Source organism: Papaver somniferum, chromosome 3 (genome assembly GCF_003573695.1).
Source record: "Papaver somniferum cultivar HN1 chromosome 3, ASM357369v1, whole genome shotgun sequence".
NCBI classification, from domain to species: Eukaryota; Viridiplantae; Streptophyta; class Magnoliopsida; order Ranunculales; family Papaveraceae; genus Papaver; species Papaver somniferum.
In genome coordinates, this window is record NC_039360.1 from 63,235,156 (window position 1) to 63,307,244 (window position 72,089).

The 72,089-nt window shown below is 37.9% G+C and overlaps 2 protein-coding genes and 2 long non-coding RNA genes across 4 annotated transcripts; 2 read left to right on the forward strand and 2 right to left on the reverse strand.

Moving 5' to 3' along the window:
* The first annotated feature begins 33,255 nt into the window (after nt 1-33,255).
* Nucleotides 33,256-33,932, forward strand: LOC113356324. Its single transcript, XR_003362942.1, has 2 exons — nt 33,256-33,394; nt 33,531-33,932. It is a non-coding gene; the product is annotated as an uncharacterized LOC113356324 (long non-coding RNA).
* Nucleotides 33,933-34,596: 664 nt separating this feature from the next.
* Nucleotides 34,597-35,723, reverse strand: LOC113356326. The gene is made up of 2 exons (XM_026599439.1): nt 35,540-35,723; nt 34,597-35,403 (listed from the first exon to the last, which is right to left on the reverse strand). The coding sequence occupies exons 1-2, from the start codon at nt 35,703-35,705 to the stop codon at nt 35,189-35,191; spliced, it is 381 nt and encodes a 126-aa protein (XP_026455224.1). The 5' UTR covers nt 35,706-35,723; the 3' UTR covers nt 34,597-35,188.
* Nucleotides 35,592-36,356, forward strand: LOC113356327. Its single transcript, XR_003362943.1, has 2 exons — nt 35,592-35,734; nt 35,880-36,356. It is a non-coding gene; the product is annotated as an uncharacterized LOC113356327 (long non-coding RNA).
* Nucleotides 36,357-36,523: 167 nt separating this feature from the next.
* On the reverse strand, nt 36,524-39,041 carry LOC113356325 (CBL-interacting protein kinase 5-like). Its single transcript, XM_026599438.1, has one exon. It carries the CDS (start codon nt 38,861-38,863, stop codon nt 37,217-37,219), a length of 1,647 nt encoding a protein of 548 aa, XP_026455223.1. The 5' UTR covers nt 38,864-39,041; the 3' UTR covers nt 36,524-37,216.
* Between the last annotated feature and the right edge of the window lie 33,048 nt (nt 39,042-72,089).

Consider the following 72,089-nt stretch of genomic DNA (forward strand, 5'->3'; position numbering starts at 1 on the left):
ACGAAGAACAAAAGACATGGAAAACAACCTTATGAAGCTTACACAAATTTTCCAAAGGGGATGAAAACGTGTAGCACTCGTGAACCTTTTATTTATAGTGAACAATAACTTGGAAGCTACGCAAAGCTATTTTCCTTTTTCAAGACTCTCCTAATTTTGGGAGTCTTTCTTAAGTTACAACTCTTGCCAAAATAATTAAATAAATAATTAATTAGCAAATATTTTATTTATCTGAATAAATCACATTTTAACTTAGGCAGGAATTAAAAGTTATCACAAACACTTTAATATGGTAATCAAATATGTTTGGATTAATAGCCATCTTGCCTAGATAAGGAAACATCACCAACTTGACTAAAAAAGACTTCTAGTCATGTAATTGGGCCCAAGTCCGTGAACCGTTACAAAAAGTCCATGGATTGTTTCCTACTAACGAACTGTAACAATTACATCAACACTTATAATTGTTACTTTAATAAATCACTCATAACTTCATCGTTATAACTCGGAATTCAGTGATTCTTGGCTCGCTGAATTCGTAAGCTCATTCACTATAACATGAGATCCTTTATAAGGACAAAGGTTATTGTCACCAAGGTCACAAATCAAATAACCTCAAGTATATGTACATTTACCGTCATAGGAATTGTTCCATAGAGTGAGCATTTATCTTGATAGATTAGAAAGGTAGAATTGAACAAGAATCCAAATGAAATCAATCGCATACCTTTGTTGACGAAGTACTTGTTGATATCTTCTTGTAGTCTTCAATCTTCATCCTTTAAGGATAGCTTTGATTCAACTTCTTAGACCTAATCTAGTCCGAAACTATCTTTAGTAAGCTAAATCAAGAATGCATTTTGAAAACTAAAATTGACAACTAACTTGACATACCAACGGTAGTGGGTTCAACTGAGCAATGCTCTAACATTAAGTACCCGACCTATTGAGTTGCATAAGTCATGTACGCATAATCTAGGTTATTTTTGGGTTATCAAGAATGTCATCTTGTTCATCTTGTTATGGTGATTTTGCAAAAGGATTTCTTGAGAAATATTTTGGTTTCAAATCAAAAGGGAGGAAGAAAAGAACTCTTGTAGAAGATGGTGAACCTAATGCCTCATGCTACTATGCCTACTCACACCAAGATGTTGAGAATGAGGATATGATTTCTGCTGAAGTGACTCATGACTTTCTTAGATACAATGAGGAAGCAAAAATGCAACTTGTTGATACTATGAAGGATCTTGATGTGGTCAGAACTGAGTTGAAAAAGGTTACCAATGACCTTGGTCTCATGAAGTCACATGTTAAATAACTTCTCAATGAGGATATCTTCTCCGGAGATGCAGTTGACACTATGAGTCACAAGCTCAAAGATCTCGAAACCCATGAAGCTTCCGAACGTGAACTTTGACTTAGCTCGTGATCGGTTTCTAATATATTTTTTTTCTAGGAAACTTCTTAAGAGAATTTTTATTTTTGTTTTGTTTAAGAAGGATAACTAGGGTTTGGAATAGCCATTATTATGAGTACACATAGCTATGTCCAACGTTTTCATCTTTCAATGTTTTTAGATTTATTTATTTAAATTCTAAAGCTGATTTGGAAGATGATTTTTGCAGTTTTAATCTTTATGGTTTTATGTATTGCAATATGTTATGAGATATGTGTGTTTGCGTCCGTGAACTATTATTGTCCCATACAATGTCAAAAGTTATCTCTTTCATATGTCGATATGCATGTATTGATACAAGATCGATGAACTTTTGACAAACAAAACTTAAGCCTATTATGTCATTTATTGATAGAAGATAGGTTAAAATCTTTTGTTTATGAGGATTATGTCTATTATATGCCATTGTGCAAATAGTGATGGAAAATAGAATGAATCCTTGTCTATTCCGCAGTATTGATCTTCCTTGATCCATATTTATGTATATACTGTGCGGCTCCATAAGTCTTCTTATGTGAGCATTTCCAACTAGACTAATCATGGATTCGTTAATGGTTAATTTGGTTGTGTATTCCGATTGAATTAATCATGGGTCCTCTTGTGATTAGTTTAATTGAGATTTTTGGATACAAAATCATTCTTATGATTTTTCGTGTCCAAAGAAATCCTTCTTTTCTCGTAAAAGTAAGGTCGCTCTTGTTGTTCTTTCGGGAATGACATCAAATGGGGAAGAGTTCTTTTGAACTTGCGCTTAATTTCCATATCTTTATGGGGAGTGCGGCTGTGGAATAGTTGAGGAGTTATCTTGTATCTTTATAAACTCTATGATGAATGCATTTAGCTTCGGCTTTATGGTTGCATCTAAACAAAGTTGATATGTACTTTTATTTGGTCTTGAAGCGTCTCCATGAAAATTTCATTAGGATCCCGTTTTCGTACCTTTGCCAATTTTATTGACAAAAAGGGGGAGAATTAATATGTAGTTCACACTGCAAATACATATGGTTTTCGGATCATTATGTAAGGGGGAGTGGTTTTCATGTTGAGATGAAAGTATTGACTAAGGGGGAGTGATACATATCACCATAGTATTGTTGTCAAAGTTGTGATACAATTGAACTTAGATACCGTGTAATAATACTATGACACTGTATAACAATGATCGAGAGCTTTTGTTTTCTCATTGTTATGGCTACGGATCTTCAACAACTATGATGCTGAACTGAACATCTATGGAATCATGGGAGTACTTGGAAAAGACGAATTTTTCGAGTAATGTTGAAGCACCAAGGAGATCAAGCATGTGGACGAGAAGCTACAAAGTTTTATCTATTTTGTATTCCATATGTATTGATAGTTTTGTCAGTAAAATTGATAAAAGGGGGAGATTGTTAGAGCATTGCTCGGTCGAACTCGCAGGCGTTGCTATCTCAAGCTTGTTTGTCAAAACTATGTGTCTTGATTTCTAGACTACTTATAGCTAAGTCTCGGACTAGGATAGTTAAGTGTAGTTGAGCTCCAGTCTCCATGGCGATCATCTTACGAAGATGAAGAACTACTCAAGGAACCAGTGGAACTTCATCCGACTAAAAGGTATGTGGAGACTTGAACTTATCTATCAGTCAAAAGTCTATCTACTCTATCTCCTACTCTTGAGACAAAAGTCGTATACGTATGATAGTTTTCATACACACACATTTGCTATTTCAAGCCGAATTTACTCGCCTATCTTTTTCTCGAAATATGTGTTGGTAAGCTTTCGCTTTAACCATTTTTCATCTTTACCCGTGACGAAAGTCATGATGACGTTTCAATCTTGAAAATGGCTTTGATGACGATAGTTGTGAATTACGACTATTATAACATTATAGAAGAATGTTTCAATGATTGAAATGTAGAGTTGAGATTACCATCTATGGATATAAGCATATATAGTGTGTACACACATTAGTGTATAAATCCATGTACCGGAAACCAAGTGTGTGCATACGGTATTGGTGAAGGAGACATGTTGGGTACGCGTACTGGCGGAACTTTTCCTCCCGGAAAATTCTGTTGAGTTTGGAGTTTACGAACTCATAAACCAGTCACCTTAGGTACGCGTACCCGTACGCGTACTGGCGGAACTTTTCTACCCGAAAAATTCTGCTGAGTTTGGAAACCAAAACTAACTCAAATCCGGTAGCTAAGGTACGCATACCCGTACGCGTAATCAAGCTGGTTATTTCTCAAATCGGTAGTTCATGAACTTAAAACAATAAATTATAAGGAATGCAATCTTTGCAAACCGTGGCTATATTGTTCATGAATTGATTCGAATGAATCAAACCGATTTTGTTTCAATTGTGTCTATGAATAAAGACCTAAGCAATTGAACAACTCTTCAACTAGTTCTTATGAGTCATTTGAACTAGTTATGAGAAAGATAAATACGGTTAATATGGAAGAGCTCATATGGCTAACCATTGGTTAACTATTTGTGAACCAACTAAGTGTACACGTTTAGGTACGGTTACTCAAACCTAAATGAAATACATTTAATTTGTGTGTGACAAGCTAAGTTTCAATCCAACGGTTGAAAGATATTACCTTGGTTGAATCAGCTTTTTCATCTAACGATGAATATTGAATGCTTTGTTATAAAGCTAACATAGATTGCAAACCCTGATTTGAAAACTATATATGGGAGAACAACTAATCCCCACACCTCCTGTGTGATATAGTTGGTTTTGCTAGAGTCGATTCTCCTTTAACCTTAGGTTTCTTCTTGAGACCCTTAGGTTAACGACTTAAAGACTTCATTGGGATTGTGAAGCCAGACGAAACTACTTCTCTTGTAGTTGAGCGATCTGATCTTGCCATTTTATATCGTACGAGTTCAATTGAATAATTGACTTGAGATTATATCTCCGATAGGGCAAGATAAAAAGAAATCACAAACATCTTCGTCTCATCGTATGTGATTCCACAATATCTTGTTTCTTTACCATACAATTAAGATTATTGTGAGGTGATTGATAATACTAGGCTGTTCTTCGGGAATATAAGTCTGGGTTATCAATTAGTTCCTGTTCACCTTGATTTCTATCAAAAGACGGAACAAACTCTTAGGTTTATCTGTGGGAGACAGATTTATCTATTATCGCAGACTTTTCTGTGTGATACAGATTTGTTTATTCAAGTCTTCGACTTTAGATCGTAGCAACTCTTAGTTATGGGTGAGATCAACTGAGGGAATCAAGTGCGTAGTATCCTGCTAGGATCAGAGACGTAAGGAGCGCAACTGTACCTTGAATCAGTGTGAGATTGATTAGGGTCCAATTACAGTCCAGACCGAAGTTAGTTTGTAGTAGGCTAGTGTCTGTAGCGGCTTAATACAGTGTGGTGTTCAATCTGGACTAGGTCCCAGGGTTTTTCTGCATTTGCGGTTTCCTCGTTAACAAAACTTCTGGTGTCTGTATTATTTCTATTCCGCATTATATTTTGTTATATAATTGAAATATCACAGGTTGTGCGTTGTATCGATCAATTGTGAAATCCAACCTTTGGTTGTTGATTGGAAATTGATTGATCCTTGGATATTGGTATTTGGTACCATCCAAGTTTATATCTCTTGTATTTGATAAAGACTCACAGATTTCTATTTGTTTGAGTATAGATCAAATCGAGAGATAGAGATATTAACTCCTTGATATACTTTTTATTAAGATTGAGTCTGACTGTCTAGTTGATTATCTTAAAAGTATATTAGAGTTAGTCCATACATATTCCTAACCGAAATATTAGGTGAGGTTGTTAGACTCTCACTTTTTCAGTTGTGAAAAGCGGGGGGTCAAACAACCACACCAAATATTTATATTTGTATGGACATACTCCAGTATACTTTCGTGAGAATCAACTAGACAGTCAGACTCAATCTCAAGAAAAGTATATCCAAGAGTTGTATCTCAATTTCTCAATTCAATCCACAATCAAACAAATAGGAATTTGCGAACCCGATTGAATATAAGAGAAATAACTTGAACGGTACCAAAGACCATTGTTCAAGGATCAATCAATTTCAATCAACAACCAAAGGTTGGATTTACCAATTGATCGATTCAACGCACAACCTGTGATATTTCAATTATATAACAAAATATAATGCGAAAAAGAAATAACACAAACACCAGAAGTTTTGTTAACGAGGAAACTGCAAATGCAGAAAAACCCCGGGACCTAGTCCAGATTTGAACACCATATTGTATTAAGCCGCTACAGAAACTAGCCTACTCCAAGTTAACTTCAGACTGGAATGTAGTTGAGCCCTAATCAAGGTACAGTTGCGCTCCTTACGTCTCTGAATCCCAGCAAGACTCTACACACTTGATTACCTTAGCTGATCTCACCCACAACTAAGAGTTGCTACGACCCAAAGTCGAAGCCTTGATAAACAAATCTGTATCACACAGAAAAGTCTATTGAATAGATAAATCTGTCTCCCACAGATATACCTATGAGTTTTGTTCCGTCTTTTGATAAATCAAGGTGAACAAGAACCAATTGATAAACAAGACTTATATTCCTGAAGAACAACCTAGTATTATCAACCTCACAATAATCTTAATCGATTAACGAAACAAGATATTGTGGAATCACAAACGATGAGACGAGATGTTTGTGACTACTTTTCAATCTTTCCCATCGGAGAATAAATCTCGAGCAAATATTAAAGAAGATAATACTCAATCACGATATAAAACAGCAAGATCAGAACACGCAACTACATAGAAAATAGTTGGGTCTGGCTTCACAATCCAAATGAAGTCTTTAAGTCGTTAACCTACAAGGTTTCGTGAAAAACCTAAGGTTAAAGGAGAATCGACTCTAGTCGCAAATAATATCACACAGGAGGTGTGGGGATTAGGTTTCCCAGTTGCTAGAGTTCTCTTTTATATAGTCTTCAAATCAGGGTTTGCAATCAATGTTACCTTGGTAACAAAGCATTCAATATTCACCGTTAGATGAAAACCTGATAAGATTCAAGCTAATATCTTTCGACCGTTATATCGAACTTAGCTTGTTATACACAAATGAAATGTACCATCATTTAGATAAAGGTAACCGTACCTAAACGTGTACACTTAGTTAGTTCAACAATAGTTAACCAATGGTTACCCATATGAGCACTTTCATATCAACCTGATTCATCTTTATCATAACTAGTTCAAATGACTCAAATGAAATTAGTTAGAGAGTTGTACAATTGTTTATATTCTCGTAGAAGTATACAAGACACAATTGAAGCAAAATCGATTTTGATTCACTCGAATCATTCCATCAACATTACAGTCACGGTTTGCAAAAGATTGCACTCCTTATTATATAAATGTATTAGTTCATGAACAAACCGATTTTAGAACATAACCTACTTAAATATACAAATGGGTACGCATACCTAAGTAGCTGGACTGAGTTTGGTTACGCCGGTATGCGAACGGGTATGCATACTTGGTACACTTTCAAACTCCATCAGATATCACGGAACATGAAATTCCGCTAGTATGCGTACGGGGACGCATATATACTTCGTTCACGGATTTTGGACTTTACAAAAATGTGAATACACACACTATGTTATATACAATCATGGTTATGTGTTTTAAACCCTCATTTCAATCATTGAAACATTCTTGGAAGACGACAATAGCTGTCTCACATAAACTATTAGCTTCAAAGCAATATTCAAGTGATCGAATGATCAATACGAAACATTCCGAGTTACATCAAATGACTGTCTCACACAAATCATGTAAGATGTTACAAGGCGATTTTCACATGATAATCTTTTGACTTTCGTCAAGAATAAAAGATGAACTTGGTTGAAGCGAAAGCTTACCAACACACATTTCGAGAAATAGATAAGCGAGATAAACTCGGCTCGAAATACTAAAAGTGTATAATTGAAGTCTATATAGAAGTACGACTTTTTGTCTCAAATAGGAGATAGAGTAGATAGACTTTTGAATGATGGATGAGTTCAAGTCTCCATATGCCTTTTGTTGATGAAGTTCCACAAGTTTCCTTGAGTAGTTCTTCGTCTTCATTCGATGAACGCCGTGAAGTCTAAAGCTCAACTACACTTTCTATCCTAATCCGAGACTTAGATATAAGTAGACCAGAAATCAAGACTTATATTTTTGGCAACTAAACTTGAAAAACAAGCTTGAGATAGCAACTCTTGCGAGTTCGACCGAGCAGTGCTCTAACAATCTCCTCCTTTGTCAATTTTAGTGACAAAACTATCAATACATATGGATTACAAAATAGATAAACTTTGTAGCTTCTCATCCAAATGCTTGATCTCCTTGGTTCTTCAACATTACTCGAAATCTTCGTCACTTACAAGTACTCCATGATTCTAAAGGTGTTCAACTCATCATCATAGTTTTTGAAGATCCGTATCTATAACAATGAGAAAACAATAGCTCCCAATCATTGTTATACTGTGTCATAATATTATTATACAGCATCAAAGTTCAATTATATCACAACTTTGACAACAATACCATGGTGATATGTATCACTCCCCCTTAGTCAATACTTCATCTCACATGAAAACCGCTCCCCCTTACATAATGATCCGTAAACCATATGTATTTGTAGTGTGAACTACACATTAATTATCCCCCTTTTTGTCAATATAAATTGGCAATGGTAGGAAAACTAGTGGGATCCTAATGAAATTTCCATAGAGATACTTCATGACCAAAAGAGAACCACATATCAACTTTGTTTAGATGCAATCATATAGCCAAAGCTAAATGCATTCATCAAGGAGTTCATAAAGATACAAGATAACCCCTATAATATTCCACAACCGCACTCCCCGCAAAGATATGGCAATTAAGCACAAATTCAAATAAGAACACTCCCCCATAAAATGTCATTCCCGAAAGAACAACAAGAGCGATCTTACTTTCACAAGAAAAGAAGGATTTCTCTGGACATTAACAAATCTCATGAAACATGAATTTTGTATCCAAAATACTCAATTAAATTAACCACAAGAGAACCCATGATCAATTTAGTCGGAAGTGCTCGACATAAGAAAAACTTACTGAGCTGCACAATATTTACACAAGGATGTGGATCAGGGAAAGACCAATACTGCGGAATGTTCAAAGGTTCATTCTATTTTTCATCACTATTTGCATAGAGACATATAATAGACTTAATCTTTGTAAAAAAAAGTTCATCCTATCTTCCATCAATATTTGCATAATGATATAATAGGCTTAACTTTTGTTTGTCAAAAGTTCATTCAATCTTTTATCAATATTTTCATAATGACATATGAAAGACTTAACTTTTGACCACATATAGGACAATCATAGTTCACGGACATAGACACATATATCTCATAACAAGTTGCAATATATGAAACCATAAAGATTAATACTGCAAAATCATCTTACAAATAAACTTTAGAATTTAAATAAATAAATCTAAAAACATTGCAAGATGAAAATCGTTGGAAATAGCTATGTGTACTCACAATAATGGCTATTCCAAACCCTAGTCATCCTTCTTAAAACACAAGAATAAATTCTCATAAGAAGTTTCCTAGACATTAAGACCTTTGAAAATTTTTTTATCGTCCCCGAACTCCTTTTCGTCAACAGTCATTGGAACATAAGGTTCATGGAGATAGGAGTCAATTTCAACGAACCTTCTTGACTGATGCCGAACCAGGGCCTTCTGAATTTCAAGAGTCCTAAACACAAAAGCATTTATTTGCTGCATTCCTTTCTTATTTCCTTCAACTCTTCAAGAACACCAGAAAACTTCTGTTGATTAGAAGGAACAACTCTTGGTTTTCCCACATTCCTCCTTTTTATTTTCAAAGTTGAAGGTAGATTTATCTTTTTCCTTCATGATTGATGGCTTAACAATCATATTAACATTTTTTCCATCAGAAGACATAATGCTTGGATTCTCCATACCAGTATGAGATTGTGAGAGGAATTCAGGAATCAGACTCAACAACCAATCTTGTGATAAAAAGAGTTTCTAGAGAAGGAAAAAGGAATGTAGGGATACAGAACCTTTATTCACTAAAGGATTCACCTATGCACAACTCACAACCCTAAAGAAGGCAGAATTGTCGATTTTTGCTTAAACAAAGTAATGTCCTTTCAATATCAATTAGATATGAAAAGATGGAAGAATTCCAAAAGGTGAAAACAAGACCAAAAATATGAAATATGACAAAACCTTTTTTCTTTTCCTAAATCCCGAAGTGTGCAAACCTTTGTTTCTTTTTGAACCAGGCACATGAGACAAGATACACAACCAACACATTTAACTTGTGCTGGGGTGAACAATAATCTTTCCACCATAACCTTCTTGAATGTAATTCTTAGAACCTTGTTTCACAGACTGTCTAAACCGAATTCTTTTCTCTAGTGGTCTAGTTTTTTCTTTGGAAATTAACTTCTTCGGGGAAGAGATGAGATCATACCTTAGACGATTTCTGAACAAGTTTGAGCTTGTTTGCTAATCGATTTTGTCTTCGTTGAAGTTTGTTGACATATCTTATCTTATGTTTCTACTTGAAACATTTGGAGAGTTCACGACCCTTGAGAGTACAATAAAAACACATCAATGTGGAAGATGGTTCAAACGTCATGGCTGTGCAGGCTGCTAGACAAATGGTAGAACCTGAAAGATTAGAAACAGAATTTCCAGTAGACAAAGAGAAGTCCATTTTATCCTCCAAATTGGTTGAAGTTTCTTCTAGAAGAATATCGAGATTGATGTACGTATTGCTACAATTATCAAAATCAAATGGGATTTTGTGATTTATAATGAGTCTGTGGAAGTTTAAGTATGTTGTTGTGTGTTTTACAACTCTTGGAATTTTTTATTTCTTAATAAAATATCCTTATTTTTCTTTCAAAGTAAAGAAGAATTTATGATTAAAAATAAATAAGTTCATCAAGGGCATCAGAATCTGTTGCTTTAGTTAGTAACTCTGCATAAGTCTGATATAGACCGATACATATGGACACCCTTCAGACCATGGTTTTCTGTATCTTTTGCATTTGTATTTTTTTACATTGATTCAAGATCCTTAGTTTTATGTATCTATGTGTATCGGTTTCATATTGTCTGGTACAAAACGTACCAATACTGTATCGACCAGTATAAATTCCCGACAATAATTGGCGTAAAATAGAAAATATATATAACGTGAAAGGGTGATATTATACAACAAGATAATTACGGTCTCAGTATCCGCTTGATGAATATAATTCAAGACTTGATGATTTCGGTAGCTAGTTAGAGGCGAGTTGAGTTAAATTGTCATATAACCGATCCAACTGAGTTGATTCAGTTATTAAAACCAAATTCTAAAAACAATTTTCACAAACCTACTTCTTCTAAACAGCCCGACCACAAGCTCTAACATAAACCCTAAAATTTTATTTTCAAAATTTGTTGAAAAATCAGTCAGCCAAAACCATTGTGAAAACCTTGGGTAGGATATGAGTTACATGTCAGGATTTGTTTTTTCTTCACGAAGGATTTGGTGGACGTGAATTCATTGAATTCACAACCACCAGAACCATTGTGAATCAACATGTCAGGGTAATTATTTTTTCACGGAGGCTCTAGTGGACTAAAATTCATTGAATTCACAACCACCAGAGCCATTGCGAATCAACATGTCAGTTTTTTTTTTCTTTCACAGAGGCTCTTTTATCCGTGAACTAAAACCAACAGAGTCTTCGCGCTTATCATGTTAGGGTAATTATTTTTTCACGGAGGCTCTGGTGGACATGAATTTATTGAATTCACAACCACCAGATCCATTGTGAATCAACATTTCAGGGTGTTTGAGGGTGAAAACGATTTCTGCCGATATTGGTAATTTCGGGTGTGTGGGTGAGAAACGAGTTTAAACCCTAAATAATGTACTGCAAGGGAGTACTTTAGATTCGAGAGATCAATCTGTACAAATCCGGCCTAAACCAAGAAATGGCCGTTCCAGACTTGCTTCGGTCACACAGTGAAGGACAAGGGTTGGTTTTGGGGAGGGAAGCGAAGAGAGTGTTGAGACCAGAATAGTTGATTCTGGAAGAGTAGTTGTTTTACGACTTGTATCAGAAAATGGGAAGCTAACAGATGGAAAGCTAGCAAATATTTTCTGAGTGTTGTATGATCCTGACCTGAACTTGTTGTTCGGTGGAAATAGGTAATGCCTATTTATACAAGTCGAAGTGAAACATACTCTGGTCTCATTAAGAAATGGAAAACGGGTGAGTAAATGGGAGGAGGTGGTAACCGGTAACGCATGGAATTAATATTCCATAAAAGAAGGCGTTTCACCATTACTCCCTGTATTTACTAACCGCCTCATCCTTATGAAACTTTCTTATAACGGGCGTAGTGTACGCCGCACGCTATAAACCGCCAAACCAAAACCCAATGAGCATCCCCCTGTTTGTGACATGCGTTGATGTCTCGCGTGTTTTCATGGAAAACATGTAGCATGTTGTTGTCGTCTGGCAAGTCGAGCTTGGGAGACTTGCCGACTCGGTGACCTTCGACGGTCGAGATTTTGCATCTTAAAAGGAAAGGTAGCCGTTGATTATTCCAACCCTTTGTTTGGTAGCTAGTGGCATGAAAGCACGCTCGGTATGGCTTTAATATGGCCTGGTTTAGGCGCGACCAAAAGTTAGAGTTTTAAATCTGTTTAGGCGCGACCAAACTAGGGACAAAAGTTGCCATGCGTTAGCTGGTAACCTTGCACGGCTAAGATCTGCATCTTAGATGAAAAGGTGTCCGTTGATCGTTGCAGGCCTTCGTTTTGGCATCCGCATAGGGAAGGCCGGTATGGCGTGGCGCGACAAGGTGGTTGGCATGCCATTGGCACATGTGGCATAGCATGCCTCGGCGCGGTTTGGCGTGGCCAAAACTAGGGTTTTGGCCAAAGGTTACCATGCGCTGTCTGGCGACCTTGGACGGCTAGGATTTGCATCTAGGATTGAAGGATGGCCGTTGATTGTCGCACGCCTTTGTTTTGGTAGCCGCATAGAGAACGTCGACATGGTATGGCGCGACAAGGTGGTTGGCATACCATTGGCACATGTGGCATGGCATGCCTTGGTGCGGTTTGGCGTGGCCAAAACTAGGGTTTTGGGCCATGCGTTTTCTGGCGACCTTGGACGGCTAGGATTTTCATCTAGGATTAAAGGGTGGCCGTAGATCGTCGCACGCCTTCGTTTTGGTAGCCGCATAGGGAAGGCCGACATGGTATGGCGCGACAAGGTGTTTGGCATGCCATTGGCACATGTGGCATGGCATGCCTTGGCGCGGTTTGGCGTGGCCAAAACTAGGGTTTTGGGCCAAAGGTTACCATGCGTTGTCTGGCGACCTTAGACGGCTAGGATTTGCATCTAGGATTGAAGGGTGGTCGTTGGTCGTTGCACGCCTTCGTTTTGGTAGCCGCATAGAGAAGGACGTCATGGTATGGCGCGACAAGGTGGTTGGCATGCCATGCCTTGGCGCGGTTTGGCGTGGCCAAAACTAGGGTTTTGGGCCAAAGGTTACCATGCGCTGTCTGGCGACCTTGGAAGACTAGGATTTGCATCTAGGATTGAAGGGTGGTCGTTGATCGTCGCACGCCTTCGTTTTGGTAGCCGCATAGGGAAGGCCGGCATGGTAGGGACAAGAAAAATGGCCTGGACGGCTTGGCATAGTGGGTCCAAGGGTTTGGACGACTTGGAATGGTGGGGCAAAGGCAGAATGGTGCGAACGGCTTGGCATAGTGGGGCCAAGGCAGAATGGTGCGGACGACTTGGCATAGTGGGGCCAAGGAAGAATGGTATGGATGGCTTGGCATAGTGGGGCCAAGGGTTTGGATGGCCTGGCATGGTAGGGCCAAGGGTTTGGCATGCCATTGGCGCATGGTGCGGCCAGCATGGCTGGCATGGTTTGCCATTGGCACAGTGGTGCGGCTGGCATGGTTGGCATGCCTTGGCGCAAAGATGTGGCTGGCATGGTTTGCCATTGGCACAGTGGTGCGGCTGGCATGGTTTTCCATTGGCACAGTGGTGCGGCTGGCATGGTTGGCATGACTTGGCGTGAAGATGTGGTTGGCATGGTTTGCCATTGGCACAATGGTGCGCCTGGCATGGTTGGCATGCCTTGGCACGGAGATGTGGATTGCACGGTTTACCATTGGCACAATGGTGCGGCTGACATGGTTGTCATGCCTTGGCGCGAAGATGTGGATGGCATGGTTTTCCATTGGCACAGCGGTGCGGCTAGCATGGTTGGCATGCCTTGGCGCGGTAGCATGAGAATTAGGGTTTGGCATGGATGATGTTAATCAATATTAAGGGTTTTGCCGTGGAACATGACCCATGTAAAAAAAGGTACCCCGGTAATTCTTACGTAGGCATGATGATTGAATCAACAATTGTGCTAATGGTCATAGTGACGTCATGTCGGATGTACAGTTTTACGATTTTAACCCTAAGCTAAAAACCACCATCAACATCAAGTCCCATGCTCAGCTCGGAACAGGAGCATAGTTGCGAGGTAAGCATAAGATGGTGACAGGCGAGGATAAAATCGAAATGACAAGTCGTGAAAAGATGGTTAAGAAGACTCGGTTAACCTTTTTCGAGTGGTAAGGAGAGTTCGTGATTCTCGTGTTGGCGGCCTTGCATAGATTCTGCTTGTGGTGTTGCTGGATAGACCGTGAAGTGGTGAGATGTAGATTGTCGGCTTGGCTTGGAATGGGAGCCTCCGGCGTTGGTCGGCTTGGAATGGGAGCCGCAGGCATTGGTCGGCTTGGAATGGGAGCCGCAGGCGTTGGTCGGCTTGGAATAGGATCTTCAGGCGTTGGTCGGCTTGGAATGGGAGAAACTGTCTTCAGTCCGCAGAATGGTGTAAACTGGTTTCGGAACTTCGGCTACCAAATGATGGTGATGACGCTGGAACTTTGGTTATCAAATGGTAGTGATGGCTCCTGGCAACTTTGTCTAAATTAGGGTTTGGCATGCCGAAACCCTAATTAGCGCCCCTTACAAAAATTGTTGTAGAATTCTCGTACGAACTCGGATTTTGACGGTCCGCCCCTCCATCTGACCGGAAAAGAATTTCTTATCCGCTTACGAGGGAATATTTAGGTTTTGACCTCGTTTAGGAGGTGGAAACGGCCCGACAGTGAAACCCAGGAAGAATTCAGGAGGGATGTTGCGGGCCCGGGATAGCATAATCGCGCCGAGTCCTCTATTCCCGTTCATGGAGCAAGAAGGAAATTTTTATTCTGTGCAAACTCTAGAAACTCCGTCCGTATGAAAAGAGGTATTGACCCTCTTCTGTTTTTTTGTTGCTCGTCCGGATCCGTGCTTTCGTCTGCAGTGTCTCTCCAGTGGATTCCAAAATTTTCCAAACTACATCACATTCTTGGGACGGATGGATGAAATATATGCTTGGAAACGACCATGTCAGGGATAATCTTGGAGATTGTGGTTGCGTTTTCGGTCCATCCTCGACTTTAGGTTGTTCAGTGCCTGAACCTTCTGATCGTGATGATGATGTGCTATGAATGCTTGCATGGTCGAAAACTTCTGGAGCCACTGGATGAAATAGATGAGTTGGGAGACGTTTCGTTACCGACGTGCTGCTATCAAGTCTTCAAGGAATTTGTTCCAAAAGACATCCTTCGAACCATCTTCTGAATCTTGGACTATCGTATGGAACGGGACGCGGTGAGCAGTCCCCAGTTATATTTTTGTTAGATCCGATGGCACGGACGAATATGTGAATATATCTTTGTGGCGTTCTTTTGGAGTCTTCGATGCACATGTACGACTTCATGTTGAGAAATTCCTGCGGCTCGTAAAACTTCGGCAGTGACGATGTTGAAATCAGAAATAACCAGGTTGAGGGGAGTGAAGGTGTCCCATGATGGTAGTCCCCATTTGTAGCCTACTTTCATTGCATCTCCTTGAATCCATGTCCACGGGATTTGATACAAGCTTATTGTACTCTTCTGGATGTGACGTTGGGATGCACATGGAAGAAATATTCTGGATAGCAGGGAAGTAGGAATGACCGAGTTATGTTGTTTATCGTGGATCCCTCTGTTTCTTCAAGAAAATGTTTCAGCCGCGTCTCTGGAGTTATCTGATGAGTCTTTGATGGTCGTCGGGATGGATTGCGATGAGCAGTCCCCAGTCGCATTTTTCTTTAGTTTCTGAAATTGTTTTCCTCTGAGCAGGCTTGGGATTCTCCGCGGCCTCATAAAGTGTTGAAGGCGTCTTCTAGACAGAGAGGTGATGATAATCTTGCGCTACACCCTTGAAGAGTAGATGACCTTGTTGTGGCTATGGCCTTTTGGTTGACTGCGTCTTCTGAGCTTTGACAGTGAAGGGATTCCGTGTATATCCTCAGTCCCCAAGTATGGTTTACATGTTTTCATCTTTGTAGAGATTGCTGTTGTGGTGAAGCTCTGGTTGGTATCAACAAATGAGTGGCAACAGTTCTTGGTAGCAGATGTAATCAGAAGAGACTACATTGTCGTGGTAACAAAGTAGGTTGGCTGGAATTATATGGGCATTCATGGAAATAAAAGGATTGGCTGGATGCGTAAGCGAGCAAACTGTCCATGATCATGAGTTTTGGTAGGATGGATAAAAAGGCATCCATGACTACGAAGATTGGATGGCTGCGTTCATGATCCTTGACATGGGGAGCGTGGTGGTACGACCCTTTGCAGGAAGGAGTGGCGGCCATGGTACGATCCTTAGTAGGAGGAAGCGGCGTTGAAGCGGCTTCGGCTCTTGGAGAGGATGTTGCAACTTAAGAAGCCAAACGCTGCTTCGGATCTTGGAGCAGCTTATGGAGATAACGCTGAAGCGGAGCGGCTGCTGGAGCGAACGTTGAAGCGGAGCGGCTGCTGAAGCGAACGTTGAAGTGGAGCTACTGCTGGAGGACGTTGAAGCGGAGCTACTGCTGGAGAACGTTGAAGCAGAGAGGATGCGTTAATCAGTGTGTCGTCAAACTGGACACCCTTCAAGCGAACAGTGGTTAGGAGTCCCCAGTTCCATAAATCGTGCTTTCCAAGAGAGGTAGGGGGTTTGGGAACAACTTCCTGGATGGAAACAATTGGTTTCCTGACGCATCGCGGTTGAGGGCTGCAAATATGTCTTGACATTGCGCCTTGGGAAAATATAGAATCTCACATAAATGTTTCATCATAGACTGCACGATTTTGTGGGTGAAGTCCCTAGAAATCATGCATCTCCTGACAGGAAGAGAGTCTTTGTGAACTCAGGGGGGGTTGCTGATTTTCCTTGCCTCGATTTTGAAGAAGTCGTTCTTGATCTCTACGTGTGATGAGATTGGATTGCTGGTTCCCTTCCACTGAGCGTTCAAGAGCAACGCTGGAAGGATGCAAGTTGTTGGTGCTGGGAAGATGCAAGCTGTTAGCGCTAGAAGGAATGCAAGCTGCTGGCGCTGGAAAGATGCAAGCTGTTAGCGCTGGATCGGCTCGGAATGGGCGCTGGATTGGCGTGGATGCTGGATTGGCAAGGCGCTGGCTTGGCACGACGCTGGTTTGGCGTGGGTGCTGGCCTGGCGTGGGCGCTGGCTTGGCACGACGTCGGTTTGGCATGGCGCGGTAGCAATAAGGTGGGCAAGCATATTCCAAGTATGTACTCCAGCGTTTCTCTTTCAATTTGTTTTCTTGTTTTTTCTTGTGTTGGTGCAAACCCTAGCCATAGGTATGCCTTCCATAAATCTGTAGAAATATTTTTCTTCTCTTCGAATATCACCATAGTAGCGTCGGCTACCTCATGATAGTGACCGGTAATCGTTATTATGCAAAGTAGGTACATACGGGTAGGTGACTGATTCCAGGAAGAACTGGGCGTTAGGGCTTCTCTGAGACCCAAAAGTTACAGGCCAAGGTGACCGAAGGTCCTTCTGCAGACGTGGTCAAACAACAAGAAGCGGAGGTCGAAAGGTTGTCCAAAGAGTTGGAGCTAAAACAGGAGGTCCTCCAAATGACGAAGGATGCCTTCTTCGAGAAGAGCAAAACACCGTTGAATGGCTTCCTTTGAATGCACTTCTGTCTTCTAAAATTCTTCGGTTTTGTTTTTTTTTTGAAAGGAGAATGAAACACATGGCTTATGGTTTTGATTTTCTGGATTTTTGGGTTGAAAGACAAGTGTTACCTATGAGGGTTTTGGATTATTATTCGGGATGAACTGTTTTAGGATGATGCCGTTTTTGGTTATGATTGTAAGTGACACAAACATCCCAGGGAAGATATGGAATCGTGAACGCTGCATGTCGGTAGATGACATGGGATAAAACATAACATGGCTATCGGTTTTATCATTCCCGTGAAAACTTGAAATAGTAAACCATGTATTTTGTCTAGGCAAAACTTACTCGGTTTTTTGGATCTGTTACTGAAAAATGGTGCAGGTGCAAGACCGAGTTTTATGAGAAGCACCGCGATTGTGGAAAGTCCCCAGTCGTCCCTGAGTCAATTGATAATCGAGTCGTCGATCCATGGGCGGATCGTTTGTTTTTAACCTCCGGGAAGTCCGCAGTCGCCCCTTGTCGTATCATGACTGGTAATCGGGTCATCTATTAACTGAGTCGTCGATCCCTGAGCGGACCGTATCGGGCCGTCTGGTAGCTGAGTCTTCAATCCCTGAGCGGATCGTTTGCCTCTACCGTCCTGACGTCTGGGTCGAAGTATGAGATCGAGGATTGAAAATTGACATTGTAACCGAAAGACTAATCTCCCACTGTGGTCGCCAATTGTTTGAGGGTGAAAACGATTTCTGCTGATTTTGTTAATTTCGGGTGCGTGGGTGAGAAACGAGTTTAAACCCTAAATAATGTACTGCAAGGGAATACTTTAGATTCGAGAGATCAATCTGTATAAATCCGGCCTAAACCAAGAAATGGCCGTTCCAGACTTGCTTCGGTCACAAAGTGAAGGAGAAGGGTTGGTTTTGGGGAGGGGAGCGAAGAGAGTGTTGAGACCAGAATAGTTGATTCTGGAAGAGTAGTTTTTTTACGACTTGTATCAGAAAGTGGGAAGCTAACAGATGGAATGCTAGCAAATATTTTCTGAGTGTTGTATGCTCCTGACCTGAACTTGTTGTTCGGTGGAAATAGGTAATGCCTATTTATACAAGTCGAAGTGAAACGTACTCTGGTCTTACTAAGAAATGGAAAACGGGTGAGTAAATAGGAGGAGGTGGTAACCGGTAACGCCTGGAATTGATGTTCCATAAAAGAAAGCGTTTCACCATTACTCCCTGTATATACTAACCGCCTCATCCTTATGACACTTTCTTATAACGGGAACCGCCAAACCAATACCCAATGAGCATCCCCCAGTTTGTGACATGCGTTGATGTCTCGAGTGTTTTCATGGAAAACATGTAGCATGTTGTGGTCGTCTGGAAAGTCGAGCTTGGGAGACTTTCCGGCTCGGTGTCCTTCGACGGGCGAGATTTTGTATCTTAAGAGGAAAGGTAGCCGTTGATTATTACAGCCCTTTGTTTGGTATCCAGTGGCATGAAAGCATGCTCGATATGGCTTTAATATGTCCTGGTTTAGGCGCGACCAAAAGTTAGGGTTTTGGTTTTGTTTAGGCGCGACCAAACTAGGGCCAAAAGTTGTCATGCTTTAGCCGGTTCTGCATCTTAGATGAAAAGGTGGTCGTTGATCGTTGCAGGCCTTCGTTTTGGCATCCGCATAGGGAAGGCCGGTATGGTGTGGCGCAGAAAGGTGGTTGGCATGCCATTGGCACATGTGGCATGGCATGCCTTGGCGCGGTTTGGTGTGGCCAAAACTAGGGTTTTGGGCCAAAGGTTACCATGCGTTGTCTGGCGACCTTGGACGGCTAGGATTTGCATCTAGGATTGAAGGGTGGCCGTTGATCGTCGCACACCTTTGTTTTGGTAGCCGCATAGGGAAGGCCGGAATGGCATGGCGCGGTAAGGTGGTTGGCATGTCATTGGCACATGTGGCATGGCATGCCTTGGCGCGGTTTGGCGTGGCCAAAACTAGGGTTTTCGGCCAAAGGTTACCATGGGTTGTCTGGCGACCTTGGACGGCTAGGATTTGCATCTAGGATTGAAGGGTGGTCGTTGATCGTCGCACGTCTTCGTTTTGGTAGCCGCATAGGGAAGGCCGACATGGTAGGGCCAAGGAAAATGGCGCGGACGGCTTGGCATAGTGGGGCCAAGGGTTTGGATGGCTTGGCATGGTGGGGACAAGGCAGAATGGTGCGGACGACTTGGCATAGTGGGGCCAAGGCAGAATGGTGCTGACGGCTTGGCATAGTGGGGCCAAGGCAGAATGGTGCGGATGGCTTGGCATAGTGGGGCCAAGGGGTTAGACGACTTGGCATGGTAGGGCATGCCATTGGCGCATGGTGCGGCCAACATGGCTAGGGCCAAGGGTTTGGCATGCCATTGGCGCATGGTGCGGCCAGCATGGCTGGCATGGTTTGCCATTGGCACAGTGGTGCAGCTGGCATGGTTGGCATGCCTTGGCGCGGAGATGTGGCTGGAATGGTTTGCTATTGGCACAGTGGTGCGGCTGGCATGGTTTTCCATTGGCACAGTGGTGCGGCTGGCATGGTTGGCATGCCTTGGCGCGGTAGCATGAGAATTAGGGTTTGGCATGGATGATGTTAGTCAATATTAAGGGTTTTGCCGTGGAACATGACCCATGTAAAAAAAGATACCCCGGTAATTCTTACGTAGGCATGCTGATTGATTCAATAAATGTGCTAATGGTCATAGTGACGTCATGTCGGATGTACAATTTTACGATTTTAACCCTAAGCTAAAAACCACCATCAACACAAGTTTTTCTTTTTTTTTTCCTGGAGGCTCTTGGAGATGAATAAGTCTGTAGGATAGTGAAGCTCTTTATCTGTACTCGATACAACCCACTGAACACCGTGAATGCTCTTAATGAATGGCGACTCAAATGGTATCCCATCCTCATTCGGTTTTAAAATGCAGCAATATGTTACTTTTAATTACTAAACCAGGAGAAATATGAATTTCATTAATTGTGGACCAAGTTTAGGGGAAGACCATCTTCTTCCTTCTCAACTTGAATTATTTTAACAAAATCAGTAATTCCAAGTTCCTGGAAAAATTCTCTCCACTTCATTAAACCAAAAACTGTGACGTGCTGATGTTTGCATGTTTCAAGTATCTAACATCAACTTCATGCCAATTAGATTCCACATCCACAGCATCAAGTAACTTGCTCACATCTACCGGATTCCCATACTCTTTGCTGAAGTGTACAAATATTTTTGTCAATATGAATGGTATTCCCGTAAGTGTCTTAAAAATATTTGAAACTTCTACGTTGATTAATTGGCACCACTAAACAAAATGTATGGTAGTTGTTGGAAAAAATTGGGTTTCACAAAGGATGAATGAATCAGAGAAGAAAGTGTTGCACTCCAAAACTTTCAAGGCTTGTATAAATTTCTTTTAGACAAATATTTCTACCCTCCCAATAACAATTGGCGATTACAACAGGTATGCGAAATATTGCCTTCAGGATACAATGAAAGCCCTGCAACGAAAACTGAATTTAAAGGTTTGTACCCCTTGATTCAATCAAGAACACACAAAGAGATTTCTGATTTCTGATGATGCTTTTTGAAACAGAGAAAACAGATTGATTTTTCTTATATGTTAAACGAAACTGGGAGAAGCTATTTATAAAGGGTTTTGCACCTGTTGGGAATAGGTTTTTATTCGCCAACAGGTTTCTATTCACGAAACGTCAGGTTCCTTCATCAACAGACATCAATGGTGTCTTTTGGATTCGAAATTTTCGAACAGGCTTTTATCGGCCAAATAAAACCGTCAGTTCAAAAAATTCTTCCGGGGGCGTTGCCCCCTTGAAACCCCCACCAGGGGCGGTCTCCCCTGGACCCCCACGACCTGACCTGTCAGGTCGACCACAGCCTGGAGGGCGATGCCCCCCAGGACCCCCCTTTGGTTAGCGGCGTTGAAAATATTCCAACAGTAGTCACCAATCCATTCCACTATAACAAGAGTCAATCCAATGTCATGAAGCATCATACGGTGATTAATTTGGAAGCATTCATGTATAATAGCTGAAGGACCAGATCCAGTAAGAGACTTAAATCCTGAAAGAAATATATCTGCTGCAAAACTGCAAAATTCATAAGGTAGGCAACCAAGAATATCGAGAATGAACCTTGACACAACATAAATTTCTTTATAAACTCTCGTTGAAAGAAAGAAAAAAACCAAAAAAAAAAAAACCCTAAAACGTTTTTTATTGATTCACTAAGTCACTAATTTTTCAACTTTCACTGAGTTGCTAGCCTAGTTTATGGGCTGTGAATAATAATAAAAAAGGTCAAACTTCGAATTTTAGTAAAACGGAATTGATCAAAGTCAAATGGGCTATGGTTAATAAAAATGTGGGCTATATTTAAGAGAAGCCCAAAAAAAACATCAAATAAAATCAAAATCTTTTGATATAGAATAAGAGGTGAAGAAGACACAAAGTAAAGGGAGAAAAGAAGAGAGATTTCTTATTCATGTGTACAATAGACCAGGGGTGGGACTTGGGTTGGGTTAATCCATGCCCAACCCGAACGTTGGGCGGACATGGGCAACGTAGTTCAAGACTTTTGGGCAAGCTTGGGTATAAATTTTATAAACCCGCGTTAATTTTGGGCAAGCATGGGCACAAATATTTCTAACCCAAGCAACCCGCCCAACCCGAAGAACTATGATATAGGTATATAAAACTATTTTTATAATTGGTATTATTATCTATTTAAAGTAATTTTAGATATTATCTTCAAACCTAATAATGAAAATATATATTATATTTATCTCATTAATCATTCAATATGCAAAAAGTTTATATTATTGTAAATAATCTTCAATTATTTGCAAATTTGAGATAAATGGAGCAATTAAATCATATTATTACTAAAATTTGTTATTATTATACTAACAAACTCGTATGTCCAGTGAAACTTGGGCCAACTCGAGGAACCCGAGGAACATAACTTGGGCGGACTTGGGTACTACTTCCATGGGTTCCATGGGAAATCTGGGCAAAGGATTCCTAGCTCGGGTCTGCCTCGGCCAAGCCTTCTAACCCGCCCAACCAACCCAAGTCCCACCCCTACAATAGACAAACATTAGGGTCTCTATTTATAGAATTAGATACAAAAACATCCCAATAATAAACAAGATTTGCCCTAGATATTCTTAACATAATTACACGTTTATAACACGAAATCATTATTAACATTACTGCAAGCGAAGTTAACAATATAACAGTATCAACGAAATGAGTAATGTCAAGTGCAATTAGGATGAACGCAAACGAAACGAGGTAAAAGATTGGGATAATTGGAGTTTGGTACTCACGTTTAGACCAACACTAGGCTTTGATCTAACATTTGTCTAACGTTAGGCCTTGGTACCTGGAGCAGACATTGACCTAGGTTGACCGTTTATGACCAGACTTTAATAATTTTGTAAAATAAAAATGTTATAAAAACAACGAGTTTACAAATCTATCCTTGAGATGGGTTTTTCCCCTGAAATTAGGTCCCTTGTTAATTCTTCTTTCACCGTTCAAACATCACCAACAACTCAATCAGGGCACACTCCATTGATCCTATGCAATCTTCTCGATCCAGTAATTCCATTACCAGCACCATCTTATACCATGAACATCAACTCTAAGATTCAATCTTCTACATATTTGAAAAAACCCCAACCTCAATGCCATTTATGTTCCTCAATTGCAGACAATCGGAACCCTAATTTCTTTCTCTTTGTGCATCAATTAATACTACCAATAGCCGAATCATTGTTCTTCATTAACGGATCTACTAAAATCCCTATTCCGCTCTCAATTCACGGTTATCTCTCAATTTCAGATTCAATTTCATCTTCTCGACTTCAATTGCAGCACTGTTCTTTCCCTGACGCAGATTCAAAGCAAACACCTATTTAATCTTTCATCAAATCGGAACAACATCGAACCCATATCACGAAGAGTAGCTTCCGACAAATGGGTTAAGAGAGATTTCCGGTTAAGTGGTATTGTTGTTACAGGGAATGATGGAAGAAATGGATTGAATCTCTTGGTTGCACTTCTTTGCTTCATACCTGCACACAATTCATCAAATAAGCCTAACATACATCTAATTCAGCACTTCAATTCAGCCTTCATTTATCAACACATATCCATAGAAGCAACAACACCTCCTTTCTCTTCTTGCAATCAAGAGAAGCTCAGCTCCATGGTATGTAATCACTATCTGCACCCATTTTCCCATGAATAACAGCTCTCGGATTCAATATCCTCTTACATAGATCGATCCAATTCTTCCCAACAATTGTAGATTCTACTCTGCAATTCCACGGCACATACCCATGAACATCTTCTACAGCTGCTAATGTTCTCCATCATTTCGAACACAAATTCAACCCCAAAACTCCTCCATTAATCGATTCGGTCCAAACCCCATCTCTCTCTACTGATTCAACATCAAACCCTAACCATTTCCTTCACTGTTCAACATGACCCATTTGATCACCATCACAAACCCATTTCCTCAACAGCATCACTGAGATTTAATCTTCTCAATTGCAGCACCATCAGAATATCACAGACTTCTTCAATCATCTCAAATCCCATTTGAATTTTCTCGGATCGAAACTTATCTCCCAACAGCAGCATCATCTCTTCGTCATCGATCTGCTGTCTCAATTCTAATGGATGCATTTGATTTCTTCTTTTAGTAAATACTGCCATCGCAATTTACCGATCAAAAAAACAAAAAAAAAAAGTAAATACTGCCATCTCTCGAATCGATCAATACCACCACTAATTGAATCGAGTGTTCTTCATTAACTGATCTCATTTCCCATATTCTGCTCTCAATTATCTCTCGATTTCAGATTCGATTTCTCTCTTTTCTCTCTCGGTTCCAGCAACAGCAGCTGCACTGCTTGTCTCGGTTCAAGAAGTCCCTTTTTTTGCTCTAATGGGATTGACATATTCGGTAACTTATATCACCACGAAGCTTTCAGATTTCTGTAAATATTAATAAAACTGAAGGTTATTATAGTAATCTGTTTAATAATTAAATTTTTATATTAATTTTCTAATAATTACTAAACGGAAGTTAGAACTTAACTTAGTCAACGCGGGTCAACGTCTAGTCCAGGTACCAAAGCCTAATGTTAGACAAATGTTAGACCAAAGCCTAGTGTTGGTCTAAACCTGAGTATCAAACTCCAATTATCCCTAAAAGATTTCACTTTTAAATACTCTTAACAAAACCACTTCGAGATAGAAATTTATACATACAGAATGCAATCACAATTCATAACGAATCATATGATTCCTATCATCTGAACTAACAAGATACTGAAACATCTACTATAAGAATCATAAACCACAAATTGAAATAACTTATTACTTCTCAATGAAAAGCCTCTAATTCATCGGGGCAAAAAGAAAAACCTGTAATTCTTCACTTGATGAAGCTCAGAGTCAAACGCTGATGCTTACCTCCTCTTGACATTGAAGACATTTATAGGAGTATCAAAATTGAGCCGCAAGAAAAGGGTGAGAAAAGGGGCTAAATGATTAAAAATCACATCAAGTAATTAAGGGTGCACAACGGTCGGTTCGGATCGGTGTTCAACACTACCAAACAGAGAACCGTTCAGGTCGGTGATTTTCTTAGAAATGCCGATTAAGAACAAGGTCTTAGTTCGGGTCGGTTGATAACCGGCCGATACAAGGTCGGATCGGTTGGAATCGGTTTCCGGTTTACCGACCATAATTAGAATAGTAAGAATCAGTTGAACAATGGAATTTCATCCTTCCTGTCTCAAAGCTTCCAAAACTTTTACGATAAGGAATTAAGGATACACTTTATTCAATAAGATTGATATTCTAAACTTACAAATAGCTTTTGTCATTCATTCATTCAAGCAAAATGATCCATTTAAACATCCACAATGACATGCATGTAATCAAACAAATTATCAGTTCTCTTCTCTGTGTACCACCAAAAACAAAAATCAACATCGCTCCATTAATGCTGCTCCTTCTTCAAAAGAAATTAAGCAAAGCAACGTGAAACAAAAATCTACCCATCAGAGATAACTATTAATCAACACAAAATTAAACAAAACAACTGAAATCAAACTAAGACCCATTAGAAAGAATACCTCAATTAATTAAAAAATCAAGCAGAACATCTAAATCAAATTAAACCCTGTTAATTATAGTACCTCAAATATGAAAATAAATGAACAAAAATTTTCTATTGGGTATATTCTTGTATATTTTGTATATATTTACTTACTTGTATTGAGAAGATATTCACCTCTTTTAGAATATCTTCAGACTATGGTTGTAACCCTACTCCTTTATATAGGAGTCTTTGTTATCAATGAAAAGACACGGAATTATCCTTCTTGTCTTGTTGCTTAGGTTATCTCGTCTTGTCTTAGGTTATTGAAACCTTCATGGTATCGTGAGTCCGGTAACAATGTCTAGTATTTCAACTTCAACTTCCTCTTCACCAAACAAACAGTCTTCTTTATATGCTCTCGCCTCCAATGATGGACCAGGGACTATCATCACACATGTAGTTCTCAAAGGATCAAACTATGAAGAATGGGCTAAAGGGTTTCGTATTTCTTTGGGTGCGAAACGCAAGATGGGATTCATTGATGGTAAACTTTCGAAACCTTCTGATGATTCTTCTGACCTGGATGACTGGTGGACTATAAACTACATGATCGTTGCCTGGATCTTTAACACTATTGATCCAGTTCTTCGTTCCTCAATTTCTTATCGTGACACTGCCTTTGATTTATGGGAAGATATCAGGCTTCGTTTTTCTCTTGGGAAATGGAATAAAAAATTTTCAGCTTAAATCTGATGTCGCCTGTTGTAAACAAAAAGATGGAGAGTCTATCCAAGACTATTATGGGAGGTTGAAGAAACTCTGGGATGACATCAATGACTTTGATGCCTTACCTTCTTGTAAGTGCTCAGGTTGTACCTGTGATCTTAATCTGACTCTACGTACTCGACGTAACAATGATCAGGTACGTGAATTTTTAATGGGTCTTATACCCTATTATGCTAATGTTCGTTCTAGTATTTTGGGCACCGAACCACTTCCATCTCTGCACACTGTGTATTCTCGTCTCATTCAAGAGGAAGAGGTTCGATCTTATACTCAGCCAAAGGAGGATATTGTTTCTCCAATGGCTTTTCTTGCTCACGGCAATAAGCCACAAGGATCAAAATCGGGAGCTGTTAAAACTCCATTGAAGTGCACCTATTGTGGTCATAATGGACATCTTGAGGATCGTTGTTGGGAGAAGCATGGGTATCCAGATGGTCGCCAACCCAGACGTCCACCTGCAGCTTATCTCAAAACCGAGTCACCAGCTCACCGTAATCAACCAGCAGCTAAGGCAAACGCTGTTGTTGGTGAGATGCAGACTGTAAATCATATTCGTCTCTCTGGTAAGCGTGGTCACATCTGGATTGTTGACACAGGAGCCTCCAACCATGTTTGTTGTGATGACACTGTGTTTGAATCTTGTTATAATATTAGTCCTCTTCAGGTTGGTCTGCCTAATGGTGTCAGCATACAAGCAACCAAAATTGGCATTGTGCAGTTAAATGATTTTCTTATATTACACAATGTGCTGTTTGTTCCTCAATTCACATGCAATCTTCTCTCGGTTTCTCAACTTTTATCTTCATCGCATGCTACTCATGCACAGAAGAATAATATAAGTGTTCAATTCACTAACTCTGAATGTGTTATACATGACCATACTTTGAGGACGAGGATTGGTATGGGTAAGCTCATGGATGGGCTGTATTGCTTGATAATGGGGAAACCAGCTCGTGTCAACGTTGTGTTAGAGAAGACTGCAGCAGAATTATGGCACAAACGGCTTGGTCATCCTTCTATCCAAGCTTTGAAGTCTCTACCTCAGATTGGTTGTGTTGATAGTCAGTTATATTTTCATGCTTGTGATATCTGTCATAGATCCAAGCAAACTCGTACTTCGTTTCCATTGAGCACTAGTAGGGCAGTTGATTTATTTGAATTAATTCATTGCGACGTTTGGGGGCCTTATCATCCAAATCGTGCCTGTAACTCCAGATATTTTTTAACCATTGTCGATGATTTTTCTAGATGTGTTTGGGTGTATTTGATGAAAACCAAAGATGAGGTACCTACCTTGTTAACAAACTTCTTTGCACTAGTTGACAGACAGTTTACTCGAAAGGTTAAGACTTTCCGCAGTGATAATGGAACCGAGTTCAAAGGTCTTGTCTCTTATTTTCGAAACAATGGCATTATTCATCAAACCTCTGTTGTTAAGACACCACAGCAAAATGCTAGGGTGGAAAGAAAGCATCGTCACATTCTTAATGTTGCTCGTGCGCTACGTTTTCAAGCATCCTTACCAATTGACTTTTGGGGAGAATGTGTTCTTACTGCTGCCTACTTAATCAATCGAACCCCTTCTCGTATTCTTCACTTCAAGACGCCTTATGATCTTCTTTATGGTTCGGATCCATCTATTCACTCTCTTAGGGTTTTTGGATGTCTTTGTTACGCAAAAAATCTCAATCCTGGTGATAAATTTGGCAGTCGTAGTCGTCGTTGCATATTTCTCGGCTATCCATTTGGAAAGAAGGCCTGACATTTATTTGATCTTGACACAGGTCATTACTTTCAGTCTCGAGACGTACATTTTATTGAAGATACTTTCCCGTTGGCAGATAATGATGAGCTTCAAAAATTGCACTCACTGTATTCTGATGCGGTCACTGATTCAGTTCCTAGAAATTTGTCTGATGATCATTTTGCAAATGACTACAATAATGCACATGTATCTGGTGGTTCTTCTTCCGCTGCTACTCTCTCGCCTGTTGACACTACACCTCCACAGACTAGTTCTCATGTTCCGTCAGTCTGCTTGGATGATGCACATCACACAGCACACATTGCTGAGAATGATGCACATATTGATTCAGTGCCTGCTTCTTCTTCTACTGTGCCTGCGTCTGGTACGGATGTTGTCACTTCTTCTCTCACAGAAGATACGGATGGTTGAGATCATTGTACTACAGTTTCAGATGAGGAACTTGGCCGGGGTAAACGTACAAAATTTGAGAATGTTAGGCACAAGGATTTTGTCCAATGTCAGGGTGTTTCAAAGCAGTCTAACACAACCTTGGTTTCCCCTGCAGCTTCACCTATACCAGTCAAGTCCTCAGGTACTCCCTATCCTATAACTCATTTTGTGAATTGTGATGCATTTTCTACTGCACATCGTTGTTTTGTTGCAGCTATTTCAACTGATGTTGAACCCAAATCATTCAAAGAGGCACTGGCTGATCCAAGATGGCGTCAGGCAATGCAGGATGAGATTGCTGCACTTATTTCCAATGGTACATGGACAATTGAAGATTTGTCTGCCAACAAGTCTGCAATTGGTTGCATGTGGGTTTTTCGCATTAAGCGAAAGTCTGATGGCTCTGTTGAACGTTACAAAGCCAGATTAGTTGTTTTTGGAAATCATCAACAGGAAGGAATTAATGTCACTGAAACTTTTGATCCCACAGTAAAGATGGTTACTGTGAGAACTCTTCTTGCAGTTGCTGCAATAAATAACTGGGAATTAGTTCAGATGGATGTGCATAATGCTTTTCTTCATGGGGATTTAAATGAAGAAGTCTATATGCGACTTCCTCCTGGTTTTAGTATGGGATTATCTGGCAAAGTTTGTAGACTTCGTAAGTCATTGTATGGTCTACGCCAGGCTCCACGGTGTTGGTATGCTAAGCTAGCAGCTGCTTTGCGTACTTATGGGTTTTCTACTAGTGCTTATGATCATTCGTTATTTCTGTATCGTCATGGGAATATTATCATGTATATTCTTGTATATGTGGATGATCTTGTTATTGCTGGTAACAACACATATACTATTCGAAAATTTCAGGAATATCTAGGCAGATGTTTTCACATGAAGAATTTGGGAAAATTAAAATACTTTCTAGGCATTGAGGTAGCTAGAAGTTCCAAAGGAATTTTCCTTTGTCAGCGCAAATATGCTCTAGATATATTGACAGAAACAGGTCATCTTGGTTCAAAACCAGCTAATATTCCCATGGAAGAAAATCATAGGCTGGCTCTTGCCTCAGACTCACCTATGACTGATCCTGCTCGTTACAGAAGGCTGGTAGGGAAACTGATCTATCTTAATCTTACACGGCCGGATCTATGTTATTCTGTTCATATTCTTTCCCAGTTTTTACAACATCCAACTCAATCACATTGGGATGCTGCACTTAGAGTTGTGCGTTATTTGAAATCTAGCCCGGGGCAAGGTATTTTACTTCGTGCTGATTCCAAGTTAGTTCTTGATGCTTATTGTGATGCAGATTGGGCTAGTTGTCCACTTAGTCGACGTTCTCTCACGGCACACTTTATCTTTCTCGGGGGTTCTCCTATATCTTGGAAAACAAAGAAACAAACCACAGTTTCTCGTTCGTCAGCCGAAGCAGAATATCGTGCTTTGGCTTCCACAACTTGTGAAATCATTTGGTTAAAAGGGTTATTACGGAATTTTGGTGTAGGACATACAAAACCAGTCTCGCTTCACTGTGATAGTCAAGCAGCGTTACATATCGCTAATAATCCCGTCTTTCATGAACGAACAAAGCATATCGAGATTGACTGTCATTTTGTACGTGACGAAATACTTCGAGGTACTATTCGTCCATCCTATATTCATACTACCTCTCAACTAGCTGATATTCTGACTAAAGCCTTGGGACGTCAGCAGTTTCAAACTCTTCTTCTCAAGCTGGGCATTTCGACTCTTCATGCTCCAACTTGAGGGGGGGTATTGGGTATATTCTTGTATATTTTGTATATATTTACTTACTTGTATTGAGAAGATATTCACCTCTTTTAGAATATCTTCAGACTATGGTTGTAACCCTACTCCTTTATATAGGAGTCTTTGTTATCAATGAAAAGACACGGAATTATCCTTCTTGTCTTGTTGCTTAGGTTATCTCGTCTTGTCTTAGGTTATTGAAACCTTCATTTTCCCTTCCCTGTAGAATCTATTTGATTATCAACCAAATCAGAAGACTAAGATTTCAGTTAATAAAGTAGATGGAAGAACCGAATAAGGTTGAAGATGAGCCGTCGCCTCTCTCTGTGAATTCTGTCGGAGAAAAGGAAAATGAGAGATTAGGGTGTAAAACACGAGAAGATATGAGGATGAGTATCTAGGTAAAGTGTTTATATATAGGGTATTAGGGTTTTCTTAGCCATTGGATATTTGATCGGTCGGTTGGGAGTAAAGTCGGTCGGTATTTGTGTACAACCGAGAAACACCGGAAATAGATCGGGTTTACATGACAATTACCGTACAGGGCCTTCAGTTCCATCGGATTCGGGTTAGTTCGGTGAATTTTTGGGCGGTTGGGGCGGTTTGGACGGGTCCATGTGCACCCTACAAGTAATACTCGTACAATATAGGTAAGCCATTTTGATGGGCAACTCGCCTACTAATAATTGTAGGGGATTTTAATAAAGTGCCACACTTCTAATTTGCAGTTCAAGAAAATGCCACCGTTTTTTTCAGAGTTTATTTAATGCCACACATTTGACCTTTTCCATCCAAAAAAACTGTTGCCATCAGTTAATGCATAGGTGGCAGTTATCCAGCTTAGTAAAAGACATATACACCCTCAAATTCATAGTGTACCCGTCTATAACCAATTCAATCACCATTGCGTTGTTTTTTTTTGCCATGAACCATCATGAGAACGACGAGACTCCATACCAATTTCTCGACTTGCAGATAAAGCCCATCAGCCAGCGAATACACCTTGCCTCTCTCCGTCATCTCACTTGGACGGAACAACACCTTCAACTGATCCGGCTGATTTGTGAGAAAGAGAACGACAGAATGAACATCTTCTGTAATGCACTAGCTGACATGGAGTTAATATCCTCTTCTTGCTCTCGTGCTGTTGTTCCATGATATATGGAGGTCTGAAATTGCTTAAAAAGAGGCTGAGTATTCGCAACAAAAACCCCAGTTGTCTCTATAATGCACTTGATACAGTTCATGTATCTTATGTTCCAGTATAACTGCTGCCACTCTCGACTTGAAAGGAATTCAAAATCACCAGCAAAATATGAGCTATGTAACCCAAGTCCGTACTTATCCAAGTAGTTTCCATATCAGCTTACCCACTGCTTCCACATGCCTCTTGTCTCGAATTAGCGAATCCAACAATCTGAGAACTTCCCAAAAGACCTCTAACTTAATCATTTCTTGAGTGTAATCACAAACATAACACACTTTCCTCTTGGTAGTAACATCAGCACATTCAATGTTTGTGGAGTAAGTGCGTAGATTGATGCAGACAATATGAATTAGTGAATCAGTTGGTTCCATATCCCACTCTTTACATTCTTTCTTGCAATATATGCCGAAAATTCCTGTAAGGTCCAGAATACCACTAGACACAACTAACTGCAATGCAGCTCCCCTCTACCAGTATCAGTGGAACTATATATCTTTTTTACATATAAGCAATTTCTTACAAGCATCTTCTTGATTCTCACCACTCTTACAATGACCCAAGAACAACTGCCATTAAACCCAATCTCAGCCACCGTCTCCTGTAATTCATGACCACCATTTGATCAAAACCAAATTGGGCAAAAACCCATCTTCAGATTACATCAAAACCCCCGATTCAATTCCTTGGTTGCTGTTTGAAGAAGTCCTGTATAGGAACGGCAGGCATCCACCATCTGCCACACTTGTAAATCCCAATTCAAAAAATTGAAATCGACCATTGCTTCAAATTGAATCGGGATTTAAACATGAATCGACCCACCAATCACAACATCTCAATTCATGTTTTTTCTGTGGATACAGCTCAATTCTTCAAATTAATACTCAAACCATTGCTTCAAATTGAAATCGACCCACCAATCGGGATTCAAATCAAAGACATCCTAAGTTATCTTTTCTCCACAGAAAAAACCCTAGCTCTTCGATTTATCTTCAAAATGGTTTCAGAACATTAATTAAACTTCAACCCCTTTGTTCTACATATGACAGCAACCCTAACTTCAGAACTCCTATGTTCGATCTACAACAACAACTCCATCCTCTTCATCCCGTGATCAAACAATCACAACAGCATCACCGACAATCAACTCTTAACGTTTCTCTTAAGTTTCTGATATCATAATCACAAAATCTTCTCATGGAAACACGAGAAGAGAAGAATAGGGGAAAGATGAAGAAGAAAGAACTAACGGGGAAAGATGGTGAACCCATGACTAGTATAATAGGGTTTTCAAGGGTAAATATGTAAATCGCGACAGATTATTTTGACCGAGTCAGCGAAAAAGACCAAGTGTGTGGGTCCTGACGGAAAAACTAACGGTTGTGGCATTTAATAAACTCTGAAAAAAACGGTGGCATTTTCTTGAATCGGGATTTGCAAGTGTGGCAGTTTGTTAAAAATCCCATAATTGTACTTGCCAAGTTCCAACGGTCAACTAACTCAACTCCCTAGTATACCATTTTAATGGGCTACTGCCCGCTGGGCTTAATATTAGTGATAAACTTAGCCCGAGATAAACCTCTCTGAGACCCTGAAGAATTCCTCATTTCGCTCGTCGAAGAGTTTGGGAAGAAAAAGTTGCAGAGATGGGTGGAGATGCAGGATCTAAAGTTCTTCGATTATTCTCATTGGGCGATGGAGGTAAAAATCTCTCTCTTATCATTATCATCCTTTTCCCATTTCATCTTAATTACTGTTCATTTTATTTTGGTGATTTTGATTTGAAATGATTGGGTTTTTTTTTTTTTTTGCGGTATGGTGGTTTGTTTGATCACAGTTATCTGTACATCTGCAATTAATCTTTATCGTGATATTGAGAGGAAAAAGTTAACACAGAAACAGATTGCTGAGGAAATTGTTGAAAAGGGGAATATGGTAAACAAAGCTACTGCCGAGTAAACAGATTAGGGTTGTAGGGTTTCTATTTTAAATGGAAGTAGTAATTTGTTGCTGTGGTGGTTTGCTTTTGGTATAATATGTACTGAGAAATAAGGGGTTTTGATCAATCTTTTCTGTCATTAGATTTTGGGTATGATGTTTACTGTTTACATTAAGAATTTCCATAACCTCAAATGAACACCAATTAACACCAAAATTAGCTTATGTTAACACCAATTATGTAAATTGGGTATGATGTTTACTGTTTACATTATGTAAATTAGCTTGGAAATTTTCATAATCCATCCAATTAACACCAAAATAACCTGTCTAACTCTCTTGTTTGCAAATCTACAAATGTATTTTCAGTGTGTATGTTACGGCTTATTTTCTTTTCTTGTGTATGCAATTTGCAGTATCTTTGGACCAACAAATGAACTTGCTAGACTATCATCATTTTCTTACTTTTGTACCTACAAATGAAGTTGCTAGGGTATCACCATTTTCTACCTGCAATTGAACTTATTAGAGTATCCTCATTTTCTAGTCATAAGAGTGCGTTTAAGATCTTGTAACTAGGAAATGTTGACATTCTAGTGATATAACCTCAAACTTAGATCAGTGTTCTTTTTGTTGATTTTCACTTGTATCTTCCTTTGATGTGTTCGTGTCTTTTGAGACAACCAACTAAACCAATTAAATCCATTCTAGAAACGAGTTATTTCTCGTTTCAATTTTGTATATCCATTATCCACACCAAGCAAAAGATGGACACATCTTGAGCAGATTCTTTAAGCCTCTCTTGAATATTTTAATAGTTCCATATTTTTAGCAAAACTTGCGACTTTAGTAGGTTTAATTGGTGAAACTTGGTTTCTTGCTTTGCTAATTTCTTAGATGTTCCTTATGCCTTTTAAAATGATGTGTCAGCCATTCTTGTTAAGAAGACCTTTTCTGATCAAGTTACCAACAGAAGAGCAATGGGTTGGGAAATATTGACATCTTGTTCTATTAAGATTTAGGTATATCTCTTAAGTTGTCTTACAAATAAGAAGCAAGTAGATGCTTCTGGATTGGTGCTCCTTCAAGGGTATAATGCTTCCTGTAGTTTCCTGTGAAATTCTGAAAATAAAAATTGCAGTATTGCCCTGAATATATATCATTTTGAAATGTTTCACTCTGTGTTCATATGTAACGTTATGCTACTAAGTGATCGCCATCATTCAAGGTACAGCTGTTTATTTCTTGATCTATTCAGCAAAAGGTAAGTTATGGATGTGAACCAAACCTTATTGTACAGACAGTGCAAGCCGGCCCCTTCAAATGTGCCAGAATTGCGCCTACATGACTACACCATGATAATCTTCACCTCTGCGTAACAATGATACAGACTTATCTGGTACTACAAGATCCCATGGAGGATTTTAAGTACTTCAGAAGATGTTAAGACTCTTTGTTGCTGGATTAGGTTGTTTTCCACATGAAAGTGCCAAGTACATTATCGAGCATAATGTCTAAAATCCATGGGCGTTTCTTAATCCCGTTCTGCATCTCCTCTTATTGATGCAACATGATAGTTCGTTGGGTCAGTTGTTTGGTACTATTTAAGTTTGATTCAAGTAGTTCGTTAATCGTTATACACTTATACTTAATAATCATTTCCTTGATACCCACCATTCCAATGCCACAAGCCCGCGACTCTAAATCCACTAGAGGTGCCCTTCCTTTACCGCATTGTAACCACCACTGCTTCTCCAACATCACCTTCGTACCTGAAGAACTATAATTAAACTCTTGGAGTCTAGATATCCAGATACCAGATCTAACTGAGGAGGAGAATACAGAGTAGCACTAGAAAAGAAAAAAGAAAAATAAACCCAAAACAGTCTCTCCCCGAAAATGTGTTACCTGCCAGTTCCCTTATCAGAACACGATGCGGGCCCCACTTTTCAAGTAGGTCAACTTCCCCCGAGTAAAACACCTTCCTTCCTTCTGAAAGCTCATCAGAGTTTTTTACAGTGTCGATCTGAGAAGTAGAGATGCCGGGTTCTGACCCTTTATGGATCAGGCGCATGATGTTATACGGATCTTTATGTGGCGTAGGTATGACACTTTTTCCCTTTCTCTCACTCACACTATTTACAATCTGGAAGAGTTGATCAATCTTTAATTTTCAAATTTTTTTCTCTGTTTTGCTTGTTTGATCTCGATTAATGACGATGATGATGTTACGATGTAACAATCATAGCCATTTTAGTGGCTGCCGTTGAAAGTCAGAGTTTTTTCGATCCAAAACATCCCAAGGAACAACTGACTGCCGAGGATGTTCCGGAGAAGCAGCGGCAGCACTTAGAAACCAGTAATAATAATGATTTGGTAAATAAGGCTGTTTAATAAGCCACCCTTTCGAGTTTTTGCTTCAATGTTTTATTTATGCTTCGATTTTGCTATAATCTATGCGGATGCTGATTTTGTTATGTAGATGCTGTTGCCTCCAAATTCCAATAGTCTCTCTGAATTCATTTTTGGGGCATGTAGAAGAATTCTTAGAGACTTGGAAGTAGCAATAGCTTCAAGTTTGTAAGAATATCTAGCATTTTAAGAATATTGAGATGGATGTTCTAGAGACTAGTATGGTCTTTAGAGTATATCAATTTTATGATGTTTGGGTGGTCCACAAGAGTGAGCTTGCTCATGGCATTAATTACTAGTCACTTGAGAGATATTTGATTGTTTCGGTTTATTACTCTACCTCTACCATACTTCTGTATGTCGAATCTATACTTAACTGGATATGTTTAACTCTTGATTTAGTTTGATTCATCTATAAACTTGTAAAAGATTTGCTAGGGTAGATAGCTCAGTGACAAAAGTTTCAGCTTTTTCCTCTCGTTTTGTTTGGCAGACGTGCTAGATCTAAATTTCCTGAGTCTAGCTTCTTTCTGCGCATCGACACTTAGTAAAGTAAAACAAAATCTCAGGGAAATTTAAATGCCTTCAGAAGGTAAAGATGACCTTATTCGGCCTAGTTTATGATACTGTATGGTCAAAATGATGTGGCCGGCTGAATACTGGCTGCAGGCCTTGTATCTGTGCTGAAGTATTGAGCTTGACAGGAAGGGAGATTCTGTTGATTTGTTCTGTTTCTGCCCTGTTTTCCCATCCCTGTCGGTTGTCAATGACATGAAATTAGATTGGTGTTAAATTTGTATCTGTATCTTATGTTACGTATGATGCTCAGATTTCACTCTTTCCATTTATCTGTTGCAAAGTGATTAGTGCTATTTTTATGTAAGGTCTTGCTGATAAAAAGTAGACCTGTACTGTCAATCGGATTAGGTATAACCGCTAATTGCTCTACCAGTCACTGTATTAATACCAAAACATTGACTATAAATTTTTTATAAAGATATTTGGGATCCTCTTTGGGATCTGAATATATGAATTACAGAGGGGGCGGGTAAAAATGTAGAAAACCTACAGAGATACCCGTTCATTAAAATCGAAGGGAATAGCTCTAAGCAATCTCAAGTATACAACAAAAATAATATTTGAAAAAGAAATTACAATCTAAGTAGGTTGTCGTCATGGTGTTAACTGTTTTTGTTGTGCTTTACCTTCCCAAGTCCATATAATGTCTTTTAGGGAAGGTCTCAGATCATCGTTATAGAACTTCTGATATTCCAGTGTATCTCCAGCCCTTTTTTTCATCTCTATCATATGAAACGAAGGTGTAACCTCGAAGATCTCTGCATCTATGGACAGGTGACCCTTTCTTCCTTCTTTGCTTCCTAGAAATGATAATAACCCGTTTTTCTTTGTCACTTCAAAGCTCTCCATCTTTGCAGCATTTTCTAGTTTTGCTACAATTGTGTTGGGTGATCTTGCTATGGTAAACCTTACTTCTGATTTTTGCTCATTTTCTTTCTGAAACATACCTGATAGATTGAATCCTTGAGACAAAGATATAATGTCGAATGCATTTAAGGAAGTAGGTTTCACAGAATGCACCACCATCCTTGTCTCAGGATTATCTTCTGTCTTCATCTCAGGAATATTGTCCTTATTTATCTCGGGATGAACATCTTCTGTAGTTGTTGCAAATGCAGCTTGGACGTCTCCCAACTCCACCTCGGTTTCTTCTTCTTGCGGTTCGATATACTCAACTAGTTTGAGTCCCTGTGTAAACCAAGGGTGCACCATGAGCTTTTCAACTGTGATTCGATGATTCGGCTTTGGATCAAGAATTCTCAGCAAAACCTTTCGGACGTCAACTGAGAACCATGATGGGAACTTAAATTCAGCTCTCCGGATCTTCCTGTACATCTCCATTATATTAGAGTGATGAAAAGGGAGATAACCAGCGATAAGAACGTAGAGAACAACCCCACAAGACCATAAATCAGCTTTTGCTCCGTCGTAACCTTTCCTGCAAATGACTTCAGGTGCAACATAAGCAGGAGTTCCACATGTGGTGTGGAGAAGACCATCTTGTTTCCGTGATTCCGATAACGCACTTAACCCAAAATCTGAAACCTTTAGATTACCGTCCTCATCAACGAGGAGATTCTCAGGTTTAAGATCCCGGTGGTAAACTCCTCGGCTATGACAAAAATCAATGGCACCAATCAGCTGTTGAAAATATTTTCGAGCGACTTCTTCACTGAGTTTACCTTTTGCCACCTTGTTGAAAAGTTCTCCACCTTTGATATATTCCATGACGAAATATATCTTTGTTTTGCTGGCCATGACTTCGTAAAGCTCGACGACATTAGGATGTTTAATACGTTTCATTACAGATATCTCCCGTTTGATTTGGTCCATCATTCCTATCCTCATAACCTTCTCTTTGTGTATCATCTTGATTGCAACAGATTGGCCTGTTTTTATGTTTCTTCCATGGTAGACCTTTGCGAACGTCCCTTGGCCAAGAAGCTGTCCGAGCTCGTACTTGTCCAGCAAAATGATCGGTTGCTTCTCCATGGCTTCTGATTGTGCTCGTCCTCGTTCGAAATCTATGTCAAAGACAGAATAAACCCAAGAAGACGACCTATACGAGTAGTCTAAATCTTTCTGTAAAGAAAGGCTATGGATTTTAATTAATAGAAAGCCAAGATCTGTTAATAAGGAGAAGAAATTGGATATGTATAGTAAAATGTGTGTGAATAGATTGAGAAAGAGCTTTTGCTGTAATTTATCACAGCTATAGTCAGTAAAACAAGCGATTAACATATGAAAATTCTTGGCCTATCCATATGCTCGTTTGCCTGCAAAGAATGTATATGATCCCTAAAGAATTACTGAGTTTTATGAATATCACAACACAAAACTAGAATATATGAAAATGAAAATGAATCAACTTAACTATTGTTAGGTTGGTAATGAAGATGATGATATTTGAAGTTTTAAGTTTACTATTTATAGAGAAAACAAGAAGACTGTTTCTATTTTCTATTTCAATATTAATCAGATAAATCTGGATGAATGTTTGGAAATTAAGGCATATCCACTTGGAAAATGTTGAAGGGTGCACGTATAACAACTGTTGAATTATAATTTGGATTAACTAAAAAATAGTTTAGTTGAAAAATAGAGAATATAGTTGGAAATTCGTAAAAGTAAGACTAAAATAAGTTTTTGATGAAGTGGAAACAAAGTTGACATTTTCATTTGGATAAATGGAGTATCTAGTTTTGGATAAGTCGTTTGTCAACTGGATTGGGTTGTTAAGTTCCAGTGGTGGGTGCTCTCATCGGCGAAGTACGTCTATGATTCTATGCAGTATGATTGGATGAAGAGACGGCTTTTTCTTTCTTTCCTTTTTTTCCTTGAAAGTTCATGAAGGGACAGTTCTATACTCTTATATTGACAAATACGAGAACCGATTTCAAAACAAAATGGAAGAATGTGTAACTACACGCGCATAGCATGGGGTAGAATATATGGACCATGTTTGGTATCGGGGTGATACAATACCTATTGATACCGATATCATATCTTCGATTTAGTAATATGGATTGTTAATTTAGTAATATGGATTGTTAATTTATGCTTATTTTTATTTTGCTTAATGCATCTAAGTATCTTATAAATTTTAGTTGTTTTTTTGGATAAACAAGAAACCTTTTTATTAATGGAAATTCGATATTACAATGAGTTTAAGATCGAAAATAAGAGAATACAAAGTAACAAGAACGTACAATAAAAGTACAATACCGAAAAATCCGATAAAAGAAAGAGAAAAATTATCGGAATAAGACAAATACAAGTATGAATAAGATCCGATTAAATCGGAGGAAGAATGGTTTTTCTCGGAAGCAAATCCCAACCATTTAGTTAGTTTTTCTTTTTTGGAAAGATATGCTCCCGAAATAGTAGTGATTTGCTCAAATCTTTTGTAACTAGTGACGAAGCTTCCGTCGTCAAAGAAATCACCAATGAAGATGAAGATTTCGTCGTTGGAGAGCATACTAGCGATCTTAGAACCCAACCCAATAACCAAGAACCGTCATTAAAGCGAAAATAAACCTCAAAAGAATAGATAAAACCACCATAATGGTGTAGATAAGTAGAAAACATAATAAAAATTAAGCTATAAATACTAACTAACCTAGAAAACAAAAGATAGCGAAGAAATCCGCTCAGACCCGATCCAAAACTATCTTCTTTTTGTTTATCTCGATAAACGACACAACAATTCAATAACTAACTCGAAACATTAAAAACTCGAAACATAAAAAACGATTTTCTTTTTGTTTTTGTACTATCATCATAAAGAACCCTCACTAAATACTCCAGTGGATTAGAAATCCATAATCTTTCTAAGTCTCTAGCAGCAGCCGCCTTTGCAAGAATATCAATAGCAAAATTTGTCTCTTTATGTCTGTGACTTATTCTCAATTCTTCATCTCTAATATATCATTGATGATGCTTTGTAAGTACCAGCTAAACCTGTCAACGAGACGGGTTAGGATCAACCTACGGAGGGTTCAGTGGGTCATGTGTTGATAATAGTGAACCCTAGTCCTAGCAAATTCATAAAACAGGTCCAAAACCTCAACCCTAACCCTGGGAGGTTTGGCTCTGGTGAGTCGGCGGGTTGGCTCTAGATTTTACCATAAGTTCTAATTGATTCTCATATAAATAAGTTTCCAAAATTGAAGAACTAGTAAGTTGTGAATTTTGAAAGATGTACTTAAACAAATACGATCAGTATAGTTTTACATCAATTGGCATAATAAAAGAACTCCAACACTGGCCTTCTAATTTAACAAAGAAAACTACACCTCCATAAGAAGTCGGGACCATAGATAGAAGTAGAATTCTAGTATCATCAATGGAAAGGAGACCATAAAAAGATAATAATCACTTCCTTCACAAGATATGTTTGGACTTGGCAACCAAACACACCAATAAAAACATAATTCCACCAAATCCCCTGGACCCATAAATCTTACCTTTAAAATTCTGCATCCAAACCCACTAATACGAGAATCAATTCCAAGAACATAAAACCAGGGAAGAAAGCGAATCAACGGTCTACACACGCATTGTCATGGGGGAATAATACATGGAACATGGTTCGTCGTATTAGGTATCAGTTTAGTATCAATTCCCATTGATACTGATATCATACCTTCGACTCAGCGGCACCGACTGACAACGATTGTTAATTCGGTAATAGTGAAAAATGTAGTTATAAGTTTACTTTTGATCTTGATTTGTTTGGCTTACAAATTTGGTTGTTGCATTTAAGCTACAAATTTTTAATCAGATATCGGCAAAAATAAGTTACGATTAGAAACTATTGAGAAAGAGAAAAAACTGCATCTTGGAAGTTGTATAAATCGGTCTTTCTGAGTCAAATCGTTCTCTCTTTCTCCCTCGCCATTGATGTTTTCTGATTTCTTTTCTATATATATCTATTTATTTATTTTTCCAAATCAAATCAGACTAGTCTTTTCTAAATTTTGACTATACTGGTTCTCTCCATGTCTTTTCTTTCAACATTGCTTACCTCTATTGTTAGTTTATGAAGAATCTAATGCTTTAACTGCTCTTACGTAGGTCTCTTTCAGTTTCCTTTTATTTTTGTATTTATCCGAGTCCTCTTTTATGTATTAATATATAGAACGTTTTGCTAAGCATCTGTTGAAGCATCTGATGTCTTCTATGTTGTTTAAGGTCCTTTTGTTTACAACATTCATCCCCTTTTGAGAGCTTTCCCTGCAATGAAGTATCAAGTCAAATAAAGCAGTTTGATCGAAATGGTTAAATGGATATCTTTGTACAATCACTCATACAACAAGAAATAAGGAGTGCATTAATCTAACAGTTGAGAAAATGAATAACAGATTGCAACAGCGGCATGGGAAAATGATTAATTAAGCATAAGTATTCAAATACAATCTAATTTTAGAAATATGGGTTAGTTTTAGATGGGATGTTTCTACATGCCACCACATTCTGTAAATGCAATTGAATCTTTCGAATATTTTGGTGGAGGAAACAAAACAAAAGAGGTTTATACCTAATCTCTTTGAATTCGGTTCGTACTCCAAAATGGTGGGGAGGAATGAGATTTAAAAATAAGCTTTTTTAACAAAATGAACATGGAGGAATGGGATTTAAGAATAAACTCGTTTAGTAAAATTAGCATGGAGGATAATTACTGAAAAAAAATTTATGTGGGTGAAAGTTTTGAGGACAAAAAATTTCAAAAACACACCCACTAAAATGGAGAGGAATGAGATTTAAGAATAAGCTCCTTTTGACAAAATTAGCGTCGAGGATGATTACTTGAAAAGGTTTTCTGTGGGTGAAAATTTTGAAGGAAAAATATTTCAAAAACACACCAACTAAAGGATGATATAACCTTTAAAGGAACTTGAAATTTGCCAGAGCATTCATATAGGTATTTAACGGGTTAAAAAGTTCCATATACGGAAAGCTTGAGAAGGAAAAAAAAAGATAAAAACAATGCATGACAAGTGGATTCTTGATGACAATTGAAGTGATAGTATTAATATAAGTTATCATAATGAAAATAATGCGCACATGAAAGTTTTTGATCTAGTGGAGGTGAATACAAAAATATGGAACATCCAGAAGCTGCATCAAAACTTCAATCAAAACCAAGTTCAAAAAATTCTAGACATAAGACTATACTCTGAAGTTAAATAGTTTATGATAAGAACGTATCATTTTTTTGTTAGTTCTTCTTACAAGGTCATTCTCAAAGTCAAAATAATATCAAATAACAATAGGAGAGTGAGTACTGGTTAAAGTTATGAAAAGAAATGCTTACATACAAATGCCAATTATTCTTGTGGCAAGTTTTTCATGACATCTTCCCAGTTATGAAAAGAATTGGCAGGCATGTTAAAATCCTGTCCACAATATGCAAAAGATGTAATGGAGAGGATGAACCTACTATTCATATGATCATCAACTGCCCTTATGCTCAGGAATTTTGTAATCACATGGATATGCACATTTTGAATACATTAAGGGATGTTGACGGAATAAAACAGTAGAGGCAAACTTGGAATCATGAGGAAGTTGATATTTATTTCAAAAATCAACATAAAGTTAACCTTGTTGTTATTACCATGTGGTTTATTTGGAAATCAAGTTGTGATCTTGTCTTTGAAGTGATTAGAAATCCAAGTAGAGACATATACCGCATAGTCATGAATTTTTGCAGCAGCTCTAAGATTCAGATCACTCAAAATAACATTATTGATTCTCATGATATAGTTACGCTCATACTAATACTAGGAATATAAACAGTAGTTTGACTAGACCACCACCAAACTAGGTCAAAATGAACATTGATGCTTCTTTTATTAAAGGAAACTTTATTGCAGGTGTAGCTCAAATAATTCGAGATTTTTCAGGAACATTGGTGAGGACAAGAATTTTAGCTGCCAAATCTTGGAAAGCTGAGAAAGTTGAAGCTTGGGTGATGCTTGAAGTTAAAGTGGGATAGTCATCTTCAACTGCAGTGATAATAAGTCTGTTCTTCAGAGTGTGAATGTCAACGTTCATTCAGTCAAATGGGAAAATCAAGCTCTTATCCAAGAAGCTAGAGATAGAATATGGGTTTAAGTTGTGTTGAAGTTAGATATGAAATTAGGAATACAAATAAAGAAGCTATTACACTTTCTAAATTTGCCACAATAAGTAGAGAAAGTAGTGACTTAGGGTTTGGATATTCATTTAGATGTTAAAGTTCAAATCAAATGGGATTCTGTGTTATACTGAGTTTGTGGAAGTTTAAGTATGTTGTTGCGTGTTTTGTAACTCTTGGGATTTTTTTATTTCTTAATGAAATATCCTTATTTTTCCTGCAAATTAAAAAAGAAGTTATGATTAGAAATAAAAAAAAGTTAATCAAGGGCATCATAATCTGTTACATTAGTTTGTAAGATATAAACCAATAGATATGGACACCCTTCAGACCATGGTTTGTCGTATCTGTTGCATCTGTATTCGTCGACAGTGATTCAAGATCCTTAGTTTATATATATGTATCTACGTGTACCGGTTTCATATCATCCGGTACAAAATGTATCAATACTGTATCGACCGGTATAACTTCCCGATAATAAGACGTGGAATAGAAAATACATATGAAGTTAAGGGGTGATACTAGATAACAAGATAATTCACAAAGCGAGATTTGATAGTTCAGGCCAGCAACTGCATTCATTGTCATATAGGGGTTACTCTTTCTTCAGAATAGAAAATCAATATAATTTGGATCAACGTGCTCAGTACACACATGACTGTCGTGATTGACAAGAAGAATCCTTTTAAGTTTCATCTAATTCATGCACATATCCTTTATAATCGAGATATTAGCTAAAAGAGCAAAGCCAACCATCAACTAGCTATTCAAATTTTGAAGAAAAGTGAACTCGAACTTTAATTTTTATTTTCACTATATTATCATGGCCAATGAAAGTAACGAAATATATGCGATCATCTAATATAAAATTTTATTTGAATTTGTAATATCCCGATATTCGGCAGTGGTTGGCCGAATGGAATATAAGTAATGGTTCGTCATTTTTTAACACCGAGGTCTTTTAGCATAATTGGCTCCATAGTTGACAGAAAACTTTACAGTTAAGCGTGCTCGGGCGGGAGCTACAGTTAAGTGTGCTCGAGCGGGAGCAATCCAGGGATGGGTGACCTCCCGGGATGTTGTTGCTGGATGACCGCAGCGTTGCCCATTGAAAAACTCACACTACCGGATAACCGCAGTGGCTAAGTGGGGACAACATCGGTGGAGAAACGGGTCATTACAAATGGGTATCAGAGACGACGATGGTTCACCTGTCGAGGGTGGGAAGGTACACTGGACAGGGTTGGTCCAGGTGCTTCTCATGAGGGGCAGGAAACGTCGGAGATCTGGGATTGTATATATATTCCGGAGCCGAGGACGGCTCCAATTTAAGGTGGTGGTATTATAATACCCCGATATTCAGCAGTGGTTGGACGAATGTAATATAAGTAATGGTTCGTCCTTTCCTAACACCAAGGCCTTTTCAGCACAATTGGTTCCAGAGTTGGCAGAAAACTCTACAGTTAAGTGTGCTCGGGACGGAGCAATCTAGGGATACGTGACCTCCCGGGAAGTTGTTGCTGGATGACCGCAGTGGCTGGATAACCGCAGTGGCTGGATAACCGCAGTGGCTAAGTGAGGACAACATCGATGCAGAAACGGGTCATTACAAAAGTACAATATTTTTCGGATTCAATGATTTATTCAGCTTTATTTAACTAATCTATTTTCATAATCGTTATAAGGACGATAAAAACCAGCTAGGTCGATCTAGATCAACCTACTCTAATCCATTGCTATAAACAGTAAGGTTTTTTTCTTCTGAAGTAAGGTAAGAACTTATTATTCATATACGCTAAAACAAATTCACAAACTTAGCCATAAAACAGATAAATTTATTCCTTTGTTATACATACAACACAACCTTACAGTGGTATACTTGAATGAAAAAAACTAAAGGTGACCAACTTGGTCGAAACAAGAAAAAGACCTCTACTAAGAGCATCCACAGTGGGCGAGTATAACCAAAAATTTGGGATGAGATCGTAACACAATGGGACGGAGTAAAGATCAAATCCCAACCAAAGATCAAATTCCAGACCAAATATGGTCGCGACCAAATCCCAAATTCTAATATAGTCGGGCGTAAATTTAAAGTACGCTTGTTGCTGGGCGTAAATTTAAAGTACGCTTGTTAACGGGCGGAGATTTAAATTACGCCCGATGAAATTTTAATTAAATAAAAAAAAAGAATGAGGCGGACTTTTAAAGTCCGCCTGATGAAAGTTGCAAAGAATGGGGCGGACTTTTAAAGTCCGCCTGATGAAATTTTAATGGGGCGGACTTTTAAAGTCCGCCCCATTAAATTTTAATTAAATAAATTTTAATTAATTAAATTTTAATTAATTAAATTTTAATTAAATAAAAAAAAAAAGAATGAGGCGGACTTTAAAAGTCCGCCTGATGAAATTTACAAAAAATGGGGCGGACTTTTAAAGTCCGCCTGATGAAATTTTACAAAAAAAAAATGGGGGACTTTTAAAGTCCGCCTGATGAAATTTTAATCATGTACCGTTGCGTCACAACACGGACTAAATCCAAATTTTGGTCTTTCTTTTTATCTTTGATCTTTGGTTTTGATCGCACCACTGCAGTTGCTCTAACAGATTAACAGGTGAGGGTCCCAGTCATGCTTTAAAGGCACATCCCCTTGTTAATCCAGGGATAGATAAGTTTTTGGACTGGTTTGGTCCACCCCAACGAAGGTTGTGAGATATAATGCAAAATTAATTATTAAACGAACATACTCAAATGGAAGATTGGTAGATTCCAAGAGAAGCAAAAAGTGAGGGAGGATCGCCTGATACTCTTATTTTCACATTATCTCACATTTTGGATACTAATTCTTTTCCGAAAAATCAACAATAATGTATCTGAAGCTAATACATTCGTTTTATAAATCTCTATATATGCACAAAGAACGAGCATATTCTGAAATGTACAGCTTCACCATCCTCTACTTAAAATATCAACTGTTCAAAGTCAATGAATTTTCCACCGTTAAAATCAAGGTTGCTAAGTGGTGAGGTTTGGTATTTCATAATGTGCTCATTTTTCATAGGTATATAGATCGTTGTAAGACTGCATAATTTAAAATATTGGTTTCAAAATACACTACCATTTAAGCTTTTTGAAAAAAACGTCTCTTAAAATATGAGATAATGTGAATTTAAGAGTATGAGGGATCCTCCCTCTAGAAGTACATGGAGTTAAATATGGATGGACTATTAATTTTATATCTTAATTGAGTTGAGATGTAAATTTTTGTTGGGTTTTGAGATAAGAAAATTCAAAACTTTTTAATATACGAAGGCCGATAGATTTAACCCTCGCCAGCATATGAAATTTTGAAAGGTATTTTGGCTATCATTATTTGGCATTTTACTATAACAGTCCCAAAAATATCTTTATGGTTCTGGGTTGCACGGATGCGTACGCGTAGACGCGGACACGACACGACGCAGATGCGGACACTACAAAATTCTTAAAAAATTAGGACGCGGGCACGTATATACATATTTTATTTATATGTTATTTATATATATAATCATGTATTTATACAACAAAGTCAAGCATTTCAATCCTAAAAATTAGAAAATGATGCTACATGTGTATAAATTTCAAAAGAAAAGAAGACATCGTTTGTTTATACACGCCGAAGGTCAAACAATCAGTCGCTATTAAACACATGACACAATCAAAATGCATTCTTAGAACAACACATGCTCAACTAAGAGTATACGTGATGTCATTTCCAATTACAAAACCCTAATAAATACCTAAATTATTGATCTAAATGTTTGTCTTTCTTCATTTGATTAATAATAGTAAAAATAATGGAAGAAGTTTAAATGAAGATGAAAAAAAATGCGTCGGACACGCGTCATCAATGTCCAGAACGCGCAAATTGGTCCGTCGCACACGCGTCGTGTCAGCATCCCACGTGTGTCCCGTGTCTGACGCGGACACGACTCAAAAAATGGAGTGTCCGTGCAACCAGTTCCGGTTGTAATGCTGTTTTTGCTTTGTTAAATTTGCTTTGTTAAATGAATTTTTGAAAAAAGAAAAAAAAAGTCCGTCTCTTTTTAAGGCAGAAGTTGAGAAACAAATATTCACAGAAAAAAATAAATTTTAAGTTCTAAGCTCCAACATTATGACGTTTATATCATATATAAACTTATTAAACTCGATACCATTAGGGGCCCTCCTGTAAGTAAAAGGGTATTTTACAGAATAAGTCAAAGAAAGTGCTTAAAAATCAGCACATCTAGGATCTTTCGGATTCTTTTTCTTCTTTTTTCTTCTAGGAAGATCTTTCATAATTCTAGTATATCATTAACAACAGAAAATATAATTTGGTTCAACTTTCAACTACTATGTCGACGTGTCCGGATAAGAAATGAAACAAGTTTTTGAACTCATGGCATAACATCTGCCCAAGTTCCCCCTTGAGCAACAGAAACAGAAACCATCTCCTCCACCCTATCTAAGGTGGGTTAACACTAAACATTACCCTCCAACCCGTATTGGGGTCATTAAAGTGAAAGGTCAAATGGTGAATAGAAGTTGGGGTAGAGTTTGAAAATGCTTTTATCTAACCTTTCTGTACCCGGATTCCTTGACCTGTTACTTTTGTAAAGCTGACACGAAATCGATTCAGACGACCATGTTTTATGTGGATGATGTAATAGAAAATGAAGTCAGCTGATTCTAAATTATCCGAACTTATTATGTGAAAGTCAATAGTGAGCTAGGGAGACATACTTAACAATATTAGTTGTACGATCGTTTGTGCGAGGTTACAACTTCGAATATTGATTCTATTCCGGAAGATCTTACGAATGCACCGGGAATTATCACTTGATTTCGACTTTACCCTTCCGGTCTTGGCCCTCCTTGTTGCGCCAAAGGATGCTATATTTTTCTTTTTCTACTTCTTTTTTCTTTTCCGTATTGGCAGTTCTAAAAACAAAAAACTAGAGCCTTACAAGGCTCTCCCAAGAATAACTACAAGTAAGCACCCAAAAAATCAAGAGGCTTATCTATCCGTATAGTTGCTTGCTGCTTTCTTTACTAACAAATGTATGGGTGAGAAACGGGATGCGCTAACCCATTTAACCCGTGCTTAATCCAAACATTGGGTGGGTATGGACAATGTAATTCCAAATGTTGGGCGAGCATAGTCACAGATGTCATCAGTCCGTACTAATTTGGGCGGATATGGGCACAAATTTTATTAAACGGAACAACCCCCACATCCAACCCGAAAGTCTATAAAGTTTTAGTGAAATTGACGTCTTGTTTGAACAGATAAAGTTGGACATATTAAACTCTGGTAAAGAGCTATTATTAGTAGCCTTATACGATTACCCTTTTCCCGATAATTATACAGAGGAAATTAGGAGGAGATCCAAAAAAAATAATATTCTCGTTCTCAGGCCCACAATTAATTTTGTATACCGTGACACCCATAATTATATGAAATTATTATATGAATCAATACATAACTGGTTATGCATACTATCTTTTCAGGCATAACTCGTTATGCATACTATCTTTTTCAGGGGTATAATTGGCAGCGCAATTTGGACATAACATATCTAAAAATCCGCGCCTTAGAATTTTACAAATTTTATATCGTTGGGAATCTTTTTAAAAGATCTACGCAACGAGTACAAACAAGAATATCAATTTTTTGTTTTTAACGAAAAAATCGGAGGTGATCCTCATTTTAGGGATTTTTTTTGAAAACTTGATACTTAACCATTATGCAGTCACCAAAAACGATGCATAACACATTCTGCAGATGCATAACGAATTATGCAACCATTTTTTCGACTGCATAACAAGTTATGTATCTGCATAACAAAGTTACGCATCTATAACAAGTTATGTAACCATTGTTTTGGTTGATTTTAGCCGTACATATAAAAAATTGATGCATAATGTAGTATGCATCCATATTTACGGATGCATATCAGGTTATGCATCTATTTTCTCGATGCATAATGCATTATGTAGCCATATTTTCGGACGCATAACAGGTTATGCAGGTTTTCTGGACTGCATAACAAGTTATGCAACAAATTTTATAGATGCATAACAGGTTATGCATCCATTTTCACGAATGCATAACATGTTATGCAGACAGTTTCTCGACTGAATGACAAGTTATGCAGCCTTATTTTTTGTTGGTTTCAATACTAAGAAAAAAATAGCTGCATAACGTGTTATGTAACCGTTTTTTGGACTGCATAACAAGTTATGCAAAAAAAAAAGTTGTAGAACGTGTTATGCATTCAATTTCGGGAATGCATAACAAGTTATGTAACAAATTTTTGTAGATGCATAACCCGTTATGCATCACTATTCACACCAAACAAGTAACGTGCAAGTGACATGCACCCAACTATAAACAAGGTAGTTAATAAAACTAAAGTCGAGTCGTGGGTAATTGCTGTTGGAATGAAGCAGAGTCTATGCTTTTTATGCAAACCCCATTTAATACCATTGTCTTGTGTACTCCTCCAAGCAATCCTTCATAATCTGTGTCTCCACATTCTCCAACAATAAAAACCATATCCGGAAGTTCTATTCCCCATCTGATATATAGATACCTGAACAATAAAAGAAATCCTTCAGGAAATGATACACTAGTTATACGAGTATGCGTCAATCATTCTAACACTGACACTTAGAATGTTAATATGTCCAGTCATTTTGTAGGACATTAATGAGGAATGGATATCCGGAAAAAAACACATTTCTGTTATGATGGACTGAAAAGGTAGAGGTTGAATGATCCCATGATTCGTGGTCCCGATGGATACATTGCAAGGTATAGCTTGTCAACGAAGTCACTATTGTGTGCTAGGTACTTTAAAGGCATATCACTTCTGAACTTGGCAGATATAGCAAATAAGTTCATAAACTTGCGCAAAAAACAGTGGCGAAGGTCTATAATCTGGCTAATCCAACCAGTCCCATAGTAGATTAGATCAGAAAAATAGTGCAAGATTTTTAGGCACCATGAAACACTTTACATATAGTAGTTAATATCCTATCCTTGCAGAACTAATATTCAAATGGAGTGAAATGTGCCAGTGGAGTTTGTGGTGGGTGGTGACCCTTCTATAAGCTTACTTTTTCTAAATAGGGGTTAGTACCCCCGATAAGCCACATGCGGACTCGACCAAACTCACTGAACACAGCTATTATATTTTAAACTCAATTATAACATGGTTTATTCCAACTGAATCAATTAACATTAGCAACGAAGTACATAACAATTAAGAGAAAGCATCACAAATAGCAATTCACATTGTTCAGTTTATCATTTACACCTAAAGAACAATAGAGCATAAGCACAAACTTAAAATGCTTCAGGAAAGAAAGACTAACCTGTACCAGCAGCGGTAATGGCTTACCTTAGTTCACGATTACAGGAAAAACCACTGCCTCATCTTCACTAATCATCAATGCCTCACCTTCACTAATCGTCACTGCCTCCATCTTCTAAGCATAAATCTTGGTGAAAACCACCACTCTCCAATTGGTTTTCTTCTCTGCTAAAAAATCGTCTCAATATCAGACCCTAATTCATTTCTACCACTGATTCTTAATCTTCATCTCATCTTCACTAACAACAGCAATTCCTTCTTCATCTCTGTCTAGCAATTCCATACTTCGATTTCAAGCAAAACCCATCTTCGATTCAACAATCAACAGCTTGAATTTCCTCTTTCAACAGCGAAACCATATCAAAACCAATTCTAACACCCGTAACAGCAAACCCATTTTCCTTCTTGAATTCAAGCATCACATACGAACCCTAATTTTGTATTTCAACCTCAAACCTCATCAATCTCTCCCTACGACGAATCAATAGAGCTCATTTCACTGTATAACCCCATCAATCTCACGATGGTGATAGTGATGCATAAAATTGGGATGTTCATGTGTTTGTGGTGCGAGAGGAGGTTGAAGATCAATCTGCTATGCGATGATACAAAGGTTGAAGATTAAGATGGTGATGAAGCTTTGTAGATCAAGAGAAGAACAGAGAAGATAAGATCTGAGATGAATCGGGTGAAATATGTTAGTTTGGAAAGAAGAAAAGCGAAAACATAATTTCTAAAAATTATGGGCCCGTGCATAATTTTATCACAGAGAATGGGTGTGCGTATGAGAATTTCTGAGTGTGGGCTTCACAATTTGAAGAATTTATAGAATGGGTATGTCTGTAGTTTTCACTTTAAATTATATAACCTCGTTTAATTGGGCCCCCCTAATACAATTAGGTGCATCAACCATTTTGTTTGCGTCCCAAATTTTTCAGGGGTGTATTAAAATTTTGTGAAAATACTATTTTATCCTTCACTAAAAATACTTTTTAAAAACCTATTAACCCTTAATCCTAAGCCCCAATTCATTTCTAGTTCTAAACAAAAAAATCACTCCCTCCTCTCTCACCCTCTCGACTCTTCTCTCCTCCTCCATTAACGACTCCAAGAAAAAGAAAAAAAAATCTTCACCCGAAAAATTTCAGTTACAGTAAAAGGATCGTCAATTCGACAAGCCTAAACCCTAACGAATTTTCACATGCATGTAGAGACCATAAAAAATCGTTAGGGTATATGATGATCAAGATAATGACCATATTTCTGGTTTTCATATTTTTTTACCCTAGATTAGAGTCGTTAATACAATATATAAACCTATGACGATCCTCTATGAACGACCCTTTTTTAAACGTCAACGACCCCAGGTGAAAACAAACGACCTCTTTGTCCCAAAAAATTTCAGAGTCGTCTTGGTATAAAACGTAAAATAACGACTCTTTCTGACCCAAGCTAAGAGTCGTCAGGGTATATCATATTACCTTGACGATTTTTCATAACCTGGAAAAGTTGCAGGTTTGAGTCGTCATTTTTGGTGTCAATACATTGACGACTTTATAGAGTCGTTGGGGTATACATCCCTCGACATTGACGACTCTTTCTCTGTGTTGTGACATATATCCAATCCATGGGAGAATTTAAGATAATCTTACCATCAACACAATCATCTTTGTTGCTTGAACCTTCCCCAACATCATTTCCCCTACTTGAATTACTCATTTGTAAAAACCCTAATTTTTCCTTTAAAACCTCCTCTTCTTCCTCTCAACTCAACTAAAAATAAAATCATAAATAAAATCAAATTTTGATTCTAAAATCTGATTTTAATCTAACATAATCTAACCACACTAATTAACTTAACTTAATTAAGTTTTAATACTAATCATTCAGAGACAGTTTAGCCATTTAAAAATATTTTGGTTAAGGGGTGACTCAAATTAGGTTTGAATGACCTTTTTTGTCCTCTAGTGGGAGGCCCCTAATTGTTTTTTGGGGCCCAATTAAACTAGGTTATATAAGTATGTATGATATTATTGTTTACATCGAGTAATTTAAATTGTAAGTCTTTATTAATAAATAAAAATGTACTATACTATATTGTATTTCATTAACAACATTAAGTTTTATGCATGAATTTTTTTATATTATTATAAATAATCTCAGAATATTTAGAAAATATTATAAATCAAGTTACTTAGCAGAATACTTGAGAAATGTGAAATATGAAGATATTAATTGTTGATTATCAGTAATTTACCGATGCTTAATTGTTGCTTCGCCATCCCTACAAACCTGAGATGCATCGTGCTTCGTCTATGGACAAGCGTTCCATGGATTCCACAGTTTTAATTGGCAATCTGGACAGGACATCTAATTCGGGTTTGCCTCGGCCAAGCTTCCTTTTATTGAAGTGCACAATATTATAGAAGGTATCAATAAATAAAACAAAAAGAAGACAATTAAAACGACAATTTTATGAGTATAATCTAACCATTTTGATCGAGATTCCTTTCAAGGAATATGATCTCCTAAGTAAAGGGAGTAATTTGTTCACATATTTGAAAAAAAATGAAACAACAAGCTTGTTAATTTTATAATTCTATTTTTTTGTAAACCCAAAATATGTTGGTGCGGATCTTTACTCTTTCTTATATCCACGCCAATGAATAAAAATCACACAAAAAAGAAAAATACCAGTGAGGTGTAAAGAGAAGCATTAACACGCACAAATAATATCACAATTGCTACATAAACAATAAACAAACCCATGAAATCTAAATAATGCACGAAGGAATGAGAATTTCACATGACTCTATTAAAAATAGAAAAGAATGATCTGAGCAAGAGAATGATGGCGGCTTACATAGTTTTTTCAAAGACTTTAGTTTTCTAAAAAGAAAGAAAACCTTCCACGAAATTGATACCAAAATGACATCCAACAATTACACGATAGTAACGACGTGTAAGACTGTCACACATCCAACTTGGTAATATATAACTTTTACGGGAAAACCTTCAAAAATACCAATCTTCTATGCAGAGATGGTATACGGTTCAAAAGTTCAAGGGAAACCTCTTCCTCAATGGCCAAAAACGTATTGTGAAGAGTAATATTTTATCAATCAAACTATCTGAAGAAGAACATCTCAGAGGTGTCGACGAACGTAGGAACAATCTAATTGGATGTTTAATCATTCCTAAGGGTTCTCCTCCTATGAAGATTGGTGACACAAAAAAAAAAGTGCTTACAATGTGGCCTTCCTGGGTAATCTCTTCTTTCGGAAAGGTAATTTTTGATTTCGTTTCAATTAAGCTAATTATATTTCAGTCGGTCTTTCTATTGGAATCTCTTTGAAACTCAGTATGATGCACTTACAATGCTAGACTAAGGATTTCAGTCCTGATTTTAAAATATAATCCTTGGTTCAAGTGTGGGATCGTATATACGGCATTAGCTTGGAATATTGACGTAACAACCATATTCAGAATTGTAAGTGTTGTAGGAACACCATTGAAGGTGGATGGGAACATTTTAGATCTTAATCGAGCATTTCTTTTGGAAGTTACATGATGAAATTTTAGTTGAGATGGATGGAATTGCGTTTGTGGTCGACATCATATACGAACGAATGCCTTCCTTTTGCACCTATTGTATATATAGATTGGACACAACGTTTGAGAGAATACTGAGATGGTTAACTAACATCGTAATGAGCAGAATGTGAGGTAGGATCTGAAATAAAAACTCCGTGTAATATGTGGAAAAACCTGGATCAACTACGTACTTTAAAGGATAGTACTACGGTGCCAAGAGTTATTTATATGGAACAAGCTAGAATAACTTAATTGATACAAATATTGTAGATATTGCAATCAAAGATCATGCAGCAGATCCCAACTTCATGGTTCCTTTTCAATTGGTGAATAACGTGCTATCTCCAGCGCGTTCTCTAATATATAGAACTGCTAATGCAAAAGATAACATCAATGTAAGATAAAATAGCCATGCAAGCTTCTAACCAAGCTATCAAGGATATTGCAACAATTTTTTTTTACCGAAATCAAGTATTATTACTAATTCTGGTAGTAATGTTGTTAACGATGTGACTCTTTTTTTTTTTTGAAACAAACTCGGTAGTTATAATTATTTGAGGATCAAGATGAGATTTATTCCCAAAGAGCAAGAAGAAAACAATGAATCTCCTCTCACAAGTTAGTCATGACGGCTAGTGTTGATATAAATAGATTTAGTAGACTAGCTATGTACATAGATGATAATAATTATGATGACTATTTAATATTTTTTTCATCGCAGGTACTGGAGAACATAGTGGTAGAAAATACTTCTTATCCCACATTGGGTGGATTTCACCTTGTTTAGCATGGTTTTAAGAAGAAAAATACTGGACCAAAAAAATTTACTCGAAAGCTCCTGAAAAGCGGATGAAGCGCTTTGCATAAGCTTAATATGCAAATTCTTGTTTCACAAATCCATTTTATCTTTATTTTTCTAATCTACTTCTTTTTTCAGGAGGTTCTGGCTTTGCGTCCCCTTTCAGTTTCAGTTTTTTTTTTCTTTTATAATTAAATATGTAATTCAGTTTTAGTGTTTTTGCTTTTATTTTTAAAGTTCCATATGTATCATTTAATAGTGATAATTTATGGTATTACGTGATAGAAAAATCGATGCAACTATATAATGTCTTTTATGATGTATACAAATGTCGTTTCAAATATGTTATCAAGATATGCCTAGCTACGTACATCCTCATAAGTGTTATTATAAAGAGTTGGAGAATGTAAGCTTTTAAGGTCTTGGTGTGGATTAAATTTTAGACATAAGGGTCACCAGCTTATTCTGATATTTCTCAATGAAACCTTTAATCTCACATATGAAAAACTAAATATGAGGACTTTCCATGGCAATCCAATGTATGACCCTTAAACCAACGCAGATTTGGTCAGGTCGAGATCGGATGCGGGGATTCACCAAGAAATTACTTTTTAGACAACATCTCTTTCAAGTTTTTACAAAGCAAAAATAAAAATTGAACTTTTTTCTTAATAGATTTTTTTCTAAAATAACGTATGACTCATAAGTCATAGATTTTCTCGGCAAACTTAATGAAAAACCAGGGGTTTAACAACCTCACCTAATATTTCTTTTAGGCAATCTTTATGGACAAACTCTAATATAATTCCACGAGAATTAACTAGACAGTCAGACTCAATCAATGGAAATATATCCAAGAGTTGTATCTTTATTTTACAATGTAATCAACAAATCAAACAGATGGAAATCCGCGAGCCTGATTATTATGTGAAACAACTTGAACGGTACCAAAGACCAATGTTCAAGTGTCAATCAATTTATATCAACAACCAAAGGTTGGATTATATAATTGATTGAACTACGCACAACCTGTGATATTTCAATTATAAAGAAAATATAATGTGGAAAAGAAATAATACAGACACCAGAAATTTTGTTAACGAGGAAACCGCAAATGTAGAAAAACCTCGGGACCTAGTCTAGATTTGAACACCACACTGTATTAAGCCGCTACAGACACGAGCCTACTCCAAGTTAACTTCAGACTGGAATGTAGTTGAGCCCTAAGCAATCTCACACGGATCAAGGTATAGTCACGTTCCTTACGCCTCTGAATCCCAGCAGGACTCTACACACTTGATTCCCTTAGCTGATCTCACCCACAACTAAGAGTTTCTACGACCCAATGTCGAAGACTTGATAAACCAATCTGTCTCACACAGAAAAGTCTATTGAATAGATAAATCTGTCTCCCACAGAAATACCTATGAGTTTTGTTCCGTCTTTTGATAAATCAAGGTGAACAGGAACCAATTGATATACCATACTTATATTCCCGAAGAACAGCCTAGTAATATCAATCACCTCATAATAATCTTAATCATATGGTAGTGAAACAAGATATTGTGGAATCACAAGCGATGAGACGAAGATGTTTGTGACCACTTTTTATCTTGCCTATCAGAGATTAAATCTCGAGAAAATCTTAGAGAAGATGGTACTCAATATAATAGAAAACAACAAGATTAGAACACGTAGCTACAGAGAAAATAGTTGGGTCTGGCTTCACAATTCCAATGAAGTCTTTAAGTCGTTAACCTATAATGGTTTTAGAAAAACCTGTTATGTTAAAGGAGAATCGACTCTAGTCGCAACTAGTATCACACATGAGGTGCGGGGATTAGGTTTCCCAGTTGCTAGAGTTCTCCCTTATATAGTCTTCAAATCAGGGTTTGCAATCAATGTTACCTTGGTAACAAAGCATTCAATATTCACCGTTAGATGAAAACCTGATTAGACTCAAGCTAATATCTTTCAACCGTTAGATCGAACTTAGCTTACTACGCACAAAGGAAAAGTGACTTCATTTAGATATGGGTAACCGTACCTAAACGTGTACACCTTGTTGTCTCAACAATAGTTAAACGAAGTTAGCCATATGAACACTTTCATATCAACCTTGTTCATCTTAATCAATACTAGTTTAAATGACTCAAATGAAACTAGTTATAGAGTTGTTCAATTGTTTGTATTCTCATAGAAGTATACAAGACACAATTGAAGCAGAATCGATTTTGATTCTCTCGAATCAATTTATGAACATTATAGCCACGGTTTGTACAAGATTGCATTCCTTATTATATAAATGTATTAGTTCATGAACAAACCGATTTTAGAACATAACCTACTCAAGTATGAAAACAGGCACGCATACCTAAGTGGCCGGACTTAGTTTGGGTTCTCCAATATGCGAACGGGTATGCATACCTTCCAAACTCAGTTGAATTCCCGGACATGAACTTATGCCAGAACGCATATGAGTATGCATACTAAGTTCCCGGAATTTCAATAACCAACCAGTACGCGTACGGGGGTATGCATACTATGGTTCCCGGACTTAGAATAACTTTCAACAGTTAGCATACAAGTACGCATACTGTGCTATATCCAATAACCAAGAACCAAAACCTTGTATTCCAAGAGAAAGTCTCGGGTAGGGTAGGAGACAATGTTAACTCCCAAAAGTATAACTAGTTTTCTACCGGCGCGCCAAGCCTAGGAAACCCGCAGAGCAGGGAACATACTGTGTTATATCCAATCATGGTTAATTGTTCTAAAGTATCATTTCAATAATTGAAATATTCTTAGAAGACGACAATATAAGTCTCACATAAACTATTAGCTTCAAAGCAATTTTCAAGTGATCGATAGATCAATACGAAACATTCCGAGTCTACATCAAATGACTGTCTCACACAAATCATGTAAGATGTTACCATAAGATTTCCACATGATCATCTTTTGAATTTCGTCAAGAATATATGATGAACTTGGTTAAAGCGAAAGCTTACCAACACATATTTCGAGAAATATGTAAGTGAGTTAAACTCAGCTCGAAATATCAAATGTGTATAATCGAAGTCTATATAGCAATACGACTTTTGTCTCAAATAGGAGATAGAGTAGATAGACTTTTGAGTGATAGATGAGTTCAAATCTCAACATATCTTTTGCTGGAGTTCAACAAGCTCCCCTTAGTAGTTTTTCGTCTTCAATCGATGAACACCGTGAAGATTAAAGCTCAACTACACTTTCTGTCCTAATCCGAGACTTAGCTATAAGTAGACTAGAAATCAAGAATTATAGTTTTGGCAACTAAACTTTACAAACAAGATTGAGATAGCAACGCTTGCGAGTTCGACCGAGCAGTGCTCTAACACTTAATGTGCACTAATCGTTGTAATAGTTTCTCTGCTCAGTTGGTTAATTTTTTTTGACTGTTTTCAAAGCCAATGATTTTCTATCAATAACATTCATTATCCATTAACTCCACACCTTTATTTTATCTACAAAATAACGAGTCGAATTCACTTTCTCCTTACATCAGAGCTACCTACTATCCAGTGCTCTCTTGTCGATCTTCTTGCTTCTTGTTTCTTGTAATACATACCATCGGGTGAAGGTGTTAGTAAAGAATATTTTGGCAATGAGTTGTAGAAATTTTTCTGCTGCTTGGTGTCAAGTTAATGAGCGGCTAAATTGTGTTTATTCTATACCCAATTTGCAAGAGATAGTACACATTTGCTTCGTGGGGTTATTATGATCACTTTTGAGGTGTGAGCGAGCAATATTGCATCAAGAAAATCTGTTAAACCTGCAGTTCTGACCAATTCAAATGCTTTATGTTTATGTTAACTTTATTCATCTAATTTTATTGTTTTATTGTAGTGGTTTAACAAAAATTTGCGTGCATGATATGGTCTCGATCAATATTAATAATGAGGTATAGTATTGCTTATTAGTAATGTTTGTTGGTACATTATTCACTCGAACTCATATCATACAAGAGGTGGGTGGAACCAAGGGTTTACTATCCCTATTCATTCACCAAATATATTTCCTTAACCTTGTAAGGCCAACTCCTACGATATGTGGTAAAAGCATCCATAACTTGAGGAGTATCCACAAATATGTAGACCCTCGTCAACGAGAGGATCCAAAACCTAGGATGGGAAAAGGAAAAAAATATAATCCATCCGGTCATTAATAAACCAGATATTCTAGAAAAATAATTTACCAAAAGTCCATCCAGTTGGCTAAGGGCTGGATTCACAACTTTCAGATTTGCAACACTTATTGGGAACGTTTATACCTGTCCTAAATTGCGTCTATTCACAAAATAAAAAAGCACCATCCGGTTATTAAGTTACCGGATGAAGAAAAAAAAATTCATCCGAACACTAAATGTCCGGATGGTGTATCCGCTCACCTAATGACCGAATGGACTCTCCAAAGCAACCACCTCAAATTCGAGGGGTATCATCTGGACTTTAGTAACGTATGGATGAAAAATTCATCCATAATAATATTTTTGGTCCATAAAATGTGGATCATTACAAAAATATGGAGGAATTATACCCTTGTAGGAGTTGTCCTAATAAACCATTGTTTTTACCCCTTATTTTGTACTTACCCAGTCCGACACATAGAGATCATCTCAACCAAGTGTAAGACTCACCAAAACCTTTAACTTTATTTTGTAAATATATAATCAATTTATGTATATGAGGATGGATCCTTTCGCACTCTAAGTCTCACGCTATCTCACACTTTTTACGTCATTTTGGTGAATAAAATCCAAACAATAGAGGATTCAGAGCAAATATTTTCGGGATATAGTCCTTTTACAATTTCGAGATACTAAACCTCATAATCTACCGGCCTTAATTTCGATGGTTAAAAATTCGTTTATTTTCAACGGCTCATTTTCAAAATAGTAGATGGTGAGGTTATACATTTTGGAATACGCTCATTTTTGGTAGATATGTAGAGCTTTGTAAGAGGATCATGTCTCAAAATATTAGCTTCAAATTCATCACCTTCTGGTTTTTATGCACAAAAATAGCGTAAAAAGTGTAAGATAGTGTGAGATTTAGAGTGTGAAGGGATCCTTCCTCTTTATATATTGAAGTAATTTACTCTTAGTTCTTGTTGGTGTTTTTCCCTTTTTGTTTATGTCTTCTCCTTTATGGAGATTCTCCATGTGCACTCATGGCGTTTCTTTGTGATCTCAATGGAGATTTTGAGTGGAAGTTCAAGTGTGGTGATCAAGATTCAAGATTACTTTGGGCGTATTATTCTCACATTTTTATGAGAAGATCTCATTTTCAAGAAGAAAAAACTCTATCAAATTGGTTGGATTATAATCCCAAAACCATTTTTTTTTCAATCTTCGGATTGCTTGGTACTCATGTTGGTAGTTCGTTACTTCTCTTCACGAATTACTCTTTGTTAGTACCTTTTAATTGTATTTCAATCTTTGATCTTGATGTTATTGAAGTACATGTAATCTCTATTTTATCATGAATGAAATTTTATGAAATTTATCAACAACAAAGATAAAAAAAATCCGAAAGCGCAAATAATAAACCCCAAAACTAAACCATGGATTTTGTAATATATTTTTGACCAAAAGGATTGGTACATTTACATGAAAGTTTAACCCCATTCAGAATTGTATCTTGAGTCCACCTCTAGACAAGAGAGTTGAATACATTGTTGTATACTTACAACGAATTAACAACAGTAATGATAGAAATGATGGATAAAATGGAATTAGTAGCTCCTAAATCAAAGATTCAGGCCAATCTGGCTGAAGAACAGCGCAACCAACGTCTAGTTCATTTATTTCTTCATAAGTTCAGATAAGGTTCTCCTACAGTATTTAACCAATCCTGTAACCCTAAAGGGGCACAATGGATGACTGACACGTGACAAGTGACGACTTGACATAACTTATTAGATTAAGGCACTCGACAATTGAATAAGGGCAGCCTATCTCTAGCCTTTATAGCTAAGTATGCAACATTGCCTCCCTCTGAGCATCATCCTTGTCCTCAAGGATGAATCTTGGGTAGTGTGTTCTGATATTGGTGACGGCCTCCGAAGTAGCATTTTCCGGTGAGGAATTGGTCCACTGAATTAGTACCTGCCTGATCAGATTGTTGCCAATCAGCACAGTCCTTTGCTGCAACACCTTTTCAGGAACCATAATGATATCGCCATGAAGATCTACCACTGGAAGAGTAGGATAAGGAATAATCTGTGCCCCAATGTATTTTTTCAAATGAGATACATGGAGTAATGGATAAATGCTTGAATGAGAAGGCAACTCTAGTTTGTATGCTACTTGAACAATCTTCTGTAGAATGGGAAATGGTCCATAACACTTTGCAGAGAGCTTGAAGTTTCTCCTAACTGCAACAGATGATTGGCGATAAGGCTGCAATTTAAGGTACACCAGATCACCCACATTAAAGGACCTTTCAACTCTAGAAGTATCTGCATACAACTTCATCCTCTCTTGAGCTTTGTGGAGTGATTCTTTGAGTATGTCCAACATTGCTGCTCTCTCCTTCAGATAAGTTTCTACAGCAGCTACAGAGGTAGTGGCAGAAGAAGGGAATGTCATATGAGGTGGAACATAGCCATAGAGATCTTGAAGGGAGACATTCTTAAACCCCTATGGAAACTGGTATTATACCACCATTCAGCAAGTGCAATCCATTGACTCCATTGACTAGGCTTGTGACCAGTGATGCATCTTAAATAGTTTTCTAAGCAAGCATTCACCCTTTCATTTAGGCCATCTGTTTGTGGGTGATAGGTTGTGCTTAAGTTCAAACTAGTGCCCACAGCCTTGAATAAGTCTTGCCAAAAATTACTGGTAAACACCTTGTCTCTATCAGATATGATTGAAGATGGTAAGCCATGAAGTTTGAATACCTGATTGAGGAATGCTTTGGCCACAGAGGCAGCTGTATAAGGATGTTGCAGAGGAATGAAATGTGCATATTTTATGAGTCTATCCACTATGACCAAAATCACACTCTTCTTGTCACTGAAAGGTAACCCTTCAATAAAATCCATGGTAATGTGCTGCCAAGAGTGATCTGGAACAGGTAGAGGTTGTAGAAGACCAACATGAGTAGTTGAATCACTCTTATTTCTCTGACAAATATCACAGTGAGACACAAAAAGTAAGATATTTTTCTTCATGCCTGGACAATAAAACTGGCCTTTGGCTCTCACATAAGTAGCCTGAATGCCTGAATGTCCACCCACATTAGAGTCATGTAATGAAGCCAAAACTCTTGTCCTGACATCATGGCCAGAGCCAAGATAGATTCTATTTTTATACCTCAATATGCCTTCAAGAATTGTGAAGTGAGGAATGGAATTGGGTTGGAGCAGTAATTGTGAAGTAAGTTTTTGGGCTTTAGAATCATTTTCATAACTGAGTAACACAACCTGCATCCATGTTGGAGTAGAAAGTGACATAGAAGTGCACTGAGCTGAAGGAGAGGGTCTTCTGAAGAGAGCGTCAGCCACAATATTGTAAGAACCCTTCTTGTATTGTATTTCATAGTCAAAGCCAAATATTTTAGTGAGCCACTTCTGCTTCAAGGTAGTAGTTATCTTCTGGTTAAGAAAGTACTGAATGCTCTGGTGATCAGTCTTGATAATGAATTTCTTATCCTGCAGATAATGTCTCCATCTTTGCACTGCCAATACAATTGCTAAAAAATCCTTTTCATAAGTGGATAAGGCCTGTGCTCTTGGGCCTAATGGTTTACTGAAGTAAGCAATTGGTTTATTGTCTTGAAGTAGAACAACTCCAATACATGTCTCAATGGCATCACTCTCAACCACAAATTGCTTATTGAAATCTAGGAGAGCTAATATGAGAGTCTTAGTCATTGCTTCCTTCAATTTATTGAATGAAGTAGTAGCTTCTGGACTCCAGATGAAAGAATTTTTCTTGAGTAAATCAGTTAAGGGTTTGCTAATAGCTCCATATCCTTGTACAAACTTCCTGTAGTATCCAGTAAGGCCAAGAAACCCTCTGATCTCCTTAATAGTTGTTGGAATGGGCCATTGTTGCATACAAGAAATCTTGTTAGGATCAGCAGATTGGTAGGCTTCTAAAAGGTCCTAAAAATTATCCCCGGCCAAAAACTTGGTGGGCCCGGAGATATGTATAAAATTAAGCGCAATAAAAACGGGGGCCTACAGTAATACCGCAAGTGCATGGTCGTCGGTTGTAGCTCGTGCAAGTACGGGTCGATCCACAGAGATCGGGAGTGTTTTGTAGTGTTCTAACTATTTTGGGTTCTAGTTGCTATTGGGCTATGAAGCCTTTTGGCTTAAATTGGGCTTTGAGTACTAATGGGTTTGATAACAATAAAATGAACTGAGCTTGGGCTCAGCTAGTCTTTGAAGTGTAAATGGGCTTTGGCCTTAAACTTAGGCTTTTGATTAAGCCCACAGTTGATTGAATTGGGCTTGGTAGTGAACTGAGAACTAGGCCTTGAACTGGACTGAACTTGAGCTTTGAAAGCTGGGCTTTGGAGAGGAAGCAGCAGCAGCAGAGCAAAGAGAGCAACAGCAGTGGCAATACTGCACAGCAGAGGAAAGCAGCAACAGCAGGGTTGCAGCAAAGAGGAAGGAAAGCAGCAGCACTGCAAGTGCACAGTGCAGTGCAGGGGAAGAAAACAGTGCAATGCAGCAGTGCAATGCAGCAAGGCAAGTGCAAGAGAAACAACAGCAGCAGTAGCACAAGCAAGGAAGAAAATGCACAGCAGGAGAAAATAGCAAACAAAAGCAACACAGGGAAACACAGGGCAAAAGCAAAGAACAATGCAAGATGAACCAAGGCCTAAGCCAAGGGCAGGGATGATAGTGAAACTGAAATGGAGCAAAACTAAGGCATTCTTCTAGAGTGGGAAGAGAACTAGCTTGCTCATTGTCACTAGAGAGCACTAGTTTCTCCCAATGCTCAATCAAATCAGTGCAACCTAAGCATACAAAAATGGAATGGCAAGATAATCAGCTTGCTATGAGCACTGATTTCTTCCATTACTCAATCAATTCAGTGCTTCAAAGGTTTCTAGCCTAGCCTTCCATTAAACTAACAGCAATGAACTAAACATTAACATTACACAAACATGGCACTAACATGAAGATTAAAACAGGAAATTCAAACATGCACATTAACAGGGGACAAACATTAACAGAAATGAAATTGAAGAAACTAAACATCATACAACATCCAACTGTTAACTGTGATAAAGAGCTAGAATTGAAATTGCAAGTGGAACATGAACATAAAACAAAGCATCAAATTGAACTAAAACATGACAGTTGAGGTCCTGGCTAGTCCAGGCCTCTTAAGCATGAAACTGGCTAACCCAGTCTGCCTTTCTACACCACACCCATTCTCTATTTATAGTTACAAGCTTCAATTTCCCTAAATACCTAATTCCCCCAAAATTAGGGTTTGTTCTTCCCCAAATTACACAAAATAGAAATTAGGTTGTCTCAATTACCTACTCCATCGTGATAGTCGCAACCCATGATGCCAATTATCTTTCTCTACCTCTCCATAGCCTTGTTGTCCTCGATTGATGACATGCAATCACTTTCACCAATTCCACACGTCACTGAGGTCGTGTGATGTTGATGAAGGGATTGAAAATCATCATGGATAGTTGGTGGTGAGAGTGGGCTGTGGTGGTTAGATAATTTGGTGGCGGTTAGGTGGTAGAGATGGCTGTTGCAGGGTGATGGTGATGATGGTGGTGCGGCAGGTGAAGAAGGTGGTTCTGCAGAGGGAGGAGAGGTCGATATGGGTTAGGGTAGGGGCTGTTTGTTTGAGGTTAAATGATTCGGTTGATAGGGTGTTAGGCGGGATATCAAGGTTCGATGTCCAGCAAAGGTAAGCCACTGGATGGGAAGATGGTAGGTGGATCTGACGGCGATACGGAGGCAGGCGATGAGCGACCGTCGGATGAAGAGATACAACGAAACGAACGGTACTTGATGGAGTTAGGTATTGTAGTGTAAGGCGGAGATATCAAACTTCGATGAACAGCAAGGGAGCGACCGTCGGATGCTTCTGAGAACTGATCTGACGGCTGAAGACGCAAGCGGGTATGGATTTGGGTTTTAGGCTTTTGGGTATAGAATATGGGTTTGGGAAATGAGTTTGGGCTTGGAAAACCTTGAGCCCACTTCTTCTTTAAGAACAACTTTCTTCTTCAAGCCCATTTCTATCCTTTTTTTTTGGTCTTCCGCACATCACTCTTCGCGGCTTCCTTGCGTAATTCCTCCTGGCTTTTCACTACTTTTCTGCTCTTTTCGCTCCGCGACTCATCCGAACTTTATTTATTACCTAAAAATGCAAAATTAATTAATAAAAATATTTATTCTTGAAAACAATGAAAATACAGAATATGGGATAAAATGTAGAATTAATGCATAAAAGATGAGTTAAATGCCAACAAAAAGGGATAAATATATACAATATTTGGCACTCATCACAGATACTCCTTCAGCTGTAATTATATGTCCCAAATACTCCAAGGAAAGTTGTCCAAAACAACACTTAGACTGCTTGGCAAAGAGCTGATGTTGTCGAGGAGAGAAAAAACAATTCTGAGGTGTTCCAAATGCTCAGGCATATCAGAGTTATAAATGAGGATATCATCAAAGAAGACCAAAACAAATTTTCTAAGAAATGGTTGAAAGATTCATTCATGAGTGCCTGGAATGTTGCAGGAGCATTTGTTCGCCCAAAAGGCATAACTTTGAATTCATAATGTCCTTGATGTGTTCTAAATGCTGTTTGAAAATGTCTAGATCATGAACTCTGATTTGATGATAGCCAGCTCTAAGATCAATGTTGGTGAAGATAATTGCACCTTTCAGCTCATCCAATAGTTCATCTATGATGGGTATAGGAAATTTGTCTTTGATAGTAATGTTGTTGAGTTTCTTATAATCAACATAGAACCTCCAAGAACCATCTTTCTTTTTCACTAATAGTATAGGAGAAGAAAAAGGGCTATCAGTAGGTTGAATAATGCCAGTTTTTAGCATTTCATGAACTAGTTGCTCTACCACTGATTGGTGTATGTATGGACATTTATAAGCTCTTTGGTTAACATGAGTGGAGAGTGGTTGTAATGGGATTTTGTGATCTAAACTCCTTTTAGGAGGTAGTTGAGTGGGTTCTTGGAAAATATCAGTGAATTCTTGTAATAAAGGAAGACAAGGTTCAGGAGTGGTTGTGGGTGTATAAGTGGCATAGATAGAAAATAAATGACCCACAACACCATGAGTAGTCTTAGCAAAAAACTTCTTAACAGCTGAACCACTCATCATGAGTAAAGTATTGCTAGGAGTCACTCCCTGTAAGGTGATCTTCTTATTGTTGTACTTAAAGGAAATACTGAGTTTAGAGAAGTTAAAAATTACATCACCTAATGTCCTCAACCAATATGATCCCAAGACAATATCACAACCTCCCAATGGTAAGACTCTCAGGTCTTCTACAAATTTGTGTCCTTGCATACTCCATTGATGCTTATAACACATTTCAGTACTGCTTGTTTTGTCTCTATTAGCAACAGTGACCAACATTGGAGCAGTAGGTGTAATGTTGCAGTGTAGTGTAGAAGCTAAATTGCTATCAATGAAGCTAGTGGTACTTCCAGAGTCAATTAGAATTGATACCTTATGCTTGTTGTGGAGACCAAGAATTCTTATGGTGTCATCTGTAACAGTGCCAGTGAGAGCATGAAGTGATATCTCAATATCAGAGTTAAGTGGAGACTCCACAGCTTCTTCAAAAACTTCCTCCTCCTCCTCTGTATCAGGTGACTCAGAAGTCTCCATTTGGAGCATGAATATTTTCTGTTTACCCTTGCAAAAATGTCTTGGCCGATAAACTGCATCACAATTGTAGCATAAACCTTGATCTCTTCTCTTCTGCATTTCTTCTTGAGTCAGTCTCTTATTGGTAGGGCTTGCAGAATTGGATTTGGATTGAGAAGGAGAGAAGGATTTTGGTGTCATTGGTGCAGATTTAGGGGAAGTAAGAATTGGTTTAGGAGGAAAATTGGCGAGGAGTATGGTCTATAGTTATGAAAAGAAGCATTGAATGATATAGTGAATGGCTTAGTAGCAGCAGCTGCAATGTTAACTTTCTGCTCTTGCAATCTAGCTAGAGAAAAACCTTCAGAAAGAGTCTCAGGGTGAAACATAGAAACCGATCTACCAATTTCCTCCTTGAGGCCACTAAGAAAGCTTATTATAAAATATGTTTCAGAAAGTGAAGGATTCATGTTCAACATCAAAGCTTTCAATGATTCAAACTGTTCATAATAATCATCTACTGTTGAATTCTGAACAAGCTTATTAAAACTACCCACAAAATTTTCCTCAATGGGATTTTCAAATCGAGAACAAATATGATTAGCTAAATCAGACCATGTAATACGAGGTCGATTGACCTGAAAATTTAAAAACCATTTCTCAGCTCTACTTTCTAAATAGATTGAAGCAATATTTACCTTCAGGTGTTCTTCAATATCATTTATTGTGAAATACCGCTCACTCTTCTAAATCCAGCTTCTTGGATTATCCCCATCAAATCGTGGAAAATCCAACTTTGGTATTCTAGAGTGTTGATAGTGAGGATTTGATATATGTTGAAAGTGCTCATGATTTTCAGTATGAGATCCAGATGGTCTCTCAGTGTTGGTTTGAAGAAAATTTGATCTCTCAAGTAATTTCATAAGATTATCAAATTTAGTAGTTAGAGCATCAACTGAACCATTGAGATCTGTGATTTTAGTGTGAATAACGTCACGAGATGCCTTCAATTTCTCGACCTCAGTTTCAACTTCTTTCTAAGTCATGGTGGAAAAAATTTTGGATGAATGTTTTAGGCGGAAAGAACGGCTCTGATGCCAATTGTTGTATACTTGCAACAAATTAACTACAGTGATGATAGAATGATGGATAAAATGGAATTAGTAGCTCCTAAATCAAAGATTCAGGCCAATCTGGCTGAAGAACAGCGCAACCAACGTCTAGTTGATTTATTTCTTCATAAGTTCAGATAAGGATCTCTTACAGTATTTAACCAATCCTGTAACCCTAAAGGGGCACAATGGATGACAGACACGTGACAAATAACGACTGGACAGAACTGATTAGATTAAGGCACTCGACAATTGAATAAGGGCAGCCTATCTCTAGCCTTTATAGCTAAGTGTGCAACATACATTTTTTAGCAGGCCGCTAATAAAATGTTGTCATGATAGTAACAAAATGTTGTCATCATGATAGTAACAATTGGTAAACGCAGGAGGTTGTTCTAGCTTTTAGCTATTTGAGAAGGCATATCCGTATATGCATGTTACTCAGCGTGGGTTTTAATTTGACTGCAGAAACCAGATAAGGATAATAGGAAAAAAAAAAGGTAAACCATTATCAAACATCACAGAGACTTTGAGATCAAGTACTGATCGGATGAGAAGCAAGCCAATACGTACACACTGCCGGCTAACGCATCATTTTACACGATATACCAGCTGGATCCTTCGTGGATAGAATTTGAAGTTCAACCTACAGTTATGTCCAGACTAGTTCTTACTTTCCTATTAATATTCTTGTAATCTTGTTACATAAATCCAGCTAACCAATTAACTGAAAAAATAATCAACATAAATGCATCACTCATCAGCGAGTAGTGGTGGCATGACCATTGCATACGTTTTAGAGCTAGTTGTGAGCACGTATCAGAAATCAATCATAGATAATTGAGTTAATTTGATAGGTTTCCCAACTTATTAAGTTGACTCTCAAAACAGTTGATCTGTTATCTATTTCTGCCATTTTATTTTACAAACAGTTTAGTCGGTTAATTGCCGACGCACAAATATCCCCAGCAGCTTCCTCTTTCTTTCCTTTTGATAGTCTATTTACAGTCGCTTTCATGACGCAGCACAGCAACAGCAATGAAAGTGTTGGCTTACATCGGCAGTCACTCGACAGCGAACACATGGTAGTCGTAGTTCTTGCTTCACAGCATGCGTAAAATGGAATTATTTTTTAAATATGTACATTATGTTTTCCGGTATAAGAAATCATTGGATCCGGAGTTTGGGAGCAGGAGTTTTATCCATATATATTCTGCAGTTGGTTGCTATGTGGAGTTTGTTTTGCCGAGTTAATAAATTATGGGTATCGAGGGATCATTGATCAGGAAAACTAAATCAATCAAACATAAAATATAAGAGATTGAAGTGGTTCGGCACTAACGCTTACGGCCACTCATAGAACCCGCAGGATGAATTAGATTGATCTTCAGACTTAGTGTTCTAGGATAATTACATTTACATTGAACTCTCTTATTTACAGTGATAAGAGATGAGATAACCTATTGACTAGCTAGCTGATAGGCAATCTAACTAGATCGCACAATATCTTAACAGTCCCGACTCATTCTACACTTATCTTGATTTCAGTCCGTGATAGTTGGAAACATGACTCGGTCTTTTCTTCAAATACGATAACTTTGGAGTCTCACACGTACAATATTCCAACACCCCCCTCAAGTTGAACACGGAAGTTTTCTGAAGTGTACAACTTGAAAAGTCTCTGGAAAAGAACTTTGTAACCCAAAACTTTGTAGGTTGAACTTCGATCTTCAATCACGGGCCAAGACTCTTTAACAAAGGTACAGAAGCAGCAACAGCAGAATGATCTTCACGAGGTATCGGTTAAGGAAATGGCTTTCATGGGGTTGGTTTGTGGATTACTAACCCAGACAGACAAGCCAGCAAAATATGAACATAATATATTGAACCAAAAATTGGCAGATAACATTATTTTCGAAATAGGTAATGTTTTCGAAAATAAAAGATAAAATGCAAAGATTAAATTTCAATGCAGAGAAATTAAAGAATTGATCATACTAAAGCTGAACACAGTATTGTCTCCTTGAAATAGTGAACTGATTGATGATCAAAGGATTTAAAATCTGAAAACCTCAGAAACCCCTCATGGGAGATTGAAATATTATTCAAATGGGATTACGTTGATAAAAAAATGAAACTCAACGTATGAGCACATGGATTAGTTGGCCATGGAATAAGCTTGGCCATGAATACTGTTAGAAACAGTTGTTGAATGGAAATACGAGAAATCCATAGAGTTTTCATTCAAGAGAGTTTTCTTGAATGAAAACTGATGTCGGAAAGGTTCCGAGAAATCCATCGAGAATGGATTGTGTTTGTGATGAATATATCCCGAAAAATAGGGGACATGAGATGGACAGAGTCATATAGTTGATAACAACGGCCTTGTGACCCGTAATAAAAAGAACAACCTAAAAGGTTGTTAAAGCTTGAAGTTGACAAGGCACACCAACATAAACTGAATTGGTGATGAAAACTCGTAAAAAAAATGATTCGCCATGAACCGGAGATGTGGTGTTAATGGCCAATATAGTTGATTGAGAAAATCTATGAAAAGATCTTCCATGTGATTAAAAACAGAATTTGATAATGAATCGCATACGTAATAAGAAAACCAATATATATGAAAATTGGCTAGGATAATCAATCACAGTATATGATTCATTTGATGCAAAAGGAGAGATTGAATTAGAGTCAAAGTATAAGCTCATTTGACAATCAATAAGTCAAACTTATTGGAATTTGAATTGACACAAAAGATAATAACCTTTTGAAGAAAGGGATAATTTCCCATGATATGAGATTTTGAGAGCATACGGCACATGAGTAGCTTTATGTTCGATACCCATAAGATTTTGAGTTTTATGAATAAACTCCCATAAGATGTGAGAAGAAACTCATGATTTTGAGAGATAACAACAAATTATTGAGAACAAAAACAAAGAAAGCTATCCATACCTTAATACAAGAATGTTATACGGCCTCTTGTATGTTGGATGTGGATTTGATGATTAAGCTGTTGGGTGCAATAATCAAAAATAAAGAAAAATCAAATAAGCAAAAGTTATTAATACTTAGCTCCTTTATAATGGAAGTGATTGCTTTGACGAAACGAACAAGCTCCCCGTATCTTCGCAACAGCAACAAGGCAAAACTTTGGAAAATAGAGTGAGTCACGTGTTCAACACGCTGTCCTTAAGACATTAGCGTACGGCTACACTGAAGAGTGATGCTATAGCCCTCACAGGACGGATATCTCCAGGATAAAACACCCTAATACACCTACTACTAGCATATGTAGTAGATGCTCAACTTAAGCTTGAAAACTCCGAAAAAACCGTTAAGGAAAATCGCGAATGCTTAAAAACCGCTGTAAAATATTCTCCCTTAGGGGTCCCTCTAAAATATAGAGCAACCCCTTTCCCATAGATTTTACAAAAGTAGTGAATTTATTTATATAATTGACAAATACAACTTAAGAAGAAAAACTCCCCGATGTGGGACTAAAAGGTTTATATAGTTTCTTAAAACTACTAAAAATTGG

Excerpts from the sequence above, each read along its gene's own strand:
- LOC113356326 (XM_026599439.1), bottom strand. The coding sequence starts at position 35,705 with ATGCGCCTGATCCATAAAGGGTCAGAACCCGGCATCTCTACTTCTCAG. Across the intron at positions 35,404-35,539 it reads TCTGATAAGGGAACTGGCAG|GTACGAAGGTGATGTTGGAG; the intron begins GTAACACATTTT and ends ATAGTTCTTCAG.
- LOC113356325 (XM_026599438.1), bottom strand. The coding sequence starts at position 38,863 with ATGTTAATCGCTTGTTTTACTGACTATAGCTGTGATAAATTACAGCAA.